Genomic DNA, 72,089 nt, shown 5'->3' on the forward strand with positions numbered 1-72,089 from the left:
TCTACAAAACTCAGGTGCATGCAGAGCGTAGCGGCACAGAGAAGAGAGCGTTGGCACAGGCAGAGAAAGAAAAGAGAGCGGCGGCACAGGCAGAGAAAGGGTATGTGCACACGTTGCAGATTTGGCTGTGAATCCACAGCAGTTTTCCAGCGGTGTACAGTACCATGTTATCCTATGGAAAACCAAATCCATTGTGCACATGCTGCGGAAAACTCCACGCAGATTTGCTGCGGTTTATTTTCCGCAGCATGTCACTTCTTTGTACGGAATCCGCAGCGTTTTTACACCTCTTCCATAAGGCTGTGTGCACACGCTGCGGATTTTGCTGCGGTTCCGCAGCGGTTTTGGCCGCTGCGGACCCGCAGCAGTTTCTGCTGCGGTGTACAGTACAATGATTCCCTATGGGAATCAAAAACCGCAGTGCAGACGGTGCGGAATTTTCCGCGCGGATTATCTGCGGTTTTCAATCCGCAGAAAGAATTGACATGTCAATTCTTTCTGCGGATTCTCCTGCGGTTTGCCATCTCCTCCATTGAGGAGATGAAAAACCGCAGGGCAAAACCGCAGAGCAATCCGCAGGTAAAACCGCAGGTCTTTTGACCTGCGGTTTCACCTGCGGATTGTACAAAATCCGCGCGGATGAATCCGCACCTAATCCGCAGCGTGTGCACACAGCCTTATAGGAATCCGCATGTGTAAAAACGCAGGCGAAATCCGCACAAAATCTGCACTAAATCCGCAGGTAAAACACAGGTCATTTTACCTGCGGATTCAGCCAAATCCGCAGCACAATCCACAACGTGTGCACCACATACCCAAAAGAGAAGAGAGCGGCGGCAGGGACAGGGCAGAGCGCAGCTGAGGGGACAGGGCAGAGCGCAGCTGAGGGGACAGGGCAGAGCGCAGCTGAGTGGACAGGTCAGAGTGCAGGGAAAGGGCAGAGCGTGGGGACAGGGCAGAGCGCAGCTGAGTGGACAGGTCAGAGTGCAGGGAAAGGGCAGAGCGTGGGGACAGGGCAGAGTGCAGCTGAGGGGACAGGGCAGAGCGCAGCTGAGGGGACAGGGCAGAGTGCAGTGACAGGGCAAAGCGCAGGTGAGGGGACAGGGCAGAGTGCAACTGAGGGGAAGACAGGGCAGAGTGCAGGGACAGGGCAGAGTGCAGGGGCAGGGACAGGGCAGAGCGCAGGGACAGGGCAGAGCGCAGGGACAGGGAACAGTGCAGCTGAGGAGACAGGGAAGAGCGCAGGGACAGGGCAGAGGACAGGGCAGAGTGCAGGGGCAGGGACAGGGAAGAGCACAGGGACAGGGAAGAGCGCAGCTGAGGAGACAGGGAAGAGCTCAGGGACAGGGCAGAGCACAGGGACAGGGAAGAGCGCAGCTGAGGAGACAGGGAAGAGCGCAGGGACAGGGCAGAGCGCAGGGACAGGGCAGAGCACAGGGACAGGGAAGAGCGCAGCTGAGGAGACAGGGAAGAGCGCACGGACAGGGCAGAGCGCAGGGACAGGGTAGAGCGCAGGGACAGGGCAGAGCGCAGCTGAGGGGATGGGGCAGAGTGCAGGGAAAGGGCAGTGCGCGGGGACAGGGCAGGGCGCAGGTGAGGGGACAGGGCAGAGTGCAGGGACAGGGCACAGCGCAGGTGAGGGAACAGGACAGAGTGCAGCTGAGGGGAAGACAGGGCAGAGCACAGGGACAGGGCAGAGCGCAGGGACAGGGCAGAGCGCAGCTGAGGGGACAGGGCAGAGCGCAGCTGAGGGGACAGGGCAGAGTGCAGGGACAAGGCACAACGCTACATTATAAACTTTGGTGAAACACTTGGGGGTTCAATGTGCTCACAACACATCTAGATAAGTTCCTTGGAGGGTTTAGTTTCCAAAATGGGGGCCATTTGTGGGGATTTCTACAGTTTAGGCACATCAGGGGCTTTGCAAACGCAACATGACACCCGCAGACCATTCCTTCAAAGTCTGCATTCCAAAACATCACTACTTCCCTTCAGAGTCCCGTCGTGTGTCCAAACAGTGGTTTTCTCCCACATATGGGGTACCAGCATACTCAGGACAAATTGTACAACAACTTTTGGGGTCCAATTTCTTATGTTATCCTTGTGAAAATAAAAAATTGGGGGCTAAGAAATCATTTTTGTGGAGAAAAAAAACATTTTTTATTTTCACAGCTCTACATTTTAAAATTTAGTGAAACACTTGGGGGTTCAAAGTGCTCACCACACATCTAGATAAGTTCCTTGGGTGGTTTAGTTTCCAAACTGGGGTCACTTGTGGGGGGGTTTCCACTATTTAGGCACATTAGGGGTTTTCCAAATGCGACATGGTGTTCAATCTCAATTCCAGCCAACTCTACGTTGAAAAAGTCAAACGTTGCTCCTTCCCTTCCAAGCTCTGCCGTGCACCCAAACAGTGGTTTACCATATGGGTTATCGGCGTACTCAGGACAAATTGCACAACTCTGGGGGTCTACTTTCTCCTGTTACCCTTGGGAAAATAAAAATTTTGGGGCGAAAAAATCATTTTTGAGGAAAAAACATGATTTTTTATTTTCACGGCTCTTTGTTATAAAATTCTGTGAAGAACTTGAGGGTTTAAAGTGCTCACCGCACATTTAGATAAGTTCCTTGGGGGAGTCTAGTTTCCAAAATGGTATCACTTATTGGGGGGGTTTCCACTGTTTAGGCACATCAGGGGCTCTCCAAACGCGACATGGCGTTCAGTCTCAATTCCAGCCAATTCTGCATTGAAAAAGTCAAACGGCGCTCCTTCCCTTCCGAGCTCACAAATGGGGTATCGGCGTATTCAGGAGAAATTGCACAGAAAATTTTGTGGTTCATTTTCTCTTTTTACACTTGTGAAAATAAAAAAAATTGGTTCTGAAGTAAAATGTTTGTTCAAAAAGGTAAATGTTAATTTTTTTCCTTCCACATTGCTTCAGTTCCTGTGAAGCACGTAAAGGGTTAACTTTTTGAATGTGGTTTTGAACACCTTGATGGGTGCAGTTTTTAGAATGGTGTCACTTTTGGGTATTTTCTGTCATATACTGACACCCCAAACTCACTTCAAATGTGAGGTGGTCCCTAAAAAAATGTTTTTTTAAATTTGGTTGGAAAAATGAGATATCGCTGGTCAACTTTTAACCCTTATAACTTCTGTTTTTGTTTCAAAAATTGAGCTGATGTAAAGTAGACATATGTAAAATGTTATTTATTAACTATTTTATGCGATATGACTCTCTGATTTAAGGGCTTAAAAATAAAAAGTTTGAAAATTGCGAAATTTTCAAAATTTTTGCCAAATTTCCATTTTTTTAACAAATAAATGCAAGTCATATCAAATAAATTTTACAACTATCATAAAGTACAATATGTCACAAGAAAACATTCTCAGGATCATCGGGATCCGTTGAAGCGTTCTAGAGTTATGATCTCATAAAATGACACTGGTCAGAATTGAAAAAATTGGCCTGGTCAGGAAGGCAAAAACAGGCTCTGGCGCGAAAGGGTTAAGAAATGACAGACTCACCAGCACCACATAAGGCAAAGTAAGTTACACCATACATATATTTTAAGGTCATTGTTTCGATATTCTAATGTTAGTTGGGAGCTCCAAGGTGCTATAGCCCACATTAATCTTGGTAGACAACTTGAGGACTACATTTTTATAATATGGTTTTTGTATCTGAGATTTTGTATCTTAGTATCTTATAGTCTCCATATAATATAATGGGAATCATATTGCCTTCCATACAGTATAATGAGTGTCACATTGCCCTCCATATAGTATAATGGGCCCCTCATGGCTTCCACACAGTAAAATGGGCCCGCATTGCCTTTCATACAGTATGTTGCACCTCCATAGCACTCAAAACAGTATAATGCGTGCGCAGATTGAGATCTCGGCGGCACTTGGCTTCAGGAAAATGGCTGCCGAGATCTCTATCTGTGCACGTGCAGCCTCTGGCGGCCCAAGGCTTCAGGAAGATGGCCGCGGGGAAACCGGTGATGCACTCAGTTCTGCTCGGCATGGACATTGTGCCGTGGCCTGGACACCAGGCCGCGGCGTGGATACATTTCGGCTGCTGGCATCCTGAGGTAGGGACCCTGCTCCATGCTCTGCCAACACCGGACCCGCAGCATCGCTCTCTGAACTGTAGCTTTGCCCCACTTCTGCCGCTACCGGCTTCCTGAGGAAAGGACCATTCTTTCTGTGACCCCGCTGTACCACCGCTGGCCCTCAGGTAACATACCTTAAATTCGGAAAATAAGACGGACCCCATCTTATAAAAATCTTTTTTCTGCTATTTTCCACCCCAAAATTTGGGGTGCATATTATGGTCTGGTGTCGTCTTATAGTCCAAAAAATATGGTATATATGTCCCCATCCAGAACCCCATATTGTAGTTATGTCCCCATCCATGTCACCATGTTGTGGTTATATTCTCATCCAGGTTCTCATATTGTAGTCATGCCCCATATCCTGGTCCTCATATTGTAGTTATGTCCCCATCCAGGTCCCCATATTGTAGTTATGTCCCAATCCAGGATCTCATATTGTAGTCAGGTCCAGATAATGTAGTTATGTCCACATCCAGGTTCTCATATCGTAGTCATGTCCCCATATCCAGGTCCCCATATTGTAGCTATGTCCCCATCCAGGTCCTCATGTTGTAGTTATGTCCCCATATTATAGTTATGCCCCCATCCAGGTCCCCATATTGTAGTTATGTCTCCATCCAGGTTCTCATATTGTAGTAATGTCCCCATTCAGGTTCCCATATTGTATATATGCCCCCATCCAGGTCCCCATATTGTAATTACATCCCCATCCAGGTTCTCATATTGTAGTCAGGTCCACACATCCATGTCCCCATATCCTGGTCCCTATATTATAGTTATGTCCATATCCAGGTCCTCATATTATAGTAATGTCCCACATTATAATTATGGCCCCATCCAGGTCCTCATGTTGTAGTTATGTCCCCATCCTGGTCCCCATATTGCAGTTATGTCCCCATATTATAGTTATGGCCCCATCCAGTTTCCCATATTGTAGTTATGTCCCCATCCAGGTTCTCATATAGTGGTCATGTCCCCACATCCATGTCCCCATATCCAGGTCTCCATATTGTAATTATGTCCCCATCCAGGTCCTCATATTGTAGTTACAGTGGGAACGGAAAGTATTCATACCCCTTTAAATTTTTCACTCTTTGTTTTATTGCAGCCATTTGGTAAATTCAAAAAAGTTCATTTTTTTTCTCATTAATATACCATTGTCTTTTTTTTTATTTACCATGTTCACTATCTGGTAAAACTGACCTGGCAATATGATACTGCAGGTCAGTACAATTACGAAGATACCAGATATATATAGCATTTTGTTATTTCAGTGGTGAAAAAAAAATTGTAAATTCATTAAGAAACCTACCTTTTCTTGTCTCACAATTTTCGGGATCTAGTGCTTGGTCATGGCTTATTTTTTGCACCAACATTTTTTACTGATACCATTTTATGGTAGGTACAATGTTTTGATCAACCTTATTGCATTTTATAGCAATGTTACGGTGGCCAGAAAACTGTAATTCTGGCATTTCAATTTTTTTCTTGTTACACTGTTTACTGATCGGATTAATTTACTTTATATTTTGATAGATCAGACATTTTCTGAACACAATGATATCAAATATGTGAATTTTTTAACTGTTTTATTTTTAATGAGGCCAAAGGAGGTAATCTGAAGGTTTTTTTAATTGTTTTCATATTTTTTTTAAACTTTTTTTAAACATTTCACTATATGTAATAGTCCCCATAGGGGACTTGAAGCTGCAAATGTCTGTTAACTTTTGCCATACATAGCAATGCATTAAGCTGGAGTCACACATAGCGACTTACCAGCGATCCCGACAACGATATCAACGTGTCAGGATCGCTGGTAAGTCGCTATGTGATCGCTGGTGAGCTGTCAAACAGACAGCTTCACCAGCAATCAGCACAGCGACGCCGAGCGCGCGGCGTCGCTGTGTTCGTTAGTTACCAGTGCGCTGATGCAGGGAGTTGGCAACTAACGTACACATCGGGTATCCAAGGGACATACGTCCCTTGGATACCCGATGTGTACGTTAGTTACCAGCTCCCTGCATCAGCGCACTAGTTACTAACGTACACATCAGGTATCTAAGGGACGCACTTCCCTTGGATACCCGATGTGTACGTTAGTTACCAGCTGATCGCTGGTCTCCCGCATGTCACACGTAGCGATGCGTGCTGGCTAGCGGGAGACCAGCAGCCAAAAAAGGTCCAGAGGTTTCCTGCAGCGATCAGCGATACCGGCAGGGGGGCCGGTCGCTGATCGCTGTCACAAACAGCGATCTCGCTGGTGAGATCGCTGTTGTGTCACAAAAGTTGTGACTCAGCAGCGATCTCGTTACCGAGATCGCTATGTGTGACGGGGCCTTTAGCACTGCTATGTATATCTAAAATCACAATCTCCTATGAACACCGGTTAGAGGTTTGCTTTGACAGGAGGATCATCACAGCAAGCACAGGGGTCTTCAGCAGACCTCCCGCTGTCATGAAAACCCACCGGCGTTCACATCACGGGCACACCAAAGGGGGAGTGGAATAATGAGTCCCCCCCTTGCCGGCATGTTGAATGCCGCTGTCAGAGATTAACAGCAGGATTTAAAAGGTTTACTGCCATGGGAGTAGCGTGCGAGCCTGCATCAAAGACAGGGACATGGCATACAATATACAGTTGTAGCCAAAAGTATTGACACCCCTGCAATTTTGTCAGATAATACTCAGTTTCTTCCTGAAAATTATTGCAAACACAAATTCTTTGTTATTATTATCTTCATTTAATTTGTCTTAAATGAAAAAACACAAAAAGAATTGTCCTAAAGCCAAATTGGATATAATTCCACACCAAACATAAAAAAGAGGGTGGACAAAAGTATTGGCACTGTTCGAAAAATCATGTGATGCTTCTCTAATTTGTGTAATTAACAGCACCTGTAACTTACCTGTGACACCTAACAGGTATTGGCAATAACTAAATCACACTTGCAGCCAGTTGACATGGATTAAATTTGACTCAACCTCTGTTCTGTGCCCTTGTGTGGACCACATTGAGCATGGAGAAAAGAAAGAGGACCAAAGAACTGTCTGAGGACCCTCAGAAACCAAATTGTGAGGAAGCATGAGCAATCTCAAGGCTACAAGTCCATCTCCAAAGACCTGAATGTTTCTGTGTCTACCGTGCGCAGTGTCATCAAGATGTTTAAAGCCCATGGCACTGTGGCTAACCTCCCTAGATGTGGACGGAGAAGAAAAATTGACAAGAGATTTCAACACAAGATTGTGCAGATGTTGGATAAAGAACCTCGACTAACATCCAAACAAGTTCAAGCTGCCCTGCAGTCCGAGGGTACAACAGTGTCAACCTGTACTATCCGTCGGCGTCTGAATGAAAAGGGACTGTATGGTAGGAGACCCAGGAAGACCCCACTTCTTACCCCGAGACATAAAAAAGCCAGGCTGGAGTTTGCCAAAACTTACCTGAAAAAGCCTAAAACGTTTTGGAAGAATGTTCTCTGGTAAGATGAGACAAAAGTAGAGCTTTTTAGGCAAAGGCATCAACATAGAGTTTACAGGAGACGAAAAAAGACAATCAAAGAAAAAAAACACAGTCCCTACAGTCAAACATGGCGGAGGTTCCCTGATGTTTTGGGGTTGCTTTGCTGCCTCTGGCACTGGACTGCTTGACCATGTGCATTGCATTATGAAGTCTGAAGACTACCAACAAATTTTGCAGCATAATGTAGGGCCCAGTGTGAGAAAGCTGGGGCTCCCTCAGAGGTCATGGGTCTTCTTGCAGGACAAAGACCCAAAACACACTTCAAAAAGCACTAGAAAATGGTTTGAGAGAAAGCACTGGAGACTTCTAAGGTGGCCAGCAATGAGTCCAGACCTGAATCCCATAGAACACCTGTGGGGAGATCTAAAAATGGCAGTTTGGAGAAGGCAACATTCAAATATTAGGGACCTGGAGCAGTTTGCCAAAGAAGAATGGTCTAAAATTCCAGCAGAGCATTGTAAGAAACTCTTTGATGGTTACCGGAAGCGGTTGGTCGCAGTTATTTTGGCTAAAGGTTGTGCAACAAAGTATTAGGCTGAGGGTGCCAATACTTTTGTCTGGCCCTTTTTTGGAGTTTTGTGTGAAATGATCAATGTTTTGCTTTTTGCTTCATTCTCTTTTGTGTTTTTTCATTTAAGACAAATTAAATGAAGATAATAATACCAAAGAATTTGTGTTTGCAATCATTTTCAGGAAGAAACGGAGTATTATCTGACAGAATTGCAGGGGTGTCAATACTTTTGGCCACAACTGTACATGTATGTCATATATCCTGAAGGTGTTAAACACATTAAAATGAGCATCATACCTCCCATTGCTCTGTGCACACGGCGGCTGTTTCATTTAGCTTCCACCTGGAATCCGCTTGAGAAAGCATTGTAAAAGAACTCCATAAAATGAATATAGTGTACATTGATTTGTGTTATGTCACTTCTTTATCGGCTTCATTGGTCAGAAACTCTTAAAAGAAGTGACATGCTCATTCTTTGGACAGCTTACATTGGGAATCCACCTGCTCCCTATACTTTACAGTATAGCATGAAAGACGCTGGTGGCGGAGTAGCCTCAGGAGCAAAGCCACTGTCCGCTGGTGATCTCCTGAAGATGCTTCGCCTGGGAAAGCTCAGTGGCTGTGCTCATGTCTAAAAGGCACCAGGTGCACACAGTCTTAGTCACATCACTTCAGTGCAATTAAAATATCTGAATCTTTTGGGAGAATTTGCCGAACCTGGCAAATTCAAATATCAAAACATTTGATTATCTCCAGTAACTATGTTAGACTTGGTCCCATCTACAGAGGTCACCATGTAGTTATCAGATAAGCCCATACAATTTGATGAAACTGTATACAACGTTCCTCAGCTCCATACACCTTGTCTATATAGCATTAATGCAGTTCATATTTCATATATTCAGCGTTCAAAATTGACATAGCCAATATTCACATATACTTAGCGCGCGCTATGGGAGGTTGTATTTATTTGTTGGGTTCAGACGAAAGACATTTTCCGCACATTTCTACTCTATCATGTGTAGCTGGAAGACTGAGGCTGCCATATATACACCTTTATAGCTTTACTGATGACAAGGTAACTGGCAAAAGGATGAGTTCTACAAACACCACAGGTCATTATTCATTGTAATTATGATGCTTCCAGCTTATTCTTCATCTCAGATCTCCAATGTAGCATTGTCTCTGCTTTTAGATACTTCTGTAATGAAGAATCCTACAGGTAGTTGTACCCTACACTATATTGATAAGGCTCACGCATATAACACATACAGACTTGCCATAGCTGGAAATCTATAGATCGTGACCGATGATTTATGACTTTCAATAAAGTTGCCTATTTAGCCTTATAGGAATGATTTGGCATATACGGTTATCACGCTGGTACTGTATGCAGCTTGTTATCATGCAATGCTGAGGTAGCAACCTACATCACTATTGTGACATTAGCAGACACTGCGAAATCCCTAACATAATTATTTTGCTAAACAGATAAGCCACTGGGTGTAACTGAAAAAAGGGGCGTCATCTCCTGTTGTTATGGGGTCTGTGTCTCTTTAAAAATGCAAGTCCAGGCCAGCACAATAGGTACCGTCCAGTCTATCTGCACTAACCTGAACCAATCATGACTTTCTCTGAAGCTGAGAAGGCTGCCATCTCCTCCCTGGCCTCCAAGATTACTGGCCATGCCGATGCCATTGGAGCCGAGGCTCTGCACAGGTAACACCGACTTGTGATCTTATCATTCACATTAATGATTCCTAATGTTTAAAGAGGTATTCGATCAAATGTTACTCTAATGTTTACACAGGGTGCAGTAAAGTATATATAGTATATATAATTAAAGTAAAGTATATATAGGTAAATATATAGGTAAATATAGGTAAAGTATATATAGTTGAAGTGCTACTTTATAAATACCTAATATTTGACCGTATAGTTCTCTGTGCTCTTTCTCTATTCGATATTATTCATGTGCATTATACTACCTCTCTGCATAATATAACCTTTTTGTAATATGCTATAACATATTTCATTCAAAAAGTTTCTGATTAAAGGGGTTGTGTCATTAAGATGGCAGGCCTGCAGTGTTTTTAGTTGATTTACAGGCTGCCTTGATTAGAAAAATATCTCTTTATGAGATAATTCCTATAACTTTCACATACTGTAGTAAAAATATTCTGATTTATTCTGTTTTAAGTCTTAATATCACCGGTTGGAAAAAAAATTGTTATATCTAATATAAAGTGGAAATTTTTTTAGCCTTCACAGATATATAACCAATGACCTAGTACAGTATCACAATGCTTTAATATTCTACATTAATGTTCTTTTCCCGCAGGATGTTCTTGAGCAACCCTCAGACCAAAACCTACTTCAGCCACTTTGACCTGAGCCAAGGCTCCAAGGATCTCCACAGCCATGGAGGAAAGGTTGTGAAGGCCATTGGCAATGCTGCCCAGCACCTGGATAACATTGACCATGCTCTGTCCTCCCTCAGTGACCTTCATGCCCAGAAGCTCAAGGTTGACCCTGGCAACTTTAGGGTAAGAAGCCTGGTCATTTATCCATCTAATTACCTGACAGATTACAAGCAAAAATTGTCTAGATTGTAAACTTTACACTTAGCTTAGACACAGACATATTTCGGTAAATATTTTACATCAGTATTTGTAAGCCAAACCTAGGATTGGGTCCACAACACAGAAGAGATGCAGATCTTCCCTTTACAGTTTTTCTCTCTAAGTCCCATTTGGCTTACAAATACGGCCCAAAATATTATTGTGTGAATGAGGTCTTGTCTATATTTTACATGCCAGGTCATCACCTAATTGAGTGTTTCTGCTAATTTAAATGTGTACTTAAAGGCTCATGCAGACATCCGTGCAAATAAGCCTAAGGCCACTGCTCTCCTGACTGAAATGTGGCAGCCTCATAGAGATAGAGGAAGCTGGCACGCTCCAGTCAGGAGACCACCGGCCAGTCCGGTCTCGGACTGTTTTGCATGGATCTCAGAATTTAACCTTTACAAGTCATATGTTTAGTAAATGTTGTACTGAGTGGTAATACATGAAGCAAAGTTGTGATTAATGTTCATTTGATGATATCATAGTAAAGAAATAATACATTTTAATCATTACTAATAATTTGTTTCTCTTGTAGATGCTGTCCCACTCCATCCAGGTGACTCTGGCTGCCCACTTCCCTAGTGAATTCAATGCCGTCTCTCATGCCGCCTGGGACAAGTTCCTCTCTGTTGTGTCCTGCGTCCTGGTGTCCAAATACAGATAAACTGGACCTCAGCCTGATAACTGGGTGCTAACATGACTTCATGAGTTATTTAATAAATCCCGTTTCATCAGCACATACTTGTTGTCATTATGGGTCAAATGTGATCAATGATCCTTGGTTTATCGACCTGGGTGCAGCGGTATAATCTGCAGTGATGGCTGTTATTACAAATGCACATTATAATTTTGTGTAGCCAAACCTACTTGTTATGTATATTCATCCATATTCTCATAACAGATCTGCTTTAATAGCTTATTACAAGCTGAGTATGCAGGTTTTGTATGGACGATGGATCCATATATTCTCCATATACCTCTGCGCTGTACCTTGTAGGGCACATATTATCTCCTAGAAGCAATGCTCGTCCTTTTATTAGAGATACCTGCATAACACAGTATGAGATACTGCTGCATGCCACAACTTGTTTTTTCATCATTTCATACATACCTTTGTGTGCCCACAATTTTATGTATCTTGTGGGAAAATAAAGGACAGAGTGCTCCAAATTTTCACTCTGCCCAATAGGGACTTATGGCAATGTTAAATGTTATTGCACAGGCAGCTCTATGTATCACTTGCACAAAGGATAGTACATGTCCTGGTGGACTCACTGCTAGTGGCCCCAAGTAATGCAGGAATTCAAAGATTAGGGCAGAACACATAAAATAATAAGCTTTTAAGGTGTAAACTTTTATTTATAGCTCCAGGATCATAAATTATGCTTTTACACAAGCCATATTTTATCAATGTAATGGGGACCACTATTTCCTGAAGGAAACTCTGGTTCAAGTTACACTAGACTCATAAAGTTGATAGAAAACTGTTTGCACATTAATTTCTTACCATTTTCTGAGTGCTGTCCTACTCAATGAATTTCTATAATAAGGTTGTGCGAACAGTGGTGTACATAGAAAGCATGGTCCCCATAGCAGCAGTTTTAATTGAGCACCCCCTCCTAAAAAAAACCCATGTATTAAGCAGGGTTGTAAGGGGAAGACCCGAACCAGACCTACCTAGTCCGTGATGGATCCGGAACTGTCAGGGCTGTCACCCAGGTTTCATGGGGGGAAAGCTTTAGGTCCTGGACCAACCTCTGCACCTAGGAGTAGGGGGCGTGGCTAAGATAAAAAGGCCACAGTGTGCGGGAAAGCAGTTAGTTGCCAGCGCACAGGAGGGCAGTGTTAGGGCTCCTGCGGGAAAGCCAACTGCCAGAGCAGGCCTAAACCAGCATAGACTAAAATCCGCTATCAGAGACTGCCTACGACGATGTACCTGGTCCCCGCTGACATCGTTGACCGTGAGTGGCAGGATGCCCAGTCAGGACATAAGTGTGTGCATGCACCGATGGGAGAATTGGGACATTCGCTGTGAGGGGTTTCCCTTTGTACCTGAATCAAGTCGCTCATTGTCCCTATACGCTGACAGGGGGATAGACTGTGCTGTGCCCGGCTTGTTGTTTCCTGACACACCGACCGGACCACATGGAATCACCGTCGCCGCCAGGGGCCAAGACGTAACCTTTTCCAGGACTACAACGGACCACGAGGAATCACCACCGCCATCTTTTTCAGGACCATATAGGACCCCTTACGCTCCACAGCTTTGGCGCCAATGTCCACATCCTGAGCAAACCTCATTGTGACGTCGTCGGACTGATAAGTTTGCTATTCTTGAGCTTCCTACCCTATTCTTCACACCCGTTTCCCCTGAGTTATGTACCCTGTGTTCCTTTATACTGTTTTCCCTGTTTTCTCCCTGAGAGGAGTATACCTGTTAAATTAAACCCCACGTTAACCCTTGCTCTGACTCCGAGTACCTGGGTACCTGCTCACAGGGTCATAGAAGAGCATATCTCACAAGTTTGCAGCCATTACAAAGTTATTCTCGTCCTATTGAAGCCTCTAGATTCATTGCTCCCATAAAGTATGATGTCGACAAAAAGTGTCCGTCCCAAACGCAGTATGATTCGCCCACAGTAAATTCTTCCACAGTACCCTCCATATGTATTTTGATATGACCCTAATATACTCACCTTCACCCGCCCCTAAAAAGTATGATGACCCAACACAGTATGAGGACTCAACTGCGACACCCACACAGATGAATGGGCCTCCATACAGTATAATGGCCCCCACATAGTATGATGGCCTTAACTCAACCTTCCACACTGTATAATAGACACCACTAGCCCTCCAAACAGCATAATGGCCCCAAGACAGTCCTACACACACTATGATGGACAAGACACAAACCTTCACAGGGTATAATTGCTCGCAGTATAATGGCCCCCACATAACCTTCTGAACAGTATAATGTCCCTCATATAGACCTGCTGTTAGGCGTCGGGTTCCGGTCGTTGCAGAGCAGGAATCCCGAGCCTTGCATTCGGCGGTCTCCCATTCCTCTCCGGCCGCACAGGAGGTTGCGCAGCAGACTCGTCGATCCAGGCACGCTGCTCAGACCAGCTCTGTAGGGTTGGTTGCTGCTGCCACCTCTGGTCCAGCTATAGCAACACATGCTGGTCAGCAGCGAGCTACTCCAGGGACTAAGTCCTCCTTTCGGTCCACTGAGCATGCACGTGGGACGATCTCTCATTGGAGATCGGAGGTCACATGCTCAGGTCCTTCTCCAGCTCAGATTGGACCATCAGAAAGGTCAGGAAGGTCCCAGAAGGACGCGGCTATAAAAGGTTTGCATGGCCACTCGGCCATGCGCTAGTATAGAGAAAGATTAGACCATGTGGAGTGAGTGTTGTATGCATGTATGAATGTCTCTGGTGAATGACTCATTGGAAACCCCTACCCTTGGTACGCATGTGTTGTGCAGCCTAGCCTGTCAAGCGCCCAGGTCTAGGTGTAGGTAGAGGCTGAGTCAGAGACTAGCATTCATGTCCACCGGTGGCTCTGCACGCCACGGTGCACATGCTCGACACCCCTCCTTGGTCAGTGTCTATAGTGGTGTCCGCATGTGCGATGCCACGTGCTCAGAAGGTCTAGAGGGACTTTGACCCCATGTCCTTGGGGCAGAGTTCCATGACCACATTCTGAGCGCCCCCTTGCCGAGCTCTGTGAGTGATAACAGACTCCAGCATTTAAGTTTCGTGGTACTGCGGCTCTGTGACGTAACAGAGTCCGCTCCTATTCACATCGGGTGATGTTAACCCGCGTGTGACCTTTTGTATACCGCCATATACATCCGCCATTACTAGGCAGCAGTTTACCACCTCTGCATGGTGGACCCTGGGCTGCGAACGCACCTTACTGTCATATTATTTGATGCGTTCCGTCAGCCCGTAATACCTGCAAACAGTATAATATGCCCACACAATCCTCCAAACAGTAGAATGGGCTCCACACAGTCCTCCATAAAATATAAAGGCTCCAATATTTAATGGGCCACACATAGCCTTCCATACAGTATAATGGGTGTCACATTGCTCTCCATATATTATAATGGACCCCACATGGCTTCCATACAGTATAATGAGCCCACATTGCCTTCCATACAGTATGTTGCACTCCCATAGCACCCCAAACCGTATAATGGTCCCCACAATGTTCTCATTGATTTAAAAAAATAAAAATAAATGCTCACCTCTCCTCATTCCCCCACTACTCCTGTCTCTAGTGTGAGTTCTGCAGCTCTTCATTGCTCGGAAAAGCTGGTGTATACTGTATAATTTGGCATAAATCACCACTCTGGACAGTAAGACAGCTGTGTGTCAAACCATATTATTGATTAAAGGTGTATTTCCCTTGGAGCATGTTGTCCTACTGGATAGGTGGTATCTTTTAGATAGGCAGGTGTCTGAATGCTGGGACCTGAAACAATCATCAGAATGTGACAGTTTTTTTCCTATTAAAATAGAGTTTTACATATTTCTGTGCCCTATTCCAAAGCATGTAATTCTGACCCCTTCCCCATCCTCAAAAAGTTGATTACAAATGTATTGATTCTAAAGATGTCACGCCCGCTTAAACGAACTTCATGTCTCATCAGATTGAAGTTTCCTGAGAATTGACCGCTTTCCATCACGCAAATATACTTTCTTTTTAGAAATGTTGAGAGCTTTTTCCTCATATAAATCAAATTGTTCTCGCACTTCTAGCAAGAACTTTACTAGTGAGTCGAGAATGTCAGCAATTTCCAAAACATCAATTTCCATGATTTGCACATACTTGTTCACTTGGTGAAATCTGAGCACCACCGCTCCCCAAAACTGTGCCATGAATTCTGTTTCAAGTATTGTCAAGTCAATGAGTATACCTCTAGCTTCTGCTCGAGTTCCTGATTCTTGGGTTTCATCTGTTTTGAGTTGTTTTAGAGCAGGGGTCTCAAACTCGGCTGGGTATATGGGCCGCATATAGAAAAAATTTGAATTTGGGGGCCACATTCTTTGTAGGACAAAGTGACATTTTTAGTGATAAAAATTTTTCTACACACCTTTTGAACATTTTTGCCCTTTTTTTTATTTCTTTAGAGCTTGGGTCATTATGGATGTTGTGATAACTAGAGATGAGCGACTTTGCCTTTTTTAGGGTCGAGTTGGGTTTCATGAAACCCGACTTTCGCAAAAGTCGGGTCGAATGAAATCGGCCGACTATAGGGAAAAGTCGGGGTCTGACTGAAACACGAAACCCAATGCAAGTCAATGGGGAAGCAAAGTCGGCAGGGAGTGGAGGACAGTAAACACACCTACAGTGCCCATTTCAATGCCAAAAACATCAATTCTTATTACTGAAGCTTGTCAGCCTTAATTTACTTCATAATAATAGTTACGCATTGAAAACTGGGGGTTATTTGGCTATAGTTGTGGGGGGGTAGGGCTGGCTCCAGGTTTTCGTGTGCCCTGGGCCAAAGAGTGTCAGTGCGCCCCTTTAACACATACCACAACTCATGATGCTCCGATACGGCACAGAAATATAGGTATAGTACAATGACAAATACTTCACTGCAACATGATATGACATGACTGATCTATTTTAAATTCTACAATAGCTCAAAAAAAGGACAGTATATTACTCCATACAGTATTACGGCCACCATATCGTGCGCCATACAGAATAATGAGCCCCATATATTTCTCCATACAGAATAATTGGTCACATATAATGTTCCATACAGTATATGATGAGCTCCACATAATGCTACAGTATATGATGGTCCCTGTGGACTATGCTCCAGAGGCTCCATATATAATGGGCTCCATTTCTAATTCTCCAGTGTATAATGGGCCCCGTAAATGCTGATCCAGTGTCTGATGTCCCCCATTTGGAATGCTCCAGTATATGATGGGCCTCATGGATGATGCTCCAGTGTATGATGGGCCCTAATAATGCTCCATATATAATGGGCTCCATTTCTAATTCTCCAGTGTATAATGGGCCCCGTAAATGCTGATCCAGTGGCTGATGTCACCTATTTGGAATGCTCCAGTATATGATGGGCCTCATGGATGATGCTCCAGTGTATGATGGGCCCTAATAATGCTCCATATATAATGGCCTCCATTTCTAATTCTCCAGTCTATAATGGGCCCCGTAAATGCTGCTCCAGTGTCTGATGTCCCCCATTTGGAATGCTCCAGCATATGATGGGCCCCATTTTTAATGAACCGAGGCATGGTATGTGAAAAGAGCTCCATGTAGTTATCTGAAGTGTGTGCTGCCATATCCTTCACTTTTGATGTGGGTGAAGGACACAAGGCAAGGGGTTGCTCCTGACCAGAAGCCTGCACTGACGACTCAGTGCTTGGATTTTTTGAAACTTCAGAAGAGGAGGCGATAGAGCTGGAGGCTGTTTCAGCAATGTAAGCCAAAAACAATTCCTGATGCTCCGGCTTTAAAAGCAGTCTACCTACTCCCAAAAAAGGGAGCCTTACAGGCCTTCCGGAGCTACACCATGACACAAGCTCAACACCTTCTGCCCTAGCTGCTATTGTGTTTTTGGCACTACCAGCAGATGCACCACCATCAGTACCAGGTGGCCCCCCACGCCCACGTCTGCGTCCTCTTCCACCATACTTCCTCATGTTTTGAAAAATGGACCCAAAATACCAGCAGATATATGGTACTGTATCAGAAGCGTACAGCTCTATACAGTCTATGGATAACAGTAAATCTCCATATATATTTCATGAGTCATACACAGACGCTCACAGACTCAGTATGGATTACACAATAAAATAAAAAGTTGAAAATGGGTCACCTGAATCTAAATAGCAAAAAAGGTTACTGTATCAGAAGTGTACTGCTGTATACAGTGTTGGCCAAATTTGAAATCTCGGTATATATTTCCGGAGTCACCCTCAGACGCTCACTCAGTCTGGGTTTGACCATAATAAAAAATGTTGTTAAAAAGGTACTGGTGGTAATATACATTGTGCAATCACATCCCGGAGTTTTTTTAGTTCGACATTAGAATCTTCAGCTAAATTTTCAGGGTCTTGGCCGTAACCATTATCCTTCGGCTTTATCCCCAGAAGTTTTCTTTTCCGCAATATGGGATTATTGACAATGTTCAATAGGTTCAAGTTGACATTGAGATCTTGAATTCTCATGTTGGCAAGTTGCTCAGCATGGGCTTGTTGTATCCCAGCTCTTGTTGTAAGTGTCTTCTTTGCGCCTCCAGAACCTGAGGTGCTACATAATACGGAGTGAACTGTGGCGTCATTAGGTCCCCCTGGTCTATTTTTGCAAAACCAAAATCACTCAATTTCACTGGAGCATCCAAAGAGTTATCCTTAAAGAGCAGGTTCTCTGGTTTCAGATCTCTGTGTGCAATATTTAGCGAGTGACAATGCAGTAGGGCCAAAGCAATCTGCTTTGTTACTTGGCTGGCTTGCTTCTCAGTGAAGTGCCGGTGCTGGCTGATTCTGTGAAACAGCTCGCCCCCCTCCATCATCTTCATAACAATTAGGAGCCGTGCCCAGGGGCTTGATTCATGGGGGAACTGCACACTGTTTGCTTAAATGTCAATTATTTGTACAATGTTTGGATGCGATGCGCACAACATGTGGAGTCCTACCTCATTTCTGGCTTTTGGGCGATCAATGAGAATTTTCAGTGCAAAACGTTTTTGTGTTGATTTTTTCACACATACTCTTACGGAACCACTGATTCCTGCCCCAAGCTTCTGGGTCCAATTGATATTAAATTCTTCAAGAATGGACGTCTCCTTTATTGTTCTGTCCATGGAGTTCCCGTGAGGCTTCCCTCAGCGACAGCTGTAAATGGCGCAATCGCAGCGGGTCAGAGCTGGTGACCATTCATGAAGCCACCGGCCTGAGCCTCCATACAATGTCACCAAGGGGAGGGCAAAAGACTGGAAGCGGAGGGACTGGAGGTTCTGGAGGCGCAAAGAAGACACCAGAAAGAGAAGTCTGGAATTATTCCTACCTCGCCAACACCGTACACTTACAACAAGATCTGTGACTTGTGGTCCTTAGGTGTCATTATCTATGTGATGCTCTGTGGCTATCCTCCGTTTTACTCCAAGCATCACAGTCGGACTATCCCAAAGGACATGAGGAAGAAAATAATGACAGGAAGCTTTGAGTTCCCAGAGGAAGAATGGAGCCAGATCTCTGAAGTGGCAAAAGACATTGTTAGAAAGCTGTTGAAGGTTAAGCCAGAAGAACGTCTCACCATTGAAGGAGTTCTGGACCACCCTTGCCTGAACTCTACTGAAGCTCTCGATAAAATTTTGCCATCTGCACAGATGATGATGGACAAGGCCATGGTTGCTGTGATACAACAAGCCCATGCTGAGCAACTTGCCAACATGAGAATTCAAGGTCTCAATGTCAACTTGAAACCATTGAACATTGTCAATAATCCCATATTGCGGAAAAGAAAACTTCTGGGGACAAAGCCGAAGGATAATATTTATCGCCAAGACCCTGAAAATTTAGCTGAAGATTCTAATGTCGCTCTAGAAAAACTCCGGGATGTGATTGCACAATGTATATGTCAGAGACACCGCACTGCACTTGCTCATAGAGCCAGTGCGCGTGTCCTGAGTACAGAAGCAGTGCTAAAAGATACCTGTGGAGAAGGGCAGCAGAGGTGACCATGCGTGCTTCAGGCTAATAGTGTCAGGGTCCAGTCAGCGCTGGAAAGTAAAGAGGCATAGGACCTGCGGACACTGAAAATGAATAATCTGGCACGGGACCTATGGTCATGTGACTGCAAGGGGGCGGGGCTTAGCGTTCTGTTTTCAGATAGGACAGGACACCATACAACAACTCAGAGTCAGGCAAAACAGAGGTCACAGCAGTACGGGCAAACGAGGTACAGGAGGGACAAACAGACGGGTAGTCAGACAAAGCCAAAGGTCATACACAAGAGGGCGACGTGGTACCAAGGGGACAAGCAGAGAGCAATGGGGGGCCACCGGACCCCCAGGTCTCTCAGGGTACTTGGCGTGAAAGGCTCGGATCAACCGATCCGCATGAACTGATCGAGCAGGAACCCACGAGCGTTCCTCAGGACCGTAGCCCTTCCAATGTATCAGATACTGAAGGGCGCGACGGACCAACCTGGAGTCGACAATTCGTTCCACCTCGTACTCAGCCTGCCCATCTACCAAAACCGGTGTCGGGGAAGATGATGATCCCTCCCCACCGGACCTCACAGGTTTCAATAGGGCCTTATGGAAAACATTAGGGATCCTTAGAGATGGCGGAAGACTCAACCGAAAAGCCACCGGGTTAACTGCTTCGGTAATTACATAGGGACCTATAAACTTGGGTCCAAACTTCGCAGAGGGGACCTTGAGCCTTATATTTTTGGTGGATAACCATACCTTATCTCCGACCTGAAACACTGGACCCACGGATCGTTTTTTGTCCGCAAAAAATTTAAATTTGTCCTGGGCCTTCGTAATGTTATTCTGGACCTCCCGCCATACCTTCCCCAACCGCTGGATCGTCTCATCCGCCCCAGGACACCCAGAATTCAAGCGGGAAAATTCTCCACAATGAGGATGAAACCCATAATTGCAAAAAAATGGAGATGTACCCGTAGACTGGTTAGTGCGGTTGTTAAATGCAAACTCAGCCAATGGTAACACAGAACACCAATCATCCTGTCGGGCTGAGGTCAAACAACGCAGAATTTGCTCCAGAGACTGATTGGTCCTCTCAGTCTGCCCATTAGTCTCTGGATCGTAGGCAGATGAAAAGGACAGACAAATACCCAACCTCCTACAAAAAGCTCTCCAAAATCTGGACACAAATTGCACTCCCCTATCAGACACCACATTCAGGGGTACCCCATGCAACCGCACCACATGCTCCACAAACAATCAGGACAATGTTTCTGCATTAGGTAGAGCTGCCAAAGGTACAAAATGTGCCTGCTTACTAAACCTGTCCACTACGACCCAGACCATGGTATTACCCTTGGAAGGGGGAAGGTTGGTGATGAAATCCATGGACAGATGAGTCCATGGTCTCTCAGGAATTGGTAGTGGTACCAATTCCCCGGCCGGCCGGTTATGGGGAGTTTTCGCACAGGCACAAACCTCACACGCAGACACATACTCCCCAACATCAGAGGCTAAAGAAGACCACCAGAATATTCTAGCAATGGCCTTCCGGGTCGCTGAGATCCCTGGATGTCCACCTAGAAATGAGTCATGGAACTCCTGGAGGACCTTGAGACGAAACTGAGCTGGCACAAAAAGTTTATCGACCGGCTTAGCTGGAGGTGCAAGAGCCTGGGCTTCTCGAATCTCCCGTTCCAACACATTAGAAACCTCTGCCACCACCACCCCAGGCTGAAGAATGGAGGATGGAGGTTCCGGGGGGGACACCGGATCTAGACTGCGTGACAACGCATCCGCTCTGATATTCTTGGATCCTGGTCGAAAAGTGATCGAGAAGTTGAATCGGGAAAAAAAAAGTGACCATCTAGCCTGTCTGGGAGTCAACCTTTTAGCTCACTCAATGTAAGCTAGGTTTTTGTGGTCCGTGATTACCGTTATAGGATGAACAGCCCCCTCCAAAAAATGCCTCCATTCTGCAAAAGCCAATTTTACGGCCAGAAGTTCCCGATTCCCCACATCATAGTTTCTCTCCGCAGGGGAGAACTTCTTTGAGAAAAAGGCGCAAGGTCTTAAATTGGTCAAAGTGGCGGGTCCCTGGGACAATAACGCCCCCACCCCCACCTCTGAGGCGTCTACCTCAACAATAAATGGTTCAGAGGGGTCCGGTTGAATAAGAACCGGGACCGACATGAAACATTTTTTCAAAAACTGAAATGCCGCTACCGCTGCGGTTGACCAATTCTTGATATCGGCCCCCTTTTGAGTCATGTCTGTGAGGGGTTTAAACACCTGTGAGAACCCCCTTATAAATTTCCGATAATAATTAGCGAACCCTAGGAAACATTGCTGACCCTTCAAATCACACGGTTGAACCCACTCGAGAATGGCCTGCACCTTATTAGGATCCATGCGATACCCTTCAGCAGACACGATGAACCCCAGAAAGGACAGTTCCTGAACAAAAAATAAACATTTTTCAAGTTTAGCAAAAAGACAGTTCTCCCTGAGCCTTTGGAGAACTGCCCGAACATGACCAATGTGAGCCTGTTTATCAGGCGAGTAGATTAAAATGTCATCCAAATACACCACCATAAAACGTCCAATCAAATCGGAGAACACATGATTTATGAAATTTTGGAAGACCGCTGGAGCGTTGGTCAGGCCGAAGGGCATGACCAAATTTTCAAACAACCCTTCAGTAGTGAGAAAAGCGGTCTTCCACTCATCTCCGTCCCGGACTCGGATAAGGTTATACTCTCCCCGTAGATCTAATTTCGAAAACCACTTAGCTCCGGACAACTGATTGTATAAATCAGGAATAAGTGGAAGGGGATAAGTATTCCTCACAGTTATTTTATTTAACTCACGAAAATCGAGGCATGGGCGCAAACCACCGTCTTTTTTTTTTTACAAAAAAGAACCCTGCCGCCACAGGAGAAACAGAAGGACGAATATGTCCCTTACGGAGGCTCTCGGAAATATATTCCTTCATCGCAGCCCGTTCCGGACCCGAGAGGTTATACAGGCGGGCTTTGGGCAATTTAGCACCTGGAACCAGGTCAATGGCACAATCAAATGGGTGGTGTGGTGGTAAAACCTCAGCCTCTTTTTCGGAGAAAACGTCTGTATAATCTATCAGGCACTCCGGAATGCCTTCTAGACCCACGGACGACACAGACACAGAAACAAGACATTTATCAGAGCAATAGGGACCCCATTTAACAATATCCCGAGATTCCCAATTAATCACAGGATTATGCAGATGTAACCAAGGGAACCCCAACACCAGTCCCGCAGGCAGGTTGTTCATTACAAAACATGAAATACGTTCCTGGTGTAAGGAACTCACTTTAAGGAGAAACTCTTCAGTACAAAACACAATGTCATTCTTAACCAGTGGTGTTTTGTCAATAGCAACAAGGTGAATCAGAGTCTCCAACCTAACTGTCCCTAACTTACACCTGGCCGCCAAGTCAGAGTCAATAAAGTTCAATGATGAACCGCAATCCACGAAGGCAGAAGTGGATGTGGAGACACTCCCACAACAAAGTTCCACTTGAAATGACATTTTAGAAAATGCAGAAAAGGGTACCTGAGAGCCTGGGTGACCTCCACGATAATCACCCGGGCTCAGTCGCTTGTTGGTTAGTGGCCGGGAGGGGCAATCCTTTTTCCAATGTCCAGACTCGCCACTGTGAACACAGCATTTTCTCACGTGCCGTTGTCTCCTTTCTTCCTCCTTAAGGTTGATGGTTCCCATCTCCGTGATTTTCAATGAAGAACTGGCTCCCCTTCCGTGGGAGAATAATGATGTCTCGGTTTGTATCACTCCCCTTGCCCGTAACCTGCGATCCATTCGGACGGCCTGTGTCATAGCTTCCTCCAGGGCCTCAGGTGGGGGGTGGAGAGCCAAGGCGTCTTTCAGATGCTCAGACAGGCCTCTACGGAACAACCCCCGGAGGGCGGCGTCGTTCCAGCAGACCTCAGCAGCCCAGCGTCTGAACTCTGAGCAAAACCACTCGGCTGAGTGCTTCCCCTGGCAAACATTCATCAGCATGCCCTCAGCCATACGCACCCGATCAGGCTCATCATAAATATGCCCCAGGGCCTCAAAAAATGCATCCACAGTCATACGCTCAGGGGCCGTGGTAGGAAGGGAGAAAGCCCAAGCTTGGGGGGCTCCCCTTAACAGAGACATAATGACCCCCACTCTCTGACTTTCATCCCCAGAAGAGTGTGGTCTTAAGGAAAAAAAAAGCTTACAGCCCTCCTTGAAAACTCTGAAGTCATTTTTATCTCCAGAAAAGGTATCTGGTAACTTCACTGGAGACTCAGGGGAAATTAATGTATCATCCCGAGCCCCCAATGAAAGAACCCCCTGTACAGTGTCGGCGATCAGCTGCTGAGACTGAGCCAGGACTCTTTGTTCTCCAAAGAGTTTCTGAGACATCTGCGTCAGATGCTTAACCTGTTCAGAAAGAGTGTGCATAGGATCCATCACACACACAGGTGAATGGGAGCAGAGAAAAAAAATGGTATGGGTCAGTTATAATGTCAGAGACACCACACTGCACTTGCTCATAGAGCCAGTGTGCGTGTCCTGAGTACAGAAGCAGTGCTAAAAGATACCTGTGGAGAAGGGCAGCAGAGGTGACCATGCGTGCTTCAGGCTAATAGTGTCAGGGTCCAGTCAGCGCTGGAAAGTAAAGAGGCATAGGACCTGCAGACACTGAAAATGAATAATCTGGCACGGGACCTATGGTCATGTGACTGCAAGGGGGCGGGGCTAAGCGTCCTGTTTTCAGATAGGACAGGACACCATACAACAACTCAGAGTCAGGCAAAACAGAGGTCACAGCAGTACGGGCAAACGAGGTACAGGAGGGACAAACAGACGGGTAGTCAGACAAAGCCAAAGGTCATACACAAGAGGGTGACGTGGTACCAAGGGGACAAGCAGAGAGCAGTCGGGTCACAAGCAGAAAGTCATACACGAGAGGTAGCGCAGTACAAGAGGGTCAGGCAGAACTCGTAACAGGGACAGAACCGGATCACAACCGAACAAGCAAGCAAGATATCAGGCACAAGGCACACGTATACAAGAGGTCACTTAACTCAGCCGAGGGCAGGAGTATAACTGACACCGGACCCAGGTCCAGTGAGCACTAAATAGCCTCCTTCTGCCAGAGAGAGGCAGCACAATTAACCCATAGTCTAACCAGGACGGGTCAAAGCGAAATCCCGTCCTGGATCATGACAGTATATTACCACAAGCTGGAGAAAATGAAGATGAAAAATTAAAAAGGTACTGGATAACAAGATGGCAAGTATATATATTATAGGGTACAATTAAAATCTCCGTATACATAGTCCCGTAGTCACTCTCATACGCTTACTCAGTATGGATTTGACCGTAACACTAAATGTCGACCAAAGGTACTGTATAGCAAGATACAAGCTGTATCGAGTATAGGGTAAAAATTGGTATCTCCGATTCACCGTCTATATAGAAGGCGTAAACCACACAAGCTCACTCACTATGAATGATACCTTAATAAAAAATTTTGAACAAAGGTATTGTATCAGCACATACCAGGTGTATCCAGTCGATGGGTAATTGTAAATTTCCGTCTACCCTTCCGGAGTCAGACACAGACACTCACAGGCTCAGTATGTATTACACCAGAATTTAAAAAGTAGAAAAAGAGAAAGGTATTCGAGGCGTACACCAGTATACAGTGTTGTGGTACTTTTAAATCTTCGTATATATTTCAATCTCAGTAAGCCAGTCCATACTCTCCGCTACTGGAAACTACATGGATAAAAGTACAGACGGAAAGTCGAGTGTTTGCAGAAATTCGGTAATTACTCATCGCGGAAAAATCTCACGGTAGATGTTGCAGACAATGCAGACCCTCAATTACTGTGTCTGTGGAGACAGCAAAAACGGTTCTTTGTGAAGTAAGGATTGCTTTATCGCAGTAGCGTGGATCACATCACCGTTACTCGTCTCCATCAAATTGTGATCACAGGGAGAGATGTAGACATGGTCCTCACTGCCTATCATGATGTGTCTGGGCATTTTGGCGGGCAAAAGACAGAATCAATAGGCCGTAGGCGATTCTATTGGATTGGCATGAGAGGAGACATTGAAAAATGGTGGCAGGATTGTCACACGTCTGTGACTATCACAACTGTGAAAGGAGATCATAAAGCACCACTGCATCCGCTTGTAAGCTGACGTCCATTACAAATGGTAGACATTGATCATCAGAAGGTAGAAACCAGCAGGACAGGCCATAGCTACATCTTAACCATCATCAATCAATACACCAAATTTCTAGTGGCCGTCCCTGTGAAGGATTTAACTGCCCAGACTACACAGCGGTGGAGCACGGAGAGGTAAGTATTGCAACTTGCAAGTGCTGTGGCCATGAGCAAGCAGGTGGGCACACTCGTGGGCGATGGTACTGGCACAGGGCCCCTCATAGTACGCTGGTGTGTCTGACGGTTAGTGGGCCCCCCCACCGTCAGAGACACTGTGTTGTACTATGAGGAGCCCTGTGCCAGTGCAGCCGGCCATCAGTCGGCCCATCCACCTGTTCAGAGCAACGGCACTTGCCCAGGTGGGCCTTGGAGGGGGGGGTGGGCAGCTCAGTTAGGGAGGTTTAAAAAATGGCATATGTTGATGTGTAGGCTGGACATTCAGCAGCTGTAAATGGCGGAATTGGGCAAGTCCGAGGAAGAGGAGAACAAAAGCGAGGCAGTTTACTGGCAACCTATGTGTCATCAGGGGAAGGTGGGACAAGATCCTTTGAAACCCATGCATGGTTCATTTTATTGAAGGTTATATCATCAACATTTTGGGTCGACAGATGGGTCCTTTTTTCTGTCAGGATTGATCCAGCAGCCCTGAAGACTCTTTCAGATAACACACTAGCAGCAGGGTAAGCGAGCTCCTGTAAGGTATATTGTGCCAATTCAGGCCAGGTGTCCAGTTTAGAGGACCAATAGTCAAAGGGGAATGACCTGTGAGGGAGAACATCGATATGGGAGGAGAAGTAGTTTGTAACCATAGTTGACAATTGCTGTCTCCTGTCACTTTTAATCGATGCAGTATTAGCAGTCGTGTGAGCGGTACTTGAGAAATCAGACCACAACATGGTCATGAAACCCCTGTCTCCAACGCCACTTCGGCTGTGTGCACCACGAACACCTTTTCCATTGTGTCCACTACAGCTCGTGGGAGAAACAGCACTACTGCTGTGTGCTGGGAAAGCCTCAAACAAACGGTTTACCAGAGTTACTTGTTTGTTAGCCAATATTATCTCTAGGTTCTCCCGTGGCATGATGTTGTGTAATTTGCCTTTGTAGCGTGGATCGAGGATGCTGGCCAGCCAGTAGCCGTCATCCTTCATCATTTTGGCAAAGCGGGGGTCCCTTTTTAGGATCCGCAAGCCATAATCGCACATGTGGGCCAATGTCAATAATGCACTGCCACTGCTGGGTGCAGGAGCACTTTCTGGTAAATCCACATCCCTACAGTCACGCACAAACCCTGTACCTGACCTTGGAATGCCAACATTTTCTCTTGCCCCCTGAGAAGCATCTTCCTGCCCAAAATAATCATCCCCCTCATCCTCCTCCTCTTCCTCTTCTTCCTCCACCTCGTCCAGGACAGTTCCCTGACCAGACAATGGCTGACTGTCAACAAGGCATCCCTCCTCCTCCTGTTCCTCCTCCGCTGCAGACGCCTGATCCTTAATGTGCGTCAAACTTTGCATGAGCAGACGCATAAGTGGAATGCTCATGCTTATGATGGCATCATCTGCACTTACCAGCCGTGTGCATTCCTCAAAACACTGAAGGACTTTACAGAGGTCTTTCAGCTTTGACCACTGCACACCCGACAATTCCATGTCTGCCCTCAAAATGCCTGCCCGTGTATCCTCCCACAAATGCATTACAGCCTGCCTCTGTTCGCACAGCCTCTCAACCATGTGCAGGGTGGAGTTCCACCTTGTTGCAATGTCTATAATTAGGCGGTGCTTGGGGAGGTGGAGCAATCGCTGCAGCTTCTGCATACGACTGGAGTGTATGGCCGAGCGACGGATGTGCGAGCACAGTCTTCGCACCTTATGGAGCAGGGATGTTAACTCCGGATAATTATTAAGGAAGCACTGCACCACCAGGTTCAAAGTGTGAGCCAGGCAAGGTATGTGTGTGAGTTTTGCAAGGCTTATAGCTGCCACAAAATTACAGCCGTTATCACTGACTACCTTGCCTGGCTCAAGATGTAGACTGCCCAGCCATGACTCAGTTTGTCGCTGCAAGTAGTCGGCCAGTACCTCCGCGGTGTGTCTGTTGTCGCCCAAAGACATCATCTTTAACACAGCCTGCTGACGCTTATCACTAACTGTTCGATAGTGGGACACCTCGTGTGCAGCACTGCCAGCTGCGAATGGAGTGCTCGTGTGACTGTGCTCTTTGGACGAGCTTTCGCTTATGGAGGAGGAGGAGGGTCAAAAGCCTACAGGCAACTGTTTTCTATACCGTGGGCTAGGCAGCACTGTTCCACCGTCGCTGTCCCCTGTGGAGCCTGCATCCACCACATTAACCCAGTGCGCAGTGATGGACACGTAATGGCCCTTGCCATGCCTACTGGACCATGCATCTGTTGTGAGGTGCACCTTTCCTCTCACTGATTGCTTGAGTGCATGGACAATGCGGTCTTTCACATGCAGGTGGAGGGCTGGGATGGCTTTTCGAGAAAAGAAGTGCTGACTGGGTAGGTCATAGCGTGGGACTGCGTAGGCCATGAGCTCGCGGAAAGCTTCACTTTCAATCAAACGGTAGGGCATCATCTCTAATGAGATTAGTTTGGCAATGTAGGCGTTCAAACACAGTGTACGCGGATGAGAGGATGAGTACTTTCTTGTCCTACTCAGAGTGTCTGGTAGGGTGAGCTGGACTGGAGAGCTGCATATGGGGGAACTAGCGGTGGACCGGATGGAGTGAGAGGGGGTTGGTGATGTATTGGTGGTGATGGCCTAGATTCAGTGTTGTGTTGCAAAACCATTGTGATTCCCTGAGTGTGTTGACCTTGCGACGACACCTCAACATTTAGTGCTGGTGGTGTGCTTAACGGTGGCGGTGGTGTTACAGTGGGGGAAGTGATGGAGCATTGCTGGCTACCTTCAGTCGGAGCAGGTGCACATGTGCTACATGAGGTTTTGTAGTCCGTCCACGCTTGCAAGTGCATGTTGGTTAAATGTCTAAGCATGCAACTGGTATTCAAATTTCTGAGTTGTTTACCTTGGCTAAAGGTCCTTCCGCACTTCTTACAGGTAACCTTTGCCTCATCAGTAGGATTTTGGACAAAGAATTGCCACACTGCACTCTTCCTACTATGGTATACATTTTCTGCCCTTGCACGCTGTGCTAAGTTGACCATCTGGCCAAGCTGTCCTGCAACTCTTTTATTTTTTGATCCACGTTTTTGGACAGCTACGGGCCTGCCAGATAACCGCTGCTGCGATGTCAATGCCTGCTGCGGATCCTTCTCCTTATCTGAACTATTGCCAGTGCCACCTTTCTCCCCCAATGGATGCCAATCCGGGTCAAGAACTGAGTCATCCATCACCTCCTCTTCAAAGTCATCTGCACCTTCCTCTTTACCTTCCTCTGTGTCACCGTGTAAGGTGGTATAGTATGCGGGAAGGGGCACCTGAGTTTCATCAGGGTCAGATTCTGGCTCAGTAGACTGTGAGGGCAATGAAGTGCTCAGGGTCAATGTACCAGCAGAATCATCTAGCAGTGGCTGTGCATCAGTGCACTCCATGTCAGATTCATCTTGGACTGGGGAATTCAGGATTTGACTGGATAACCCAGGCATGGTATGTGAAAAGAGCTCCATAGAGTCATCTGAAGTGTCGGCTGCCGCGTCCTTAACTTTTGGTGGAGGTGAAGGACACAAGGAAAGGTGTTTTTCCTGACCAGAACCCTGAACTGACGACTCCGTGCTTGCAGGTTTCGAATGTTCAGAAGAGGAGGCAATAGAGCTGGTGGCTGTTTCGGCAATGTAAGCCAAAACCTGTTCCTGATGCTCCGGCTTTAAAAGCGGTTTTCCTACTCCAAGAAAAGGGAACCTTACAGGCCTTCTTGGGACAGACGATGACACAGGCTAAAAACCTCCTGCCTTAGCTGCTATTGTGCTTTTGCCAGAACCAGCCGATGCACCACCACCATCAGTACCAGCCGCAACCCCCTGCCCACGTCCGCGACCTCTTCCACCATACTTCCTCATGTTTGGGAAAATGTACCCGAAATACCAGAAGAGAGATGGTACTGTATGAGGAGCATCCAGCTGTGTAAGGTGTATTAAAAAAATTAAATCTACATATATATTTTGTTAGTCACAGACGCTCTTCCAGTATGTATATGACCGTAATACAACAAGCAGATATACGGTACTGTATCAGAAGTGTACAGCTGTATACGTTTTTTGTGTAACTAACAATCTCTGTATATGTATTTACGGAGTGTCACACACACACGCTGACTCAGTATAGATGTTACTGTAATGCGAACAGCAGATATACAATACTGTTTGAGAATCGGACAGCTCAATACGGTGTAGGTCTGGAAAAATGGAAAATCTCCTCTGTTTGTATTTCCAGAGTCACACACAGATAGCTTGTATTTACAAGCCAGCCAGTACACGGTAGTGTGTGAGGAGCATACACCGCTATACGGTGTCTGTATGGAAAATTGTAAATCTCCGTCTATGTTTATACGGAGTGACACACGCTGTCTCTGTATAGTTTGGACCGTAATCAAACAGCAAATATACGAAACTGTTTGAAAAGCGGACAGCTCTATAGGGTGTAGGTCTGGAAAAATGGAAAATCTCCTGTTTGTCTTTCCAGAGTCACACACAGATAGCTTGTATTTACAAACCAGCTAGTACATGGTAGTGTGTGAAAAGCGTACACCACTATACGGTGTCTGTATGGAAAATTGTTAATCTCTGTCTATGTTTATACGGAGTGACACACGCTGTCTCTGTATAGTTTGGACCGTAATCAAACAGCAGATATACAAAACTGTTTGAAAAGTGGACAGCTCTATAGGGTGTAGGTCTGGAAAAATGGAAAATCTTCTCGGTTTGTTTTTCCAGACACACACAGATAGCTTGTATTTGTCCGTGATACCAGCCGGTACACGGTAGTGTGTGAGGAGCATACACCGCTATACGGTGTCTGTATGGAAAATTGTAAATCTCCGTCTATGTTTATATGGAGTGACACACGCTGTCTCTGTATAGTTTGGACCGTAATCAAACAGCAAATATACGAAACTGTTTGAAAAGCGGACAGCTCTATAGGGTGTAGGTCTGGAAAAATGGAAAATCTCCTCTGTTTGTCTTTCCAGAGTCACACACAGATAGCTTGTATTTATCCGTATACCAGCCAGTACACAGTAGTGTGTGAGGAGCGTATACCGCTATACGGTGTGTGAAAAAATTAACGCTCGGTAACTGAGCAGAACAAAATAATAAAAGTTGGAGTACTTTGAAAAAAGCAGTTTGAACAGCAGTGTGCACACACTAATGCAGCTATCAGGTAGCCTGAAAAGGCAGCCTAATCACCACCAGCGCTGCTGCACACAACAAAAATCCTCCCCTTTCACTGCACACTAACTGTACAGTGAAAAGCGCTATCAGCAGAAGCTATTTTTTTTTTCCTTCTTCCCTGCCTAACTCTCTCCCTATTCAGAATCAGCAGCAGCACCTCTCCCTATTCTAAAATCGGCGGTCGGCGGTCACGGCCTTTTATAGCCCCTGTGACACCACACAAAGCCAGCCAATCACTTCAATGCCCTTCTCTAAGATGGTGGTGGCCGCTGCCCATGTCATCGCATTGCCCACAGTGTGCGTCCTCTATTATTGGCTGAAAAAAGGCACTGGAAGCATTATTTTAAACGCGACTTTGGCGCTCGGGTCGCCGACCTCATGGCCGAACTCACGCTATGGTCGGGTTTCGTTTCATGAAACCCAACTTTGGCGAAAGTCGGCGATTTTTGAATTTGACCGACCCGTTTCGCTCAACTCTAGTGATAACAAATGTGCACTCATATTGTAATTATGTTCCCATATTGTAATTATTTCCCCATCCTGGTCCTCCTATTGTATTTATGTCCCCATTTTGTAGTTATGTTCCCATCCAGGTCCCTAAATTATAGATATGTCCCTATCCAGGTTCTCATATTGTAGATATGTCCCAATATTGTATATATGTGCCCAGCTAGGTCCCTAAATTGTAGTTATGTCCCCATCCAAGTTCTCATATTGTAGTTATGTCCCCATATACAGGTCCCCATGGTGTAGTTATGTCCCAATCCAGGTCTCCTTATTGAAGATATGTCCCCATCCAGGTGCCCAAATTTTAGTTTTATCCCCATCCTGGGTCTCATATTGAAGTCATGTCCCCTTATCCAGGTCCCCATATTGTAGCTATGTCCCCATCCAGGTTCCCATATTATAGATATCTCTCCATATTATAGCTATGGCCCCATCCTAGTCCCCATATTGTAGCAATATCCCCTTCCCGGTTCTCATATTGTTGTCATGTCCCCATATTGTAGTTATGTCCCCATCCAGGTCCCCTTATTGTAGCTATGTCCCCATCCAGGTCACCATATTGTAGTTATATCCCCATCCAGGTTCTCATATTGCAGTCATGTCCCCATATCCAGGTCCTCATATTGTAATTATGTCCCTATATTGTCGTTATGTCCCCATCCAGGTCCCCATATTGTATATATGTCCACATCCAGGTCCCATATTGTAGCTATGTCCTCATCCAGGTCCCCATATTGAAGTTATGTCCCCATCCAGGTTCTCATATTGTAGTCATGTCCACATATACAGGTCCCCATATTGTAGTTATGTCCCCATCCAGGTCCTCATATTGTAGTTATGTCCCTATATTATAGTTATGTCCTCATCCAAGTCCCCATATTGTACATACAGTGCCTACAAGTAGTATTCAACCCCCTGCAGATTTACACATTCGGAATTAACTTGGCATTGTGACATTTGGACTGTAGATCAGCCTGGAAGAGTGAAATGCACTGCAGCAAAAAAGAATGTTATTTCTTTGTTTAATTTTTTTTTAAATTGTGAAAAGTTTATTCAGAGGGTCATTTATTATTCAACCCCTCAAACCACCAGAATTCTGTTTGGTTCCCCTAAAGTATTAAGAAGTATTTCAGGCACAAAGAACAATGAGCTTCACATGTTTGGATTAATTATCTCTTTTTAAAGCCTTTTCTGACTATTTAAGACCCTCCCCAAACTTGTGAACAGCACTCATACATGGTCAACATGGGAAAGACAAAGGTGCATTCCAAGGCCATCAGAGACAAGATCGTGGAGGGTCACAAGGCTGGCAAGGGGTACAAAACCCTTTCCAAGGAGTTGGGCCTACCTGTCTCCACTGTTGGGAGCATCATCCGGAAGTGGAAGGCTTATGGAACTACTGTTAGCCTTCCACGGCCTGGACAGCCTTTGAAAGTTTCCTCCCGTGCCGAGGCCAGGCTTGTCCGAAGAGTCAAGGCTAACCCAAGGACAACAAGGAAGGAGCTCCGGGAAGATCTCATGGCAGTGGGGACATTGGTTTCAGTCAATACCATAAGTAACGTACTCCACCGCAATGGTCTCCATTCCAGACGAGCCCGTAAGGTACCTTTACTTTCAAAGCGTCATGTCAAGGCTCGTCTACAGTTTGCTCATGATCACTTGGAGGACTCTGAGACAGACTGGTTCAAGGTTCTCTGGTCTGATGAGACCAAGATCGAGATCTTTGGTGCCAACCACACACGTGACGTTTGGAGACTGGATGGCACTGCATACGACCCCAAGAATACCATCCCTACAGTCAAGCATGGTGGTGGCAGCATCATGCTGTGGGGCTGTTTCTCAGCCAAGGGGCCTAGCCATCTCGTCCGCATCCATGGGAAGATGGATAGCACGGCCTACCTGGAGATTTTGGCCAAGAACCTCCGCTCCTCCATCAAGGATCTTAAGATGGGTCGTCATTTCATCTTCCAACAATACAACGACCCAAAGCACACAGCCAAGAAAACCAAGGCCTGGTTCAAGAGGCAAAAAATCAAGGTGTTGGAGTGGCCTAGTCAGTCTCCCGACCATAACCCAATTGAAAACTTGTGGAAGGAGCTCAAGATTAAAGTCCACATGAGACACCCAAAGAACCTAGATAACTTGGAGAAGATCTGCATGGAGGAGTGGGCCAAGATAACTCGAGAGACCTGTGCCGGCCTGATCAGGTCTTATAAAAGACGATTATTAGCTGTAATTGCAAACAAGGGTTATTCCACAAAATATTAAACCTAGGGGTTGAATAATAATTGACCCACACTTTTATGTTTAAAATTTATTAAAATTTAACTGAGCAACATAACTTTTTGGTTTGTAAGATTTATGCATCTGTTAATAAATCCTGCTCTTGTGTGAAGTTTGAAGGCTCTAACTTATTTGCATCTTATCAAACCTGCTAAATCTGCAGGGGGTTGAATACTACTTGTAGGCACTGTATGTACCCATCAAGGTTCTCATAATGCAGATGTGTCTGAATCCAGTTCCCCATATTGTAGCTATGTCCCCATCCAGGTCCCCATATTGTATATATGTCCCCATCCAGCTTCCCATATTGAAGTTATGTCCGAATCCAGGTCCCCATATTATAGTTATCTCCCCATATTATAGCTATAGCTCCATCCTAGTCTACATATTGTAGTAATGTCCCCTTCCAGGTTCTCTTATTGTTGTCATGTCCCCATATCCCAATCCCCATATTGTAGTTATGTCTCCATCCAGGTTCTCATATTGTAGTCATGTCCCCATATCCAGATCCCCATATTGTAGTTATATCGCCATCCAGGTGCTCATATTATAGTTATGTGCCCATATTGTAGTTATAGCCTCATCCAGGTCTCCGTATTGTAGATATGTCCCAATCCAGGTGCCCATATTGTAGTCATGTCCCCATATCTAGGTCCACATATTGTAGTCATGTCCCCATCCAAGTCCCCATATTGTAGTTATGTCCATAGGTTTTAGAGGAACAAAATAGAAAAAAAAAGGGAAGCAAAAATGTGGTCACTCTGTACTAATATCCCCCATCCTGGTAAACATATGTCCTCAATCCAGGTATACATGGCCCCCTCATCCCAATCTTGGCATGCATGGCCCCCTAATGCTTATCCTGGTATGCATGGCCCTGTCATCCCTATCCTGGTATGCATGGTGCTTATCCGCATCCCTATCCTGGTATTCACGGCTCCCTCATACCCATCCTGGTATCCATGTCCCCCGTCAGAAAAACTTAAAAAACCATAAACCATCCTACTTACCTTTCCTGCACTCCCTCTCAGCATCTTGTTCTGATACCAGCAGATGATTTCTGCTTGTGAGCAGCGCATGGCAGTGACATCATGTGCTGCTTACAAGCAGAGGACAGGTGCAGGAATACTCACTGCTTTCCACGCAGGGACTATAGGAGTGAAGAGCAGTGAACATTCATTGATCTTTAATAGCGGGCACAGTAGCAGGTTTCCTGCAGCCAGGCAATGATGTGTGCCCGCTACTTAAGGGAATAAATATTCACTGCTCTCCACTTATATAATCCCGGGCACACGTGATCGCCCGGCCACTGCAGGAAGCCGGCGGTTGCCCTTACTGTTCCTGCAATTAAAGAGAAATGAATATTCACTGCTCTCCACTCCCATGGATGTGGAGGGTTGTGAATATTCATTTCTATTTAGCAGAGGGCACAGGGGTTAGCAGCGGCAGACTGCTCCTACCTCCTGTGACTTGGTGCTCCGACGCCGCTGCTTCTCCACCTCCCCATCCACAGGCGGTACATCATTTCAATTGAATGTGCATCTAAGGACGCATATACAGCTAAAATGAAACGCTGCCATCAGCGGACCTGAGAAAGTATGCCAAAGGGTCTACAGTGCCTGCGAGTCGCATGGAGCAGCCTCAGGGGCCGCATGCGTCCCGCGGGCTGCGTGTTTGAGACCTCTGTTTTAGAGCATCTATGATGGCAGTAGATATGTAGAAGTCAAGTGATATGAGCGCAATGAATCACTTGGAATCACTATGTAACGCAATATCTGGAATTCTCCTTTACTGCATGGTTTACACTGAGTGTTTGAGAGAGAAATAGAAAATGCTTATTGCCTGTGAACGAACAAGACAGCGCAAGCGGAGCAATTTATTTCATGTATAAGGATGTAAATTTAAAAAACAGCATTTTATATGGCCTTTTCAAAATAATACTGAAAAATTTGTAAATGTTTGGTTGTTATTTCTTCTGCTGCACCCTAGGCTATGGCTTAGGTTGGCCTTAGGGGAAATGCTCCATTGTTTTCTGTGTTTTATTTTTACGGCGTTCATTGTGTGGTAAAAATGACCTAGTAATATTATTCTTCCAGTCAGTACGATTAAGGCGATACCAGACTTGTAAAGACTTTTTAAAATTTATATAGTGAAAAAAGCAGTAGTTGCGGATCACACATTCAGCTCAGGGGAGAACTGCGCTCTCCAATCATTTCTACAAGAACTGAAGACTGCAAATCAAGTGAATCCTGCCGATAGCCTGTAAATGTAGAAGAGATGGCTGCATAGCAGTTCTACAGTAAGCCGGTGCTTTCATATTATATCATGGCTTTTTGTATGTTAGTGAATTGTTTAAGTAAATGGTGTTCGGTCAATATCGATGCAAATTCATATATGTCCCTGGTATCTCACTATGTTATCTGCAAGTCATATATAGTAACATATGTTACCCCAGATTAGCAGACTCGCTGTGCATTGTCTTTTTTTCACCTTCTTAAGTATGAATTAGCACATCTCAGTCTTCTTAGGACATGTGAATTTTGCAGATGCCCACAGATAAATGCAAGAAAAGGCATTTATTGCCAATATCAGACTATGGTTTCTTGGGCTCCCAGATTAAATGATCCTATTGACCACTTTTAAAGAAGCAGTTATTCATTAGTTATGTGTATATGTGCATGTAATGTGGTGTGAGCATGTTAATATACTCATCTACTGCTGCTTTCTCCGGTGTCCAGCACCGTTCTGTTCCTCTTCTCAGTGACGTCACCGCAATTGCGACTATCTGGCACACTCTATGCTCTGTGGGTGAGCTAGAAGTCTAAGGGGCCACGTTCTGATGCTCCATAGACTTACCTTGTAAAACAAACATTTGTCTGCAAAGCGCAGCATGACCGGACAGTCTGCAGAAAGCAGTGTGACCGGACAGTTTGCAGAGCACAGCGTGACCGGACAGTCTGCAGAGCGCAGCGTGACCGGACAGTCTGCAGAGCGCAGCGTGACCGGACAGTCTGCAGAGCGCAGCGTGACCGGACAGTCTGCAGAGCGCAGCATGACCGGACAGTCTGCAGAGCGCAGCATGACCGGACAGTCTGCAGAGCCCAGCGTGACCGGACAGTTTGCAGAGCGCAGCGTGACCGGACAGTCTGCAGAGCCCAGCGTGACCGGATAGTCTGCAGAGCGCAGCATGACCGGATAGTCTGCAGAGCGCAGCATGACCGGACAGTCTGCAGAGCACAGCGTGACCGGACAGTCTGCAGAGCGCAGCGTGACCGGACAGTCTGCAGAGCACAGCATGACCGGACAGTTTGCAGAGTGCAGCGTGACAGGACAGTCTGCAGAGCGCAGCATGACCGGACAGTCTGCAGAGCGCAGCATGACCGGACAGTCTGCAGAGCACAGCATGACCGGACAGTCTGCAGAGCACAGCATGACCGGACAGTCTGCAGAGCGCAGCGTGACAGGACAGTCTGCAGAGCGCAGCGTGACCGGACAGTCTGCAGAGCGCAGCATGACCGGACAGTCTGCAGAGCGCAGCGTGACAGGACAGTCTGCAGAGTGCAGCATGACCGGACAGTTTGCAGAGCGCAGCGTGACCGGACAGTCTGCAGAGCACAGTGTGACCGGACAGTCTGCACAGCGCAGTGTGATCGGACATTCTGCAGAAAGTAGCGTGATCGGACAGTCTGCAGAGCACAGCATGACTGGCCAATCGCCAGAGCGAAGCGTGACTGGGCAGTCTGTAGAGCGAAACGTGTCTGGATAGTCTGCAAAGAGAGGCATGATCGGACAGTCTACAGAGCTCAGCGTGACTGAACAGTCTGCAGAGCACAGCATGATCGGACAGTCTGCAGAGCGGAGTGTGACCAGACAGTCTGCAGAGCGGTGACGTCACTCCGAAGAGGAGAAGAACGGCACTGGACACCCGGAGAGCAGTATTAGGTGAGTATATTAACACGCTAATGCTACACTATATGCACATACATATATTTCATGAATAAAAAACTTAATGAGAGTGCTTCTATAACCCCTTCATGCCATGGCCATTTTTCTTTTTTCCCTGTCCTTCTTCCAAGAGCCATAACATTTTTATATTTTCATCAACATGGCAGTATCAGGGCTTGTTTTTTGTGGGACAAGTTGTACTTTTGAGATGGCACCATTGATTTTACCATATACTGTACAGGAAATGTGCTGTGAAATTGCCAAAAAAGTGCAATTTCACAATAGTTTTTTTGTTTTTTTATTTATCATGTTCACTATATAGTAAGATTGACCTGGCAATATGATTCCCCAGGTCAATATGAGTACGCCAATACCAAGCATGTATAGCTTAAGCTTATTTTTAAGTGATGAAAAAAATTCTGAAATTTGTATGAAAAACGTTTTTTTGTTTGTCGCCATTTTCTCAGACCCATAGTGTATGCATTTTTCAGGATCTACTACTGGGTGAAGGCTTATTTTTGCTCCCTGAGCTGATGTTTTTATTGATACCATTTAGGAGTAGATATGATGTTTTAATTGACTCCAATTACATTTTACTGTAATGTTGGGGCGGCTAAAAAACATAATTCTCTTGTTTAGATTTTTCTCATTGCGCTGTTTACCAATGGGATTAATTTATTTTATATTTTGATAGATTGGACATTTCTGAACGCAACAATGACAAATATGCTTTTCTTATTGTTTTATTTTCAATATGGCAAAAGGTGGGTGATTTGAAATTTTGTGTTTTTATTTTTTTCAGACTTTTAGAAATGTTTTATTTTTCCCTTCAGTACTTCAGCTAAGGTAACAGGAGAAAATGGACCACCCAGTTTGTTGTGCAATATCTCCTGAGCACGCTGATGCCTCATATGTGAAGGAAAACTATTGTTTGGATTTTGGATCAGTTCGCATTTATCCGGCGCTCTACCCTGAGCACTTGCATCGGCATTTTAATTTAAATCAATGAAATACATTATTGAGATGATACCTCAAAGGGACCCATTCACTATAATGAGGCAGCAGAGTTACTCTTGACTCCGTCTGGCCTCTGTTCAGTGGTATTTTTCTTTTCACAAAACTGTTGCCAACGGCACTTTTATGCACTCCTAATAAGACACTGCCGGATCACAGGTCAGTCGGCGTCCCCAGTGCCTCAATCTGCCTCATTAAAGGAATTCTTCGAACGGGGTATCATCTGAATCACGTATTTCAGAGATTTACACAGAAACCCCAATGCAAGCGCTCAGAGCGGAGCGCAGGATAAATGTGAGCTGAGCCTTACTGCGTTCTTTGGGAGGCAGAATGATAAAATCAGGTGAAGAATTGGTTTATTTATTTATTTACATCGTTCACTTTGTAGTATACGTGATAAGACAGATTTATTCTTCGGATTTCTACAGTTACGGTAATACCAGATTTATATAGTTGTTTTTAGGTTTTTGCTGCTATCACACACTAAAAATGCTTTTTTGCATAAAGTCTTTTAACATCACCATATTTTGTGGGTTATAATTTTTCTATTTTTCTCCCGAAAGTCATGTGATGGCTTGAGGCTTACGGGATGAATTGGAGCTTTTATTGGTACCATTTTTCGGCACATATCATTTTTTGACCACTTTCTATTCTGAATTTTGGAAGGTAAAATTAGCAAAATACAGCAATTTAAAAATAGTTTTTCTGATTTTTATGCCATTCGCCGTATGCTAAAAGTGAAAGACAGCTTAAAGACATTAATTATAGCAAAAAATGTATAAAATGTTGCCTAGTTGCCTGCTATCCTGACAGAATGTAGACAAATTGCTGGTCAGGGGGCAAATTCTGATGTGCTGGCATGTAAGTGAGGCAGCCACTGATGGCCTCTGTTGTCATCATCAATGTCATTCATTTGTCAGACTCATAGCCCCTATAATATTATCATTGTGCAACTAGTTCACAATCTACAGCTGTACAGGATCCATTGACATAAGGTAGCCATTATTGACTGCTGATAGAACAGATATGACATATAAAAGACAATAAAATGTGATGAGAATTTGCAATACAAACATGTAATTAAAGGGGTAGTCCCATCAGGCACAATCCCTTTCATAATGCAGATGCCTGGATGATCAGTTGATTGCCTTAAGTTCAGCCCTCAGAACTTCCAACACCCAACAAAAAACGAATTTTGCTAATTTTCCTTCCTTCCTGTTGTGGTAACCCCTTCCCAGTAGAACTAATTTGGGTTGAGATGCAAACCATCTCCAATATCTCTGCCATTGTTGGTCCAAATTAAAATGAAATAAAATAAATACGATGCATCAGAAGCAAGAAAATACACACAGCCAGTGTCTGTCAGCGTACAATAGTTGTCTGCGGGGGTGTCCGGTGTTGCTGTCCGGTACTGCTGCAGGTGTCTCCGGTGCTGCGCATGCGTGACGGTACTATGGGGGTGTCCGGCACTGCTACGGGGGTCTCCGGTGCTGCCGGGGCTCAGCCGACATTTAGTGAAAGACCAGAGCCCCGGCAGTTCCATGGTTTCCTGTTTGGTGGACTCCGGGAAAATGGCCGCCAGAGCGGTGCATGCCCAGATGGAGATCTCGGCACCAAGATCTCGAGAAATGAGATTTCACAAAATGTCGCAGATCCTCGGCAGCACCGGAGACCCCCGCATCAGCACCGGAAACCCCCACAGCATCGCTGGGCACCTGCAGTTCCTCCGGGCACACGCAGCACCGCCGGACACCCCCTCATCCCAGCCTGCAGCCTGCAGCAACGGTACTGGTAAGGTATATATGCATTATAAGATGCACCCCCATTTCCCCAAAAAATTTTGGGGAAAAAACTGCGTCTTTTAATCCGAAAAATACATATCTCTGCTGTATCTGTGCATCATGAATTGTGGTATGTTTTAAAGGGGCCCACTGGGACTCTTTCGCCCAAGGCCCACGAAAACCTGGAACCGGTCCTGATTGTTATATCTGCATTACTATACTGGAAAGTAACTGTGATTGCGGCATTGGAATAGAATCTCCATTAAACCATCATTTATCTGGATGTACCTGTGTCTTCGTGTGGCAAGTAAAGTTTATCAATAGCCCCTCTGGCCTTCCTGCTTTCTGGACTATTTGGAGTGCACCACATTACATCATGCTATCAGGAAACAGAGGTTAATTAAGTGCACCCTGGCATCCCAAACTTTGTTTTCTTTTGTTTTTGTCCCTACCATAGTGAAGTGTAAGAAACTGTCACGTCGCCGTTAGACTTGGGGCCTGCTGTTCCTGCCTCGGCCACTGGGAGGTGCCAGGGTCCTGTTACATCGCCGTCAGACTCAGGGCCTACTGTCCCGGCTTTAGCCACTAGGAGGCGCCGGTCTGTCACGTCGACGATAGATTCGGGGCCTGCTGTTCCGGTCACGGCCACTAGGAGGCGCCAGACCGCCACTTCACCATCAGACTCGGGGATGGCTGTTCCTGCCTCGGCCACTGGGAGGCATTGTGGTTCACCCGTGAGTTATGGTGGTGACAAAGAAGGGGCTCCTGCGCAGGCATCTGGTGGGTGCAGGCTCCACCCCTCTGTCAGTCGTCAGGGAGTTACTGCATCACCATCTGGCCTGGTCCTGGGGGCGGTCCTAATGACATCATCAGTCCAGGACCCTGTGAGTGATGACCTGATCCCTCAAATACCTTGGGACTGGTCTTGCAAGCTGCCGGATATATTCTTGGTTCCCCTGCATGCTACTGTGTGAATTGCTATAGTTAACTTTGACCTCAGCCTGGATTTCAGACTCTGCTTCTGCCTAATGATTTTGTACCTCTGCCGCCCTCCTGGTTGATGACTCTGACCTTGGCCCGAATCTGACTCTGCTACTGTGTGCTGCTTTTGTACCATTGCCTCCCGACTGGTTTAGACTTGTATCCCACTACGTTTTTGGTCCCGTATTAGGAACACCTCTCTGGCGACCGCCCTGCTCTGGTCCACTGCTCTTATTCAGACAGCTACCTACTGGGCTCTGCTATAAATCCAGATCCCTGTATAGGGGTAAAGGGTATCGGGGTTACTCGGGGTGTTGTCTTACTGCAGCCCAGACTCGCAGACGGACATCACAGACAGACATCAGCACACTCATATCAAATCCGTGAAAAATAGCTTTATTGAACAATACAGAGTGCACATATATAAAAACAAGTAAAAACACTAAAATCACAGAAAAAATGGCTACACTTGATCATGTTGATATAGAAAAATGTGTTTCTCAAATTTTTAATACATCATAATAGTATGAATATTGAAAAAGTGCAAAGAATAATATTTTGGCATTTGGAAAGCACAAATACAGTGGGGAAAAAAAGTATTTAGTCAGTCAGCAATAGTGCAAGTTCCACCACTTAAAAAGATGAGAGGCGTCTGTAATTTACATCATAGGTAGACCTCAACTATGGGAGACAAACTGAGAAAAAAAAATCCAGAAAATCACATTGTCTGTTTTTTTTTCATTTTATTTGCATATTATGGTGGAAAATAAGTATTTGGTCAGAAACAAGCAATCAAGATTTCTGGCTCTCACAGACCTGTAACTTCTTCTTTAAGAGTCTCCTCTTTCCTCCACTCATTACCTGTAGCAATGGCACCTGTTTAAACTTGTTATCAGTATAAAAAGACACCTGTGCACACCCTCAAACAGTCTGACTCCAAACTCCACTATGGTGAAGACCAAAGAGCTGTCAAAGGACACCAGAAACAAAATTGTAGCCCTGCACCAGGCTGGGAAGACTGAATCTGCAATAGCCAACCAGCTTGGAGTGAAGAAATCAACTGTGGGAGCAATAATTAGAAAATGGAAGACATACAAGACCACTGATAATCTCCCTCGATCTGGTGCTCCACGCAAAATCCCACCCCGTGGGGTCAGAATGATCACAAGAACGGTGAGCAAAAATCCCAGAACCACGCGGGGGGACCTAATGAATGAACTGCAGAGAGCTGGGACCAATGTAACAAGGCCTACCATAAGTAACACACTACGCCACCATGGACTCAGATCCTGCAGTGCCAGACGTGTCCCACTGCTTAAGCCTGTACATGTCCGGGCCCGTCTGAAGTTTGCTAGAGAGCATTTGGATGATCCAGAGGAGTTTTGGGAGAATGTCCTATGGTCTGATGAAACCAAACTGGAACTGTTTGGTAGAAACACAACTTGTCGTGTTTGGAGGAAAAAGAATACTGAGTTACATCCATCAAACACCATACCTACTGTAAAGAATGGTGGTGGAAACATCATGCTTTGGGGCTGTTTCTCTGCAAAGGGGCCAGGACGACTGATCCGGGTACATGAAAGAATGAATGGGGCCATGTATCGTGAGATTTTGAGTGCAAACCTCCTTCCATCAGCAAGGGCATTGAAGATGAAACGTGGCTGGGTCTTTCAACATGACAATGATCCAAAGCACACCGCCAGGGCAACGAAGGAGTGGCTTCGTAAGAAGCATTTCAAGGTCCTGGAGTGGCCTAGCCAGTCTCCAGATCTCAACCCTATAGAAAACCTTTGGAGGGAGTTGAAAGTCCGTGTTGCCAAGCGAAAAGCCAAAAACATCACTGCTCTAGAGGAGATCTGCATGGAGGAATGGGCCAACATACCAACAACAGTGTGTGGCAACCTTGTGAAGACTTACAGAAAACGTTTGACCTCTGTCATTGCCAACAAAGGATATATCACAAAGTATTGAGATGAAATTTTGTTTCTGACCAAATACTTATTTTCCACCATAATATGCAAATAAAATGAAAAAAAAAACAGACAATGTGATTTTCTGGATTTTTTTTTCTCAGTTTGTCTCCCATAGTTGAGGTCTACCTATGATGTAAATTACAGACGCCTCTCATCTTTTTAAGTGGTGGAACTTGCACTATTGCTGACTGACTAAATACTTTTTTTCCCCACTGTATATACTACATTCATCTGTTTATAAACAAGGTGCAATTATTATTACCAAGATAGGCTAAAAAAAAGAGTCATGATCCAGCATATGGAATAGAAAAAAGTACCTGGAAATATATCAATTTGATATGTTGATAGGAAACAATAAATATGCTAATAGACAACTAATATTTCATATATATATAAATATAAAAGGTACTAGACGAATGCCAAAATGTCTCATCAACATGATCCAGCATGCATCACAAAGAGAAAACACCTTATAAATTACCAAGCACAATAATCAGAAATACATACTTGCCAAACAGTTAGTGTCGAACCATAAGGAAGATCCCAGACAACCCTACGCGTATCGCTGCCTGGTGTAGCTTCGTCAGGGAAAGGTATTGTACTAATGTTCAAGGTCTGCTATAAATAGAGATAAGTGCACTCATGTTACCAGGATCGTAACAATGGTTCTTAGAATCTATGGCTATTTAGTGAGGAGCCTGAATCTTTTTGGGTAATTTCTCCTCATATGCCATTATATGGTTCCGTGGGCCCATATGGTACTGTATACATCTGATAGCCATATAAGGATTTTCTTATGGTGTTTTGAAATAGTACATCATATTTACAGCATTCTTGTGGGGGCTTGTTTGTATCTATTTTCTGCTTTGGGGAATCTCTGTGTGGGTTGTCATTGCTTCTATATTAAGGCATGGAACCAAAAAGGTGAACTACAAGGAAGTTTTTTACCAAAAATTATTCAATGCACAGGCTCTCAGTTTATTCACCCCTCTGCAGAGTCCCTCAGTTTATTCCCCTAATCTGCACAGCCCCATATTTTAGCCCCCATCAACACAGCCCCTTACCTCATTTTATTACCCCCATTCAACACAGCCCCTCACCTCATTTTATCCCCATCTGCCCAGCCCCTCAGCTTATTCCACCATCTGCACAGCCCCTCATTTTATTCCTCATTTTGTGCCCAGCCCCTCAGCTTATTCCCCCCATCTGCACAGCCCATCAGTTTATTCCCCCATCTGCACAGTCCTACATTTTATTTCCCCATCAGCACTGACCCTCACCTCATTTTATTCCCCCCATCTGGACAGATCCTCATCTCATTGTATTCCCCCATCTGCACAGGCCCTCACCCATTGTATTCCCACCATCTGCACAGACCCTCACCTCATTTTATTCCCCCTTCAGCACAGAACTTCACCTCATTTTATTGCCCCATCAGTACAGCCTCTCCACTCATTTTATCCCCCCTCTGCCCAGCCCCTCAGCTTATTCCCCCATCTGCACAGCCCCTCATTTTATTTCCCTTCATCTGCACAGTCCCTCATTTTATTTCCCTTCGTCTGTACAGCCCCAGTTTATTCCCTTCATCTGCACAGCCCGCTAGTTTATTACCCCCAGCAGCACAGCCCCTCAGCTTATTCCCCCATCTGCACAGTCCCTCATTTTATCCCCCTTTATGCCCAGCCCCACAGCTTATTCCCACATCTGCATCATCCCCTCATTTTATTGCCCCCTCTGCACAGCCCCTCAGCATATTCGCTCCATCCGCACAGACCGTCATCCCCCCTGTACAGAACCTCAGTTTTTTCTCCCCATCAGCACAGCCCCTCACCTCATTTTATTCCCTCCAGCAGCACAGCCCCTCTCTTCATTTTATTCCCCACCATCAGCACTGACCCTCACCTCATTTTATTCCCCCTCTGCCCAGACCCTCACCTCTTTTTATTCCCCCCATCAGCACAGCCCCTCACCTCATTTTATTCCCTCATCAGCACAACCCCTTCCATCATTTTAAAGAGCCAGTAACCAAATGCAGATTGGCTTTCAGGTTGCCAGTTGGTGGTTGTTTAATAGTTGAGGTCGTGCCATCCAAATGGGCCCTTACACTACAGAAGGTGATGGTCTGTCATACTTTTGTTCCGGTGAGGCCCGCCGCCCCAGTATAAAAAGTTTGAGAAGCCCAATATATAATATAACCATAGTCGTGTCCATCAAGCCTAAAAGAAGCTTGAGGATGTGTTCTCTCAGTGAATGCTACCACCCAATAATTCCCATATTATGGAAGTGTGCAGTCAGATGGGTCACCTTAATTAACGACATAAAACTGATACTGCAGCATAAGTAATCATAATTAAGGGTCTGAATAATACAGCCAAATATTATATCAGAGAATAAGCTCCATGTTGCCTACACGAAGGTACAATGCTCTTGCACCTGAATGGGCCCCTCATCCTATACACCCCTTATAATATGCAGTGCTGTCGTTACACCTTGCTCGCAGTTTATGGTGGGAGACTGAATTATTATAGTACCCTTACAATACATTGACACATTGCATACATATTACTACAAGTTAAATTAATAGGTTTTTTTTTTGCTTTCAGTGGGAAGATATCTCTCTTTAGAAGCCTTTTACTCTGACACTTTGTAACAATTGCTGACCATTATCATGTTAAAGCTGCTTATGTTGCAGGTTTCCAAAACTGACGTGCTATTTTGTGCAGACTCACCCTCTACTCCACCCAGTTTTGTATCTCTGATTACAGTAGACTTTTTTTCAAGAACAAATGCTTTGAAAGATGAAGAACCAATGAAAATATTAATAATCATAATGCTAAATCAGTATTTGATTTGGCTTCACATTATTTTTGTGGATCATGAATTAAAAATATGTAGTCATTCTTTTTATTGCAACCGTACAGGGAAGCTGGCACAAGGCAGGAATAATATTTTCAGTCCCAGGAAAATAGTTTATGCCATCCATGGACATATCCTATGACCAGAAATAAAGGACACATCCACAGCAATCCTGGCACATTTTATTCATGTCATCAATAATAATAAACAACCCAAATCATAAGACCTCGCTTATAAAAAGCAATTATGCTCCAAGACATTATACAGCCTACTAAGCACCACACAATGGCCCCTCAGCCCTGCCCGCACCCAGCACATAATGGCATTAGCCACTTTTCACATAGGATTCCGTAAACTGCTTCATTCACTGCACTCATAATGTTCTACTTTAATGTTTGATGTCCACCATCGCCAGCTTTTTACCACGTGCCTTTTTAAATTTGTGAGGACATTTCTAGTTGCCGTCAAAATGTTCTGCATATTGGAACATTTTTGTCAACCACCTGTATCCATAGTGTCATACTAGGGTTATCAAAGGATTTCCAAGCTTTGAAAACTATCTTTAGTGTGAACTGAAACAAAGTTCTGTCATATCATCCCAATACCACTCCATCTATGACATCAAGTAGACAGATGTGGGGAGTCAAGTTTCTGGGAAATTCCATCTGCTTGTGCCTAAATGAGAGTACGTCCAGCCAGCATGGAGCTACAGGCTATAACCATACTGAATGTAAGGAGGTCCCAACTTCTGAACCACAGATCTGACAAAGAGACACTATCCTCTGCACTTTGAGTGATCGGTCTTGTTGTTGCTTTGTCTTGGGAAATCCTCAATGTTGCTCAAATAAACCTAGGGCTAACGAGAACCATAGTAGGGAAAACTCTTACTAATGTATAGGGGTAAATATATTATACAAAGAGAAGTTTTGAGACTCGCCTCTTAACCCCTACACCCCGTGTCATTTTCTGTTTTTTCTTCGTTTTCGTTTTTTGCTCCCCTTCTTCCCAGAGCCATAGCTTTTTTTATTTTTCTGTCAATATGGCCATACGGGAGCTTGTTTTTTTTGCAAGATGAGTTGTACTTTTGAACAACACCATTGATTTTACCATATAATGTACTGGAAAACGAGAAAAAAATTCCAAGTGCTGTGAAATTGCAAAAATAAGTGCAATTCCACAATTGTTTTTTTTTTTTACCATGTTCACTAAATGTTAAAACTGACCTGCCATTATGATTCTCCAGGTCATTACAAGTTGGCAGATACCAAACATGTTTAGGTTCTGTTTTATTTAAGTGGTGAGAAAAAATTCCAAAGTTTGCTAAAAGAAAATGGCGCCATTTTCCGAGACCCGTAGTGTCTCCATTTTTCGTGATCTGGGGCTGGGTGAGGGCTTTTTTTTTTTTTAAAAAGGCAACTGTATCAAAAAATAATTGACATCTTTATAGGAGAGGATATCTTCACCCTGCTTCATTGGCATACTTTGTATGCCCAGGGATACAGCCGTGTCATAGGATACAGCCAGCCACAAAATTTGCAGAGCCAGCGGTACTGATGCCGGCATTGCTGCTATATCCCTGGGCATGCGCAATGCAGAGGTGAAACCAGCATGCAAACACAACTGTGTATTGTCAGAAAGACAGATTTGCAAAAACCTGGGAGGGAGAGGGGGTGACGCAAATTATATTATTCATACCCAATGGGGGTGTGATAACATTATCAGTGGGATGGCTTGTCTGCCGAAAACAACGTACCCACTGAGTAACATATTGTCACCACTGTTATAAAAGTATTTTCTTTTGCATATGCAGCAATCAGACAATTGTTATGAAGGGTATAAAGATAGCAATAAATACATGGTGGCATTTTATTGGGCCTGGGGAAGCTTTTAGGTTCCCTTCAATCCTCCACTCTGCTTCACAGTACAAAAAACATGTGCATTTCCATCCCATTTACTCAGAAAAATCTCATTATAAGTCTGGAAATGTAAAGGGGGTTTTACACATGGCGATATCGCTAGCGATATTGCTAAAGCGTCACCGATTTTTGTGACGCAGCAGCGATATCGCTATGTGTGATACTTACCTCCGACCATCTCCCCCGCTGTCTGTCGCTGATCGCGCGAGATCGGCCAGGTCCATTTCTCGTCGGGTGCTTCCTGCTGGCGCCGACGAGCGATGCGTGGACGCGGGTGGGAGGACGTCAGGATCGCCGCGTCTGAAAGGTAAGTAACGACCGCTGCTGCGTCGCTACATCGCTGCTGAGATCTGCCTGTTTGGCAGCTCACTAGCGACCATTTAGCGATGCACCAGCGATCCTGACCGGGTGCATCGCTAAATGTAAAGGGGCCTTAAGACTGACATGATTAGTTCATTGAGTACAACAATTATCAATGCTTGCAGAATAAGGACTTATTCACACAAAGGATGTTCAGAGTGCAAAGTGAGCAGGCAAACTGAAAACTGTTCATTAAAGTCGTTGCTCCTATGTGATTTTAGTCTTAGTCATGAACTAATGGTCCTTGCAGAGAAAAGAGCAGCATGCAACACTTTGGTCAGATTCTTTCATGAGTCTGCGCCAAAAAAGTCCATGAGTTCATGAAAAGCAGAGAACAGTCAGACAAGAAACGCTGTTTTTCACTACTTTTACTTACAGTCTCAAGCACAGTTCACATCACGTTTTACCCTGTGGCTGTGGTCAGTGGCCCATTTGGAATTATGCCTGGCAGTATGAACCAGGCGTAGGCACTGATGGAGCCAGTGACAGTAATGGTGTAGACCAAGTCACAGTATGCTCTGTCGTACATCATTTACAGCCGTATACTCGTAGTTGAGGCTGGCAGCAAGACGCAGTCCACCACACAGGAGGTATATACCCAACAATGGTCTCAATCACTAAGCATTGCCTAGACAGCCATCCAATGTGGGGGCTCATTGTAAGCAGATTCCTCAGATTCTGAAGTATGTCATAAATCCTCCTGATAGATTTAGTCCTGTGTGGATGAAATCAAAGACTCTCATCAGTTTATATTCCCAGACCCTTGATTGTTTTTGAGATTTGAAGTTGTCTTTTAATATGACAACTTTCATATTGTTTATGTTGTGTCCGACACGACAGAAATGTTTGGCTACTTGTAAATGTTTTTGTTTTTTTTAATCGGTAATCATGTGGCGATGATACCTCATCCTTGCTCTCAGTTTTTGTCCTGTTTCTGCAATAAACCCATGTACCTGCGACCAAACATTTCTGTCGTGTAGGACACAACATAAACAATCTGAAATTCATCATATTAATAGGCAACTTCAAATCACAAAAACATTGCAGGGTTTGGGAATAAAAACTTATTGGAGTCTTTGATTCCATCCACACAGGACTAAATCTGTCAGGAGAATTTATGATTTACCACAAAAGCTAAGCAATCTGCTCCAGAGACAGTGAGTGCACCAGGCCTCTGATATTACATGGATATTGGTACGATAAGGCTAAGTTCACGCTAGGCTTTTTTTCAGCATTTTTTTCCTGCAGCAAAATTTGATTTTTTTAGGAGGAAAGGAGCTGTTTTCCTTGGTTTTTCTTGCGCTTTTTGCTGTGTTTTTGTGCGTTTTTTGCAGCGGTTTTGGAATGCTAGATTGGTTTCCTGTGCATGCTGATAAAGTTGAATGATGAAAAAAGTCATATTCTATAGAATCAGGTTTTGGCACAAAAGATGCAACAAAACATGATACCTATGTTTTTGTTGTGTTTTCTCAGCGTTTTTTTTTAGAGCGCGACGCTCTATGTTCTAAAAACCATGCAAAGCACAAAATACTGATGACAAAAAAACAACTGTGTGCATGAGATTTGTGAAATCTCATAAAGTTTGCTGGTCCGGAAAAAGCAGCTGAAAATTTGCATTAAAAAGCTGCAAAAATGCACTCCACATATCTAATTAAGGATACTCTCTGATCTCAGTTTGTTTGTTTATATAACTCCTTTTCGACAAGGCCGTACATGTATGGCACATGTAGTGTATCCCCCTTTGATGTAGGCTCTGGCGTTGAGCCCACATCTTTCCTAGAACATGTCAACTGTTTTGAACAGCTGACATGTGCCTATAACAGCGGCGAGTGGAATTGCAATCCGCCTGCAGCTGTTAACCTGTTAAATGCTGCTGTCAATCTCTGACCGCAGCATTTAACTCGAGCTTTTGACAAGCGTGTCGGAAATACCGCCCATTGGTGACCCTGTTGCGTGATCGCGGGTCACCGATGGGTTGGCATGACAACCAGAGGTCTGCAGCAGACATCTATTGTTGTCATTGCCGGATTGCTATGAGCGCCGCCCGGTGGTCGGCACTCATAGCAAGTGTGCATTTCTGCTACATACAGGCGATCTGATCAACTGTAGCCAATCGGACAACTGCAGCTTCTAGTCTCCCATGGAGACAACTGAAGCAAGTGAAAAGTATTTTTAAAAATATATATGAAAAAAAGGTAAAAGTTGAAATCACCCCCCTTTCACCCCATTCAAAATAAAACAATTAAAAAAAAATCAAACATACACATATTTGGTATTGATGTGTTCAATATAAAAATAGAATTACACTGATCGGTAAACGGTGTAGCAAAAAAATAAGCACTCACCCAGCATAAGATCATTTTTTTTAACCACTTAAATAAAAATAAAACCTAGACATGTTTGGTATCTCTGAACTTGTAATGACGTGGATAATCATAATGGTAGGTCAGTTTTAGCATTTGGTGAACAAGGTAGAAAAAAATCCAAAAAACAGTTGTGGAATTGCACTTTTTTTTGCAATTTCACCGCACTTGGTATTTTTTGCCCGTTTTCCAGTACATGATATGTTAAAACCAATGGTATAGCTCAAAAGTACAACTTGTCCGGCAAAAATTCAAGCCCTCAGCTGGCCATATTGACGGAAAAATAAAAAAGCTATGGCTCTGGGAAGACGGGAAGCGAAAAACAGAAGCGCAAAAATGAAAAAGGGCTCCGTTGTGAAGGGGTTAAATACCCATTATTATGTCATGTCTCTGTTCTTTTGTGTATATATTTGTATACCTTGCTATACCATGCCTGAGTAAGAGACTTAAGATTTCTCAAAAGCTTCATTTGCAACATCATTTATTCTATTCTGATAGCCATTAAAAGGTATCATGACACTTTCATATTATACAGGTAAGCCAACGGCGTGGCGGCACAGCACAATTTTGGCATACATTAGGAAGATGTTTATTGGTAGTCAATCAGAGAATATGAAGTTCACTACAGACTAAAATCTTCACATGTGGAAAAAGCTGAAAATACTACGAGGAGCCATATAAAAGTCAAATGATTACAGTTATACAATATATGTATATTTCAAGCATTGGTTATTATGAAATGGTATAAAAGCACAATTTGGTCTTTTTCGTGGTTACCTTTACGAGTTCTTGCATTTCTGAATAATAATAATATCGAAGAGCTCTGCTTTCCATAAAAATAGCTTTTCCACAATGTGGAGGCCGTCATCCGTGAAGTATTACTTACCTGCTCCTTATTGACCTTGAGATTTATGGGGTCTACAGCAGTGAGGTTTTAGTGCATTGTTCAAGCCGAACAAGGGGATCAAACTTTTATAATATGCTGAAATGATATGGAAGCAAAATTGGTACAAGAAATAGACTATACAGTAGAGTAATGAGTAATATTTAATCATTTGATCCATTTGAAAGTTGCATGCCTCCATATTGGTTATGTAGGTACATGGTGGCTAATGTAACTTTACAATAAAGAATGAATATTTTCATATATTGTATGTGAAAAAATACTATGTAAAATAGATAATCAATATGTGAAGTCATCTTCTTCATGACACTTTAACGCAGTTAGGAAACAGCCAAGTATAAATTATAATTGTACATTCAACTCAATTCAACTATTGTGATGTTTAGTTTGTGTTACAATTGCTTTATCTGCTCTGATATTACACATTTTAGAGAGCGATGTCAAATTGGTTTCTGTAGGTATCTGCTGATGAAGAATGAATATTACTATGAGCTCCAGAAGAACATAGGTATGTGCTTAGCATGCGACATATTGAGATAAGATTTTGTCATATGTCAGCTCAAATGTCATGTGTTGCTGAGTAGATAAATCTACAGGGTGGGATTTGGTTTTAGCCAATAGAATTGGAGTTCAATTTGTGTGAATGTTAACTTTAGCCTTTAAAAAGTTCCAACAACGGCTGTACAACATGGACACTTGAGTTTCCAAGTCTACCTAAGGCTCACCAACCAACCAACATCATAATGCCTCTGAGTGCAAGCGAGAAGGCTTTCATCGTGAACCTTTGGCCCAAGATTGCTCCTAGAGTCAATGATTTGGGTGGTGAGGCTTTGGAAAGGTAAGTGGCATTTCTATCCCGTATATATATAGTGATAACTTTACAAATGATAATTGGAAGTAGAATGCAAGATAGTGTCTCTTAGATGTGACACAATGGATATGTCCTATCATAGATTACACATTGTATATCGCATAATCATGTCTTCTTCATGCCTGGGAATTATATTAGCTTACTTTGCACTATGGTGCTGTTAGGTACAGTTATCATAAGAATGAAGGTCTTTCAGATATTAGAGGTTTTTTCTGTATATTTTTGCATTAAATGCTGATAGTCATGGAAGACATCTCTGATCATATCTTTACATATATTTTTCTAGCATTAGTTGAGTACACACTCGTAAGTTAGCACCAAAATGGAAAAAAAGGAATACATTGAACATTTAGTGTCTCTCCCTGATGATCAGTGATGTATTGATTTAATGTAGGAGACCTATCTTATTTTGTAACAACCTACTGGTATTTAGTTTTATAGTGATCCCAATTCTCACCCTGATTATATTTCTTTTAGGCTTTTTCTGAGCTCCCCTCAAACCAAGACCTACTTTTCCCACTTTGACTTGTCTCATGGATCTGCTGACCTCCAAGCCCATGGTGGTAAGGTCTTGAATGCTCTTGGAAAGGCAGCCAGTCATCTGAATGACCTTGATGGTGCCCTGTCCACCCTTAGTGACCTCCATGCCTACAACCTTAGAGTAGACCCTGGAAACTTTGCGGTAAGGAAAATATTAGCTGTAATATTTTGTACTCTAGGAGCAAAATTAGGAACCATGTTAGCACATGCTGTAAATTTACATTTACCGTATTATGCCAACATATATATATGTCTATAATGAAGACGTGTTAAATCATTTGAAGTTATTAAATATATAGTTAAAAAGCAACAGATATATCCCATTCTCCAACTGTAATGTGACACTTTTGTATGTAACCATATTCATTGCTTATGCACTTATACCTTATATTTCTGTTTTAGGGGAAAATAATATTTGATACAATAAACATTTACACCATGTTGTTTCTTCCTCTTTGCAGCTGCTGTCTCACACCATCCAGGTTGTCTTGGCCATCCACTTCCCCAGTGACTTCTCTGCTGAAGCCCATGCTGCATGGGACAAATTCATCTGTGAAGTCGGTGAGATCCTGACCTCCAAGTACAGATAAAGCTCCCCTGAGATAGGAGACTACATCAGTCCCTGCAGCAGACCATCCTGTGGAAAGTTCAGAGGAAACCATGTGCACAAGTTTGTCATCATGTCCAACGCCAATAAATGACAGTAATGCAGCTGTAATATAATTTTGCTAGCTTGTGTTTTTGCTGCACTCTTTAGAAGGCTAGTACTTGTGCCGTTGTCCATCACAATAAATCTGGTGTAATCTTTAATAAAAGTGCATCTATTTTTAATTTTTGACTATTTTTTTTAAGATTTAAAGCATAGACATTATACCTAGGGGTGAGCGAGTACTGACGTATTCGGACTCGCTATATTCGTACCGAGTATACCTTAATACTCGGATATTCGGTACGAATAGCATGTCCAATGATAGTCAATGGAAAATGCGAGTAATTGTCTGCTGGACCCTACAGAGCGGTCTGGGGGCTGAGGAAAAGGATAAAAAATGTGTAAATGTTAAAAAAATGTATGCTATAAACAAATGTATATAACATGGGGGCACCTGGTCAGGGGCTGCACGATGGTTTTTACACTACTGCTTCACTAGAATGTACAAACACTATTTGAAGTCCTGTGGTTTTTTGCCGGAAGAGCGGGACTCATACGCCACTTATGCAGTGCCAGTGATATATCAGAAGTACCGTAAGAGCGAGTGATGATGGAGGCAATCTTCTGACAGCTAAGTGTGTAAGTGGTGTAAGAAGGCTATGTTATGGTTAACGCAGGAAGAAGCCACCCATCATCATCATCATCACAAGGGGTTCACAATTATAAAGCTTGGACTTCTGTCCTTGTTGTGCCACTGCCTAATGTGTAGGCATATATATAGTGTCTTCAAAACATTAGCCCTAGGGGCTGTATCATGGTTGATGAAGGAAGCAAGGCTGGTCTGAAAAGCCAAACAATTATGATAAAGCCAGGACTACTAGCATAGAGGTAGTAGTGCTCAGTGTCCAGGCATAGCAATAGTGTCTCCAAAAATTAGCTCAAGGGGCTGTATCATAGTTGATGAAGGAAGCAAGACAGGTCTGAAGGGCCAAACAATTATGATGAAGTTAGGGCTACTAGCATAGAGGTGGCAGTGCCCAGTGTCCAGGCATAGCCATAGTATCTCCAAAAATTAGCCCAAGGGGCTGTATCATAGTTGATGAAGGAAGCAAGACAGGTCTGAAGGGCCAAACAATTATGATGAAGCTAGGACTACTAGCATAGAGGTGGCAGTGCCCAGTGTCCAGGCATAGCCATAGTGTCTCCAAAAATTATCCCAAGGGGCATGATACCATGGTTGATGAAGGAAGAAGGGTCTCACTCTCATCACACGTGCCTCCAATGGGAAATATTAATTAACATAATATTGTTTTTAGCTTATTGACCATGAGGTACATGTGTCAGAAGCAGGTTTTGAAAACGTGTAAGAAGATGTGATCACCAATTTAAAAAAAAAAAATGTGTTGGGTGACTTTAGGTTGGGATACTGTCATCTGGAGGTCTTAAATACTGTTGCAAAATCCAGTCCTTGTTAAATTTTATCAGAGTCAGTCTGTCTGCATTCTCTGTAGTCAACCGTGTGCGTGTATCTGTGATGATTGCCCCAGCGGCACTGAAAACACGCTCTGACATCACACTAGCAGCAGTGCAGGCCAGCACCTTCAAGGCATAGAAGGAGAGGTTGGTCCAACTATGCAGCTTGGATACCCAGTAATTAAACGGTACAGTATAGTCGGGAAGGATGCAGCCATGGTCACTTAGATAGTCGTTGACCATCTTGTTCAACTTCTCCCTCCTTGACATTGCTACTGTTCCAGCAAGACCTTGGTGATGAGCCGGTTTATGGAAGATGGCCCAGTTTGTGGACATTTTACCACCACCTCTTTTGGATCTGCTTGGTGTATCTCTCCCCATTAATGCATGCTGTTGCACAGAGCTGGTATCTCTGCTAGCAGTGGTGTCTGAGGGTGCTGTTGCCATCAAATGATCGACAACGGCCTTCTTGAAGGATTCCATTGTGAAGCCCCTTGGTGACTGCAACAGTAGTGAAGTAACTTTGTCCTTGTACTGTGGGTCTAGAAAGGTGGCCAACCAGTATAGGTTGCTATTGAAAATGTAGATTACACGAGGGTCTTGGCACAGACAGTCAGATATGAAGTGTGCCATGTGTGCCAAGCTGCAAAGAGGCAAAAGTTCTGTGACCCCTGAAGGAGGAACAATACTAATCCTCTCCTCACACTGACTCCATCGCCTCCACTTGAGCTCACCCATGCTGGACAGACAAGAAGCTGTGGTTGAGAATCCCCTCTGTAGCATGAGGTGTCCCCTCGGTACCACTGAAAAAGAAGTCCTCTCCCTCCTTATTTTCATAATAATAATAATAATAATAATAATAATAATAAATGTTATTTCTATAGCGCCGACATATTCCGCAGCACTTTACATTTCAGAGGGGACATGTAAAGACAATACCCATTACAGCATAACAATAATCACATAGATCATAACAGATACCAAGAGGAATGAGGGCCCTGCTAGCAAGCTTACAATCTATGAGGATCATCATCTTTAGAGTTGAGCGACTTTGCCTTTTTTGGGTCGAGTCGGGTTTCATGAAACCCGACTTTCGCAAAAGTCGGGTTGAACGAAATCGGCCGATTATCGTGAAAAGTCGAAGGCCGACTGAAACACGAAACCCAATGCAAGTCAATGGGGAAGCAAAGTCGGCAGGGAGTGGAGGCCAGGAAACACACCTGCAGTGCCCTTTTGAATGCCAAAAACATCAAATCTTATTACTAAAGCTTTTCAACCTTAATTTACTTCATAATACTAGTTACGCACTGAAAAATGGGGGTTATTTGGCTAAATTTGTGGGGGGGTAGGGCTGGCTCCAGGTTTTCATGTGCCCTGGGCCAAAGAGCGCCCCTATAACACATACCACAACTCATGATGCACCGATACGGCAGAGAAATAGCGGTATAGTACAATGAAAAATACATCACTTTTTACATCTCATGACTGATATCCATTTTAAATTCTCCAATAGCTCCAAAAACGGACAGTATCTTACTCCATACAGTATTATGGCCACCACATAGTGCACTATACAGAGTAATGAGGCCCATATATTTCACCATACAGAATCATTGGTCCCATATAATGTTTGAAACAGTATATGATGAGCTCCACATAATGCTACAGTATATGTTGGTCCCCATGGATGAAGCTGCACTGTCTTATGGGCCCAAATAATGCTCTATATATAATGGGCCCCATTTCTAATGCTCTAGTGTATAATGGGCCCTGTAAATGCTGCTCCAGTGTCTGATGTCCACCTTTGGAATGCTCCAGTGTATGGTGGGTCCCATATATCATTCTCCAGAGTATAGTGCTCCCCAAAAATTGCTGTCCCAACATTGAAAACAATTAAATAAGTCTCCTCAAATAAGTCTCCTCGCTAGGGAATCCCTGTACTAGTCTGGGCGTACAGACGTGATGTCATTGCGCTCTCTGATCAGAATATCACTGTCAGGAAACGCGGAAGACGTCATGGCGGTGGAGCAGGGAGAGGTAAGTATTTCAACTTTGCAAGTGCTGTGATCCAGAGGAAGCAGGGGGGGCCCACTCGTTGGCGACGGCACTGGCACAGGGCCCCTCATAGTACGGCGGTGTGTCTGACGGTGGGTGGGCCGGACCTGCACTTTCAGCTGCACTTCCTTTTTGTCACCGTGTAAGGTGGTACAGTATATGGGAACGGTAACCTGAGTTTCATCTGGGTCACATTCAGGCTGTGTAGAGTGCGAGGGGAATGTAGTGGTCTGGGTCAATGTACCAGCAGAATCATCTAGCAGTGGCTGGGCCTCAGTGCACTTGTGGCACCCCCAGGAGTACGGTCGCCACAGTGGCATTACCTTCCTCCTAGGGAGTGTGATGTCATGCTTGGGAGCAACGAAGAATCTCTCTAGCAGTGAAACCAACACACAACACATTCCCCACTCCAGGCCAGCAGGGAGACCTCTGAACCTGACTGCTGAGGAGCTGCTGTCTGTGGTCGGGTGGAGGTAAGTTAGGGCAGTCTGTGAAGGGAAGGGGAAGTGTGTGGACGTGAGAAGGGGAGCTGGAGGATGAGCAGAGTTAAGGCTCACTCCTAGCTTGAGCACATGGTCCGGATTCCGGTCTCCGAGTTTGTAGGGACACTGACGTTCCTGCAGCAGAAACCGGAGGAAGTAGCAGCTGTAAATGCTCTGTACCCAACTAAGGTTCGGAGGCCCCAGCAGCGACGTGTGGGAGCCAGAAGGAAAAGGCTACGGCTGCCTTCCATATGAGAAAATTCCAAGAGAGAGTCAACAGGGGGAACTTCATTGAACTCAGCACTGCGAGTAGCTCAGATAAGCGCTAGAACGGAGGCCACACTACCTATCTGCAGAGATAGAATTCCAAATTGGCTTCCAGGCTGACCAACTCCTTCTCCATCTGTACTCTGGGTCCTGGACGGCACTTACCAAGTACAGGTAAAGGAACTGCACGACTGTGTCTGTCCTCTTTCTCCTGCGCCTGGCGCACTGCTCTGCTACATCCTGCACTGCACACCATCTACCAACTCTTTCATGTGCCCTGCGACAATGGCCATACATGTGCAGGGCTTCTACATCTTAGCTGCACCACAACTTCTGTCCCAGAGAAGTGCCACTGCAGCGCTGGTCAATCTACTCAGAAACCACAGGTGGCGTCACGTATCATTCACCTATAAACGTAATTCACCCCTTTGCATGGACGCCCAGGGCCACGGAACGGGTCACCAACACTGTGACACATCCCACACTCCCTGTCAGATTCATCTTGGACTGGGGAATTCACGATTTGACTTGATAACCCATGCATGGTATGATAGAAAGAGATACATGGAGTAATGTGAAGTGTGGCCTGCTGCATCATTCACTTTGGTTGGGGGTGCAGGAGACAAGGAAAGGGGTTCTTCCTGACCAGGAGCCAGCACTTGACGACTCAGTGCTTGCATTTTTTGAAACTTCAGAAGAGGAGGGCATATTTGCTGGAGTCTGTTTCGGCAATGTAAGCCCAAACCAGTTCCTCATGCTCCAGCTTTAAAAACGGTTAACCTACTCCCAGAAAAGGTAGCCTTCCAGGCGTTCCGTAGACAGACCATGACGCAGGCTCAACACCTCCTGCCTTAGCTGCTATTGTGCTTTTGCCACTACCAGCAGATGCACCACCACCATCAGCACCAGCTGGCCCCCCCACGCCCACATCCGCGGCCTCTTCCACCAAACTTCCAAATTTAGCACAAAATAGACACAAAATAACATCACATACACTCACTGGCCACTTTATTAGGTACACCATGCTAGTAAGGGGTTGGACCCCCTTTTGCCTTCAGAACTGCCTCAATTCTTCGTGGCAGAGATTCAACAAGGTGCTGGAAGCATTCCTCAGAGATTTTGGACCATATTGACATGATGGCATCACACAGTTGGCGCAGATTTGTCGGCTGCACATCCCTGATGCGAATCTCCCGTTCCACCTCATCCCAAAGATGCTCTATTGGATTGAGATCTGGTGACTGAGGAGGCCATTTGAGTACAGTGAACTCATTGTCATGTTCAAGAAACCAATCTGAGATGATTCGAGCTTTATGACATGGCGCATTATCCTGCTGAAAGTAGCCATCAGATGTTGGGTACATTGTGGTCATAAAGGGATGGACATGGTCAGCAACAATACTCAGGTAGGCTGTGGCGTTGCAACGATGCTCAATTGGTACCAAGGGGCCCAAAGAGTGCCCAGAAAAAATTCCCCACACCATGACACCACCACCACCAGCCTGAACCGTTGATACAAGGCAGGATGGATCCATGCTTTCATGTTGTTTACGCCAAATTCTGACCCTACCATCCGAATGTCGCAGCAGAAATCAAGACTCATCAGACCAGGCAACGTTTTTCCAATCTTCTACTGTCCAATTTCGATGAGCTTGTGCAAATTGTAGCCTCAGTTTCCTGTTCTTAGCTGAGAGGAGTGGTACCCAGTGTGGTCTTCTGCTGCTGTAGCCCATCTGCCTCAAAGTTCGACGCACTGTGCGTTCAGAGATGCTCTTCTGCCTACCTTGGTTGTAACGGGTGGCAATTTGAGTCACTGTTGCCTTTCTATCAGCTCGAACCAGTCTGCCCATTCTCCTCTGACCTCTGGCATCAACAAGGCATTTCCGGCCACAGAACTGCCGCTCACTGTTTTTTTTTTCTTTTTCGGACCATTCTCTGTAAACCCTAGAGATGGTTGTGCGTGAAAATCCCAGTAGATCAGCAGTTTCTGAAATTCTCAGACCAGCCCTTCTGGCACCAACAATCATGCCATGTTCAAAGGCACTCAAATCACCTTTCTTCCCCATACTGATGCTCGGTTTGAACTGCAGGAGATTGTCTTGACCATGTCTACATGCCTAAATGCACTGAGTTGCCGCCATGTGATTGGCTGATTAGAAATTAAGTCTTAACACACAGTTGGACAGGTGTACCTAATAAAGTGGCCAGTGAGTGTATATGGTACTGTATCAGAAGCGTACAGCTCTATTCAGTCAAAGGATAATTGTCAATCTCCATATATATTCCATCAGTCACACAGAGACACTCCCAGGCTCAGAATGGATTAGACAAGAATATAAAAAGTAGACAAAGTGTACAGTATCATCAGATAGCAGGTATATATAGCATAGTTTAAACATTAACAATGTACGTCTATATATCATGAGTAGTGTTGAGCCACCCCGCTAGTGTTTTGGTTCGTCGCACAGGAGGCAAGTTCGTCGAATGTTCGTCGAACCACACTGAAAACATTGGCAGGCAAACACAAACACATACTAACACATACAAAACAATTACAAAACACCTTAAAAGGTGTCCCAAAGCCGACAAAATGCTCAGAAGCCAAAAATAACATATGGAAAAGGGCAACTACATTTACAAAAGAGGTGGAGGAGTAAAAGGAGGAGGTGGAGGAGACACAGATCTAGGCTTGTCATGCCCTTATGAAGTCAAGAAAGTCTGGACTAAAAATGTAAAAACCAAACCCCAAAAAAAAAATCTGAAAACGAACACGATCATATACTGTCGTACTTCCCACCAATAAATTATGGCAACTGGCGATCGGGCGGCGTTATTCCCATGAACCTCCAAACAGCGTCCATGAAGCCAAAGTGTTTGCTTTCTGGGGGCAGTATGATTGCAAAGCTGAACCTTAAAGGAATGTCCAAAAGGGCACCACCAGGAGTGGAGCCTGCGGCTTAATTGGACTCCACCCGGGAAACCACAACCATGCCACCTCAAGAACAGATGCACACATTGAAAGCTTTGTCGATTGTGTGTGTGTGGTGTGGTATGTCCGTTTGTAGTTGTGCTAGCGATTTGTCAGCTTTATTCTGTTAACGAACGAGACTCCGGCATGCCCATGTGGTATGCATAAAGCTTACTAGAGGGATACGCGAGGCTCTGGCATGCGCGATCGAGCAATAACAGGGCTATCATGACCTTCCATGTCCGGGGCTACATGCGCGCTACACAGAAAGGACCATCTTTTGTCGCTTACAGGTGCAGATAACCCGCTGAACACCATTAGTGATGGGGATCTGGGATTCTAATAATTCGCCGTGAACGATGATTTCCCAGTAAATGCAGGTCAACAGCAATTCCTGATTTCGGCCTAACCGCCATTCCAGAAAAAATGCAAAACATTTCGTGTCCAAACCACAGGTGCTGTAGCTTGCTTAACAGCTCTGCAGCCGTTCTCAGGCCCAGTATGGATTCTACAAGATTCGAGAAAGTTGTTAAAGGGTACAGTTTCACCGGATAACACGTATATATGTTGCATAGTTTACACATTAAAAACCTATGTGTATCGATCAGGAGGCAGGCTCAGACGGTCTCAGGCCAAGTATGGATTAGACCAGATTGTACAAAGTTGAGATAGGGTACATTATCACTGGATAGCAGGTATATACAGTGGGGCAAAAAAGTATTTAGTCAGTCAGCAATAGTGCAAGTTCCACCACTTAAAAAGATGAGAGGCGTCTGTAATTTACATCATAGGTAGACCTAAACTATGGGAGACAAACTGAGAAAAAAAAATCCAGAAAATCACATTGTCTGTTTTTTTTTCATTTTATTTGCATATTATGGTGGAAAATAAGTATTTGGTCAGAAACAAGCAATCAAGATTTCTGGCTCTCACAGACCTGTAACTTCTTCTTTAAGAGTCTCCTCTTTCCTCCACTCATTACCTGTAGTAATGGCACCTGTTTAAACTTGTTATCAGTATAAAAAGACACCTGTGCACACCCTCAAACAGTCTGACTCCAAACTCCACTATGGTGAAGACCAAAGAGCTGTCAAAGGACACCAGAAACAAAATTGTAGCCCTGCACCAGGCTGGGAAGACTGAATCTGCAATAGCCAACCAGCTTGGAGTGAAGAAATCAACTGTGGGAGCAATAATTAGAAAATGGAAGACATACAAGACCACTGATAATCTCCCTTGGTCTGGTGCTCCACGCAAAATCCCACCCTGTGGGGTCAGAATGATCACAAGAACGGTGAGCAAAAATCCCAGAACCACGCGGGGGGACCTAGTGAATGACCTGCAGAGAGCTGGGACCAATGTAACAAGGCCTACCATAAGTAACACACTACGCCACCATGGACTCAGATCCTGCAGTGCCAGACGTGTCCCACTGCTTAAGCCTGTACATGTCCGGGCCCATCTGAAGTTTGCTAGAGAGCATTTGGATGATCCAGAGGAGTTTTGGGAGAATGTCCTATGGTCTGATGAAACCAAACTGGAACTGTTTGGTAGAAACACAACTTGTCGTGTTTGGAGGAAAAAGAATACTGAGTTGCATCCATCAAACACCATACCTACTGTAAAGCATGGTGGTGGAAACATCATGCTTTGGGGCTGTTTCTCTGCAAAGGGGCCAGGACGACTGATCCGGGTACATGAAAGAATGAATGGGGCCATGTATCGTGAGATTTTGAGTGCAAACCTCCTTCCATCAGCAAGGGCATTGAAGATGAAACGTGGCTGGGTCTTTCAACATGACAATGATCCAAAGCACACCGCCAGGGCAACGAAGGAGTGGCTTCGTAAGAAGCATTTCAAGGTCCTGGAGCGGCCTAGCCAGTTTCCAGATCTCAACCCTATAGAAAACCTTTGGAGGGAGTTGAAAGTCCGTGTTGCCAAGCGAAAAGCCAAAAACATCACTGCTCTAGAGGAGATCTGCATGGAGGAATGGGCCAACATACCAACAACAGTGTGTGGCAACCTTGTGAAGACTTACAGAAAACGTTTGACCTCTGTCATTGCCAACAAAGGATATATCACAAAGTATTGAGATGAAATTTTGTTTCTGACCAAATACTTATTTTCCACCATAATATGCAAATAAAATGAAAAAAAAAAACAGACAATGTGATTTTCTCGATTTTTTTTTCTCAGTTTGTCTCCCATAGTTGAGGTCTACCTATGATGTAAATTACAGACGCCTCACATCTTTTTAAGTGGTGGAACTTGCACTATTGCTGACTGACTAAATACTTTTTTGCCCCACTGTAGAGCATAGTTTAAACATTTAAAATCTCTGTGTTCTCTGCATGGATTACACAACAATCTAAAAACTAGAAAAAAGGAAATGTATTTCAAGCGTGCACCATGATACACTTTTGGTGGTATTTTTAAATCTTCATTTATATTTCTGTCTCAGTAAGACAGCCCAGACTCTCTGCAATTGGAAATTAGATGCATACAATTATTTACCTAAAGTCTAGTGATTGCAGAAATCTACGAATTACTATTCACGGGAACAACTTCCGTCACAATTCTCAGAGGCGATGCTGACCCTCAATTAATTAGTGTGTGGAAACAGCAAAAACCTTTCTTTGTGAAGAAAGTGTTGCTGTATCGCAGTATCGTTGATCCCATCGCCGTCACTCATATCCATCCAATTTTGATCACAGGGAGAGATGTAAACATGGTGCTCACTGCCTATCATGATCTGTCACGTAACTTTGGAGTGCAAAACACAGAAGCCACAGGCCGCAGGCGATTCAATTGGATTGGCATGAGAGGGAGGGCACATTTAAAAATGTGCGCTGGAATGTCTCACATCTGTGGGTAGGAAAACTGTTAAAGCTGATGAGAAACCACCACTGCATCTCATTGTGAGTCGACGTCCATAAGAAATGGAAGCCATTGATCATCTGAAGCTGGATCCCGGCCAGCGGGACAGGGCATAGCTACGTCTTAACCATCATCTTCTATCAGTTCACCAAATTTGAAGTGCCAGTCCCAGTGATGGATTTGACAGCCCAGACTACACAGCGGAGGAGCAGGGAGAGGTAAACATTGCAAATGCTGGGGCCCTGCCCAAGCAAGGGAGGCCCACTCATGGGCGTCGGCACTGGCACTGGGCCCCTCATAGTATGGCGGTGTGTCTGACGGCGGGTGTGCACCACCACCGTCAGAGACACTTGATTGCACTATGAGGGACCCTGCGCCAGTGCCCGCGCCCACGAGTCGGCCCACCCACCTGTCCAACTCCAATTCAGGCTAGGTGTCCAGTTTAGCTGCCCAATAGTCAAATGGGAATGACCTGTGAGGGAGAACATCGATATGGGAGGAAAAGTAGTTTGTAACCATACTTGACAAGTGCTGTCTCCTGTCACTTTCAATCGATGCAGCACTGGCGTAACTACCGGGGTTGCAGCCGAAGTGGTTGCTTTGGGGCCCGGCCCATATAGGGGCCCAGGTCCCCGGCTCTGATCGGCGCTACCCGGTAGTGCAATTAAGCAACGTAGTCTATGTGTGCGGCGACTTCCTGACTGTGTACTACAAGTCCCAGCATCCTCGGAGAAGAGGGCAGCGCTGTGTCAGAGGCGGGCACAGCTGAGGTGCCGGACGACCTCCTGTGTGGTCCCTGCAGCATGGCGGCAGCGGGGCTCCACACACACAATAGCCACTTCCTTATCCCAGCAGTGTGGCCGGGGAGGAAGCCATGGTGGTAGTGAGGAGGCGGGAGCTGTGTACATGCTGCAGTCCCCACTACTCTCCTCATCATTCATTCCTCAGCAGGGGGAGGACTACAGACGGGGGGCACAGCATGCAGTAATGGGGGCTCTGCCTGCACTTGCACAGCCTTGTAGCCCCCTGCAGCTGGTGTCTGATGCCAAGGGAATGCCCTCCGTGCTGCACATGCCCTGGTGACAGAGAGGGAGACAGCAATGTTCCGCCAAGTCTGCAGCCGCCTGGTGAGCACCCAGTGTGCCCGGCCATGGTGCTGGCCAGTCCTGGCATTGTGATGGAGGGTTACATGTGAGAGTGGATGTTGTTTTGCTCTTTTGACAGTTCAGCGTTGATGTCTTTCATTGCCAGCACGACGGAACCCGGCTCCTCTTATACTCCACATTGCTGACTTTCATTATTGGCTCCCATTATGTACAGATAGCTGGATACTACAGAAAAGGCTGACGTTTCTCGTGCCCCCTCCACAGGACCACTATGCCAGTCTGCGTCGTATCGCCCCCTCCGTGTGACAGGTATTGCACTGCCTGTTGGCTACGGTGGCGCTGTGCAATAATCGTCCCCATTGCCGGTATAGCGCATACATTGCAGTGCCCGCCACTGGGCATACACACCGCCACTGTCTCCTGGGTGATGGTAAAGGAGCGATCGCGTCTGTGTCACCAGTAGGATCAGCTGCCGTCATATGTAATTCCCAGGAAATATGTCTGGAATGATTGGGTAATCCTATTGGCGATCCTAGATCTCGTTACAGGCAGGAAACCTCATTGTACGGAGTAAACGGCAGTCCGTGAGTGACATGATCATATATATATATCTGTCCATCATCGCCGCTTCGTGTCGCCCCTCCATTAGGAGCCGCAGCTACCTGTGAGTGCCCCCAGCAGAGGCATGTTTGCAGGCTGTCCCCACACATTAGCCATGTATTATGTTTGCAGCTCTCTCCCCCATTCACATCACACAGTAGGTGCTGGCAGACGCCCGCTCCTCCCTGTATACACTATTGTTCTTCTCCTATGGACACATGGCACTGTTACTTAATGTGACTCTAGTATGCATTATAGGTAAGAGGGTGTGTCTTGAAGGGGGTGCGTCTTTGAGGGGGTGTGTCTTTGAGGGGGCCCCGTTTAAAAGTTTGCTATGGGGCCCAATCAGTTCTAGTTACGCCCCTGCAATGCAGTATTACCAGTCGTGTGAGTGGGACTTGAAAAATCAGTCCACAACATGGTCATGAAACCCCTGTCTCCAACGCCACTTCTGATGTGTCCACCACCAACACCGCTTCCAAGTTGCCCCCGGCCCCTACGGCTCGTGTGAGAACCATCACCGCTGCTGTGTGCTGGGAATGCCTCAACCAACCAGTTTACCAGAGTAGCTTGTTTGTTAGCCAATATTAGGTCAAGGTTCTCCTGTGGCATGATGTTTTGGAATTTGCCTTTATAGCGTGGATCCAGGATGCTGGCCAACCAGTAGTCATCATCGTTCATCATTTTGGCAATGCGGGGGTCCCTTTTTAGGATCTGCAAGGCATAATATGACATGTGGGCCAATGTTCCCGGTGTCAATGATGCACTGCGAGTGCTGGTTGGAGGAGCACTTTCTGGCAAATCCACATCCCTCCAGTCATGCACAAACCCTGTACCAGACCTTGCAAAGCCAACATTTTCTCTTGCCCCACGAGAAGCATCCTCCTCCCCTAAATAATCATCCCCATCATCATCCTCCTCCTCTTCCTCTTCTTCCTCCACCTCGTCCACAACAGTTCCCTGACCAGAAAATGGCTGACTGTCATCAAGGCTTCCCTCCTCCTCCTTCCCGACCACTGCACACCTGTCAACTCCATGTCTGCCCTCAAAGTGCCTGCCCGTGTATCCTCCCACAAATGCATTACGGCCTGCCTTTGTTCTCACAGCCGCTCAACCATGTGCAGGGTGGAGTTCCACCTTGTTGAAACGTCGATAATTAGGCGGTGCTTGGGAAGGTGGAGCAATCGCTGCAGCTTCTGCATACGACTGGAATTTACCGGCGACCGGCGGATGTGCAAGCACAGTCTTCAAACCTTAAGGAGCAGGCCTGTTAAATCCGGATAATTAGTGAGGAAGCACTGCACCACCAGGTTCAAGGTGTGAGCCAAGCAAGGTATGTGTCTGAGTTTTGAAAGGGCTATGGCTGCCACAAAATTCCGGCCGTTATCACTAACTACCTTGCCTGCCTCAAGATGTAGACTGCCCAGCCATGACTCAGTTTGTCGCTGAACATAGTCGGCCAGTACCTCTGTGGTGTGTTTGTCGCCCAAACACATCATCTGCAACACAGCCTGCTGACGCTTTTCACTAGCTGATCGATAGGGGGACACCTCGTTTGCAACACTGTCAACTGCGGATGCAGTGCTTGTGCGACTGCGCTCTGTGGACCAGCTTTCGCTTCTGGAGGAGGAGGAGGAGGGTAGAACGCCTACAGCCAACTGTTTCCTATACCGTGGGCTAGGCAGCACTGTGCCACCACCGCTGTCCCCTGTGGACCCTGCATCCACCACATTAACCCAGTGCGCAGTGATGGACACGTAACGACCCTGGCCATGCCTACTGGACCATGCATCAGTTGTGAGGTGCACCTTTCCACTCACTGACAGCTTGAGTGCATGGATAATGCGGTCTTTCACATGAAGGTGGAGGGCTGGGATGGCTTTGCGAGAAAAGAAGTGGCGACTGGGTAGTTCATAGCGTGGAACTGCGTAGGCCATTAGTTCGCAGAAAGCTGCACTTTCAACCAACCGATAGGGCATCATCTCTAACGAGATTAGTTTGGCAATGTGGGTGTTCAAAGCCAGTGTACGCGGATGAGAGGATGAGTACTTTTTTGTCCTACTCATAGTCTCTGGTAGGGTGAGCTGGACTTGAGAGCTGGATATGGTGGAAGTAGCGGTGGACATGGCGGACTGAGAGAGAGTTGATGATGGTGATGGAGTTGGTGTTCTTTCTGATGGCCTAGATTCAGTCTTTCGTTGCAATAACAGTGTGATTCCCTGAATGATTTGCCCTTGCGACGACAACTCAACATTTGCTGCTGGTGGTGTGCTAACCGGTGGACTTACAGTGGGGGAAACAATGTTGCGTTGCTGACTACCTTCTTTGGGAGCAGTAGCACATGTGGTACGTGAGTTTTGGTAGTCCATCCATGCTTGCAAGTGCATGGTGGTTAAATGTCTTAGCATGCAACTGGTATTCAAATTTCTCAGATTTTTCCCTCGGCTAAAGGTCTTTGCGCTCTTCTTACAGATTACCTTTGCCTGATCATTAGGATTTTGTTCAAAAAAGTGCCACACTGCACTCTTCCTACTCAGGAAGACAGTTTGAGGCCTTGCACGCTGTGCTTTTTTGACCGTCTGGCCAAGCTGTCCTGCAATTTTTGGGGTTTTTGTAACCCGTTTTTGGACTGCTCCAGGCCTGCCAGATAACAACTGTTACGATGTCAATGCCCGCTGCGGATGCTCCTCCTCCTCTTCTGAGCTATTGGCAGCGGCACACTTTACCCCCAATGGATGCCAATCTGGGTCAACAACTGGGTCATCCATCACCTCCTCTTCAATGTCATGTGCACCTTCCTCTGTGTCACCGTGTACGGTGGTATAGTATGCGGGAGGGGGCAACTGAGTTTCATCAGGGTCGGATTCTGGCTCAGTACACTGCGAGGACAATGTAGTGCTCTGAGTGAATGTACCAGCAGATAATTCTAGCAGTGGCTGTGCATCAGTGCACTCCATGTCAGATTCATCTTGGCATGGGTAATTCACGATTTGACTTGATAACCCAGTCATGGTATGTGAAAACAGCTCCATGGAGTAATCTGTAGTGTGGCCTACCGCATCCTTCAATTTTGGTAGGGGTGAAGGACACAAGGAAAGGTGTGGTTCATGACCATGAGCCTCCAATGACGACTCAGTGCTTTTATTTTTTAAAACTTCAGAAGAGGAGGCGATAGAGCTGGAGGCTGAATCAGCAATGTAAGCCAAAACTTGTTCTTGAAGCTCCGGCTTTAGAAGCGGTTTACCTACTCCCAGAAAAGGGAGCCTTCGAGGCCTTGTGGAGCCAGATGATGATGCAGCCTCAACACCTCCAGTATTAGGTGCTATTTTGCTTTTGCCACTACCAGCAGATCCATCACCAACACCAACACCATCATTACCAGCTGCCAACCCCCGCCCACTTCCACGGACTCTTCCACCACACTTCCTCATTTTTTGGAAAAATTTACCCAAATTTACACCAACTCTCTGGTACTGTAAAACAAGGTACAAAGTGTATATAGTACTGGGGAGAATTGGAATGTCTCTACACTTCAGGACACTGTGGGATTCAGTCAGGCCCTTTTATTTAACACCGCAATATGACAGGCAGATTCTCTATGCTGTTAGAAGGGTGTATAGAGGACTGTGGAGAATTGGAATGTCTCTACACTTCAGGACACTGTGGGATTCAGTCAGGCCCTGTTTATTTAACACCGCAATATGACAGGCAGATTCTCTATGCTGTTAGAAGGGTGTATAGAGGACTGTGGAGAATTGGAATGTCTCTACACTTCAGGACACTGTGGGATTCAGTCAGGCCCTGTTTATTTAACACCGCAATATGACAGGCAGATTCTCTATGCTGTTAGAAGGGTGTATAGAGGACTGTGGAGAATTGGAATGTCTCTACACTTCAGGAAACTGTGGGATTCAGTCAGGCCCTGTTTATTTAACACCGCAATTTGACAAGCAGATTCTCTATGCTGTTAGAAAGGTGTATAGAGGACTGTGTAGAATTGGAATGTCTCTACACTTCAGGACACTGGGGGATTCAGTCAGGCCCTGTTTATTTAACACCGCAATATGACAGGCAGATTCTCTATGCTGTTAGAAAGGTGTATAGAGGACTGTGTAGAATTGGAATGTCTCTACACTTCAGGACACTGTGGGATTCAGTCAGGCCCTGTTTATTTAACACCGCAATATGACAGGCAGATTCTCTATGCTGTTAGAAGGGTGTATAGAGGACTGTGTAGAATTGGAATGTCTCTACACTTCAGGACACTGTGGGATTCAGTCAGGCCCTGTTTATTTAACACCGCAATATGACAGGCAGATTCTCTATGCTTTTAGAAAGGTGTATAGAGGACTGTGTAGAATTGGAATGTCTCTACACTTCAGGACACTGTGGGATTCAGTCAGACCTTGTTTATTTAACACCGCAATATGACAGGCAGATTCTCTATGCTGTTAGAAGGGTGTATAGAGGACTGTGTAGAATTGGAATGTCTCTACACTTCAGGACACTGTGGGATTCAGTCAGGCCCTGTTTAATTAACACCGCAATGTGACCGGCAGAAATTGCCTAGTGTATGACAAACTACAAGGTGTATATAGAATTGGGCAGAACTGGAATCTCCCTACAGAGTAGGTCTGTAAGAACGGAACAACTCCTCGACTTATCCTTACAGAGTCACACACAGATAGCTTCACTGTGGCCGTGATAACAGCCGTTACACGGTACTGAGAGAGGAGCGTGCACGTACACCGCTGTCCAGTGTATGTAAAATTGTCAAGCTCCGTGTTTTAGTATACGGACTGACACGCGCTGTCTCTCTATAGTTTTGAATGTAATCAAACAGCAAATATACTAAACTGTTTGAAAACCAGACAAAACTATAAGGTGGAGGTCTGTAAGAACGGAACAACTCCTCGACTTATCCTTACAGAGTCACACACAGATAGCTTCACTGTGGCCGTGATAACAGCCGTTACACGGCACTGAGAGAGGAGCGTGCACGTACACCGCTGTCCAGTGTATGTAAAATTGTCAAGCTCCGTGTTTTATTATACGGACTGACACGCGCTGTCTCTCTATAGTTTTGAATGTAATCAAACAGCAAATATACTAAACTGTTTGAAAACCAGACAAAACTATAAGGTGGAGGTCTGTAAGAACGGAACAACTCCTCGACTTATCCTTACAGATTCACACACAGATAGCTTCACTGTGGCCGTGATAACAGCCGTTACACGGTACTGAGAGAGGAGCGTGCACATACACCGCTGTCCAGTGTATGTAAAATTGTCAAGCTCCGTGTTTTAGTATATGGACTGACACACGCTGTCTCTCTATAGTTTGGAATGTAATCAAACAGCAAATTGTCATTGTCACATGTGTCAGGTCGCAGATGATGCCGCAAGGCGAACCCATAACACACGTGACCCTGGATACACCGCCTCCAGTGGGGCGAATTTAAATAATAGAACGTGCAGGTGGACACGCCGCCTCCACCTGGCGAATTTAGGTATTACACGTTCTAAATATATTTCTGGAAACACCGCCTCCAGTTATTGCGCATTTAAATAATAAGGGGGGAACCTGGGAAACTTTAACAATGGTGGGCCCTGCGATAGGGAATGGGGACATGGAGACCTCCTAAGCTCCCCTGAGCCAGTGTCCCTGCACTCCTAATATTCCCTATACAGGCTCCGCACCTGTCGCCGCACGCGAACCTTAACCCCTTGTTCGCCCTGACCCTAAACCCTCACTAGGGAATGGGTCGGTGCGGAGACTAATCCCACCACTGCACTAACAACACACATGAGGAAAGAGACAATACAGGGGAAACACCACTTAGCTTTGCTCTGTTGCGTGCGCTCCTAGCAACAGAGCCCACCACCTGTGTGCATCTTCTCCTCCACCCTGATCCATCACCATAACTGGATCCATCACCATCGTGCAGCCTGGGAGCAGAGTCCATCACCACTTGCAGCAGTCCAGTACACAGAGTCCCAAGATGAGTCCAGCCTCTGCCAAGAATCCAAGCATGCTCGAGTCCAGTTCTCAGCAACCAAGTCGAGCATGCTGAGTGCAACTCTCTTCCTAGTCGCCACTCCTCTAAGCCATGCCCGCACTTCCTGCCGACACCATAAACTGCGACTCAACCAGGCCATGCCAGTCCTTCCTGCAGACACCATTAGCTGGC

General features: G+C 45.3%; 2 protein-coding genes and 2 pseudogenes across 2 annotated transcripts; 3 read left to right on the forward strand and 1 right to left on the reverse strand.

Annotated features, from left to right (window-relative positions):
- Positions 1-9,556: 9,556 nt before the first annotated feature.
- On the forward strand, positions 9,557-11,499 carry LOC141047868 (hemoglobin subunit alpha-5-like). Its single transcript, XM_073543195.1, has 3 exons — positions 9,557-9,872; positions 10,495-10,699; positions 11,316-11,499. Exons 1-3 carry the CDS (start codon positions 9,778-9,780, stop codon positions 11,442-11,444), a joined length of 429 nt encoding a protein of 142 aa, XP_073399296.1. The 5' UTR covers positions 9,557-9,777; the 3' UTR covers positions 11,445-11,499.
- A 6,500-nt stretch (positions 11,500-17,999) lies between these two features.
- LOC141047825 (MAP kinase-activated protein kinase 5 pseudogene) lies at positions 18,000-18,726 on the reverse strand (annotated as a pseudogene).
- On the forward strand, positions 18,676-36,184 carry LOC141047826 (MAP kinase-activated protein kinase 5 pseudogene; annotated as a pseudogene).
- Positions 36,185-52,754: 16,570 nt separating this feature from the next.
- LOC141047869 (hemoglobin subunit alpha-3-like) lies at positions 52,755-54,217 on the forward strand. The gene is made up of 3 exons (XM_073543196.1): positions 52,755-52,849; positions 53,360-53,564; positions 53,884-54,217. The coding sequence occupies exons 1-3, from the start codon at positions 52,755-52,757 to the stop codon at positions 54,010-54,012; spliced, it is 429 nt and encodes a 142-aa protein (XP_073399297.1). The 3' UTR covers positions 54,013-54,217.
- Positions 54,218-72,089: the final 17,872 nt, after the last annotated feature.

This window comes from Dendrobates tinctorius, unplaced genomic scaffold (assembly GCF_039654945.1).
Source record: "Dendrobates tinctorius isolate UK_male_01 unplaced genomic scaffold, ASM3965494v1 ptg000129l, whole genome shotgun sequence".
Classification (NCBI taxonomy): Eukaryota; Metazoa; Chordata; class Amphibia; order Anura; family Dendrobatidae; genus Dendrobates; species Dendrobates tinctorius.

What these genes read in the sequence shown, in the direction of transcription:
- LOC141047868 (XM_073543195.1), top strand. Translation starts at nt 9,778, where the DNA reads ATGACTTTCTCTGAAGCTGAGAAGGCTGCCATCTCCTCCCTGGCCTCC. An exon ending in GGAGCCGAGGCTCTGCACAG is followed by an intron (nt 9,873 to 10,494) that starts GTAACACCGACT and finishes CTTTTCCCGCAG; the next exon opens with GATGTTCTTGAGCAACCCTC. An exon ending in TTGACCCTGGCAACTTTAGG is followed by an intron (nt 10,700 to 11,315) that starts GTAAGAAGCCTG and finishes TTTCTCTTGTAG; the next exon opens with ATGCTGTCCCACTCCATCCA.
- LOC141047869 (XM_073543196.1), top strand. Translation starts at nt 52,755, where the DNA reads ATGCCTCTGAGTGCAAGCGAGAAGGCTTTCATCGTGAACCTTTGGCCC. An exon ending in GGTGGTGAGGCTTTGGAAAG is followed by an intron (nt 52,850 to 53,359) that starts GTAAGTGGCATT and finishes TATTTCTTTTAG; the next exon opens with GCTTTTTCTGAGCTCCCCTC. An exon ending in TAGACCCTGGAAACTTTGCG is followed by an intron (nt 53,565 to 53,883) that starts GTAAGGAAAATA and finishes TCCTCTTTGCAG; the next exon opens with CTGCTGTCTCACACCATCCA.